Source organism: Ananas comosus, linkage group 18 (genome assembly GCF_001540865.1).
Source record: "Ananas comosus cultivar F153 linkage group 18, ASM154086v1, whole genome shotgun sequence".
NCBI lineage: Eukaryota > Viridiplantae > Streptophyta > Magnoliopsida > Poales > Bromeliaceae > Ananas > Ananas comosus.
This window is the reverse complement of record NC_033638.1, coordinates 6,485,937-6,558,025: the sequence shown is the minus strand read 5'-3', so window position 1 is coordinate 6,558,025 and position 72,089 is coordinate 6,485,937. Positions and strand designations below refer to the sequence as shown.

Sequence of the window (72,089 nt, the reverse complement as noted above, 5' to 3'; positions counted from 1 at the left end):
TTTTATATATAAAGAAATATATTTAGGAAACAAGGTAGAAAAATAAATAATATATTTTTTTTGTGTATGTGCATATATATTATAAATATCCAACCCATATTTGAATCCTAAAAAATATCCGGCTATATCCGAATCTATTTTTAGCAGATGTGATAATAAAAATTTGGCACCCGTTATATATTTGTATCCGAATCCGTATTCGAAAAGAAATATATGGATGCGGGTATGGTTTATTCGACAATATCCGATCCGTTTTTCACCCCTAGTGTGGACGCGCCGAAACAGCACAGCAGTATACTCCTCTCCCACTCGCTCGTTCGAGTTTAGCCCTAATTTTTGGGGGCCACCTTTCGCGTTCACCGACGCTTCGAAGCTTAATCCGATCGATCGATCGATCGATCGCTCTCCTCGTCGCCGAGTATCCTCACCTGGTTCGATCTCTGCTCCACTCCATCTCCTTATCGAAGTAGGAATCGTGCGATTTGGTGGTGTGTGTGCAATTTTAGTGTACATGTGTACGTAAGTTTGATTAGGGTTTGTATACAATATTGAGATTTTTATAATTAGAATCGTCATCTCTAATCGCTCTCCACCAGTTTATGGTCGCTTTCTCTCCGGTCCTGCGTTTGCATGCATAAAAATAGCGAATTGGTATTGTCAGAACAGTTATACATAGCGAATTGATATTGTCAGAACAGTTTTTACTATTTTAAGAGCAAAAAAAAGGTCCAAATTATGATTAGATATAATGTATTTTAAGAATTTAAGTGCTGTGGCACGGGGGGTTCTTGCCTAAGATGCTAATGTGTGCTCACCATAAAAATACCTCTCTGCTAGCACACTATAACATAAAATATTTATTTATTTTTGGAACCGATGTATTCTAATTGCTTATTTTATATCTTTATTAGTTTTTGCACTTTATTGAAATAACTATTTGGTAATTTCAAAAAAAAAGAAAGATGTCGAGTCGTGCCACCAGTACAGGGGTCGTATCATGCCGATATCTTGCCAGCACATATGGTGAGAGTAAGACCGGCACAGCCCATACTGATGGGCAGTTAAGACCTTGATATATCTATTCTAGCATTATCGAAACTTGCTTTTCATCTTCATTGAGTGCGAGCAGAATGATGTGGTTGTGTCTTTCAAGAAATAGCGCTAAGAAGTGAAGTCACTTGTAGTTAAGCAAATTCATCCTTTTGTTTATTGTTTTAGGGTTACTTTAACCTAATTTCATGCCACCTTTTGCTTCGACTAGATTAGATATTCCTATAAGCCAATCATCGGATTTAATTGAGGTTTGATATGCCTGACTATTACAGAATTGGCGCGTCTAATCAGTCATGGGAAAATTACCTGATCTCTCCGTGACTTATTATATTAATAGTATCCAATGTCGCGCTTTCAAATATATCTTAACTTCTCCACCGAACTTTATTCACAAACTAACTAGATTTGTGAATGCTAATTCATCAGCTTTCCCATATATCAACACGCCTTCTTTAGCATCTCTTCATTATCTATTTGTATAGTGGTGTTCGAGAAATTTAGTAGATGTGTGTTAATGACCTCCAGAAAATTTCTGTCAAAGTGCATGGCCGAGGCTGTGGAACAAGACAATGATGATACTCATCTAGAAGAACAACATATGGTGGATGATGGGGACAAATGTGGAAAAGGAGAACTTTTGAAGAGGAAAAACAAGAAAAAGCGATCTCGTAAAGATTCAAGTGGTGCAGATAGACGAGGAGTTTGTTATTTGAGCCGAGTTCCCCCACACATGAACCCATCTCACATCCGTCTGATCCTCTCTAAATTTGGAGATATACAGAGAATATATCTTGTTCCCGAAGGTAATCATATCGTTGGCCTTGCCATTTATATTTTCTGACGTGCATTATTAAATTGTTTTTGAGAATAAATGTAGGTCTTATTATCTAATTTATCTTTTAGTTGCTGTCAATTGCAATAAAAGTTCCCCAGAAGCGAAGATATCATTAAAATATAGTTTCTGTTGTGAGAGAAGGAATGTCAATTACTTTGGCTCTATCATTCTACAAAATGATTTTGCAGGACAGATGGAGAGGCATAATGTTTGATTAATTATCTTGCGCATGTCTTACATGATTAATTAATTACCTTGTTCTGTTTACTTGTGGTAGAGGAGGTTTTAATATGCAATGCCAGAAGACAATATGGACTACAAATAATGATATTGTGGAATTGGACTATGAATTATAATTTACTTCAAGGGCTCAATGCATACATAGTTAAAGTGCTATTTAGGTTGAAACTATGAACTATTATTGTACTGCTGGCCTATTATTTCTTGTTGAAATCAAACATAATGAATAGTTGGTACTTTCATATTAGTTATGTTTTGTCTTTCTCTGTTTTTTCACTAGGAACTAGCTTTCGTATTGACACGCAAATTTTCACCCTCACAAACTAGTAGTTTGACTAGTTTCCAACTTTATTTTCTCTTGACATGATAGATAAATTTATGGACTCCTAAGATGCATACAATTAGATGGGGTGGTATCTATACATACAATCAGATGGGGTGACAAAGTTAAATGTTTATCGATTACTTTTGAAATTATTATTAATATCTACTTATCTAGTATGTTGTGTAAAAGTTTGCTTATTGAAATTGCTTCTTCAGTCCCACAGTCAAGTCCGGTTGGTTTTCTAGTAGTGGCTGCTCAAACATTGACTAGACCTGATATGATAAATTCTAATGGCAGATCCCAGTGCTCAAGTACACCGTAAGCAAGCTGGTGGCTTCAGAGGAAAGGAGTTTTCTGAGGGGTAAAATTTGGAAATCCCTGTTGTTTCTCGCTATTTTTATTATTACAAAGCCCATGTTATTTCTCTTTGCTAAAGTGTAACTTCAAATCTTTTGGCAACAGACCTAAGGGACATTCTTTAAATTTAGTCCTGGAGTTCCCAAGTGGAAAATTATTACAAACCACTTTAAGTTGATTTGGGATGATTTAAAGTTGGGCAGGAATGTTGGTTTAGTTGAGACGTTAAAGGGAAACTTCACTTCTTTAGTCTAGGAGAAGCACTGTCAGGTATCATTCAAATACTATGAAGCTTTCGTTTAACTACAATCAAGCTTTATTTGTGGAGGGTTTTGCTTCAAATATGAACCCTGGCTGCTAAAATAGCTTCTCTTCTTGAGATAGGTTTGGCAGAAATATACTGTCTAAGAGTTTTGTCTAGAGCACAATGTTGAAATGGGCTTCGATATTCCAAAGCGCATATTGTATTTTTTTAGTTTGCTTTTTTAATCGGTTTGAAGTTGTCAAGAGGATTTGATAAAGAATATGTTAGACTTCTTCACAGCCTTACTCAAATAGTATTACACGAATTTCCACTTGGACAAACAGTCAATTAAAATTCATTGCATAACAAAGCTAATGTCATGGAAGTGTACATCATTCACAGTTACAAGCGCATTAATCATCTTTATTTTCTAGTGGGTTATTGAAGCATCACATATATTATAACTGAAGTTTTAGGTTTCTCTGCAGACAATGGAGAAGTAAAAAATAGTAATTATCCTTGATGTATCCTAGCTGCTTAGTTCGTTTTGGTGCCTTGTATCTGCTACCTGTTTGAAGAGAATCTATTCTGTTTGTTCTAATAAGCTATTCGTTTGCCCTGTCTGGTATGTAACTATTATAGGTGGGTTGAATTTACGAAAAAAAGTGTTGCCAAAAGAGTTGCAAATTTGCTTAACGGTGAACAAATAGGTAAGCCTTTAAACTGTAGTAGTCATTAAGAGATAGTTGTATCTTTGGGGATGCATTTTCCTGTCATCATTAGTTATTCATATTCAAGCATGCCTGCCTCTTCTAGCAATCTAATGAAACATCGGTTTTTATTATGTTGCATTTTATCTTAATCATGTATTTGAAGAGTTTTATGTACTTATATTATGCCCAGTTAATATACTCTTGAGATGCTGAACGATTTTACTGCACAAAACTTACTCTTGGAACTGTAATCAACATCTCCCTGTTGATAAATATAATAAAGATCTCCCCGTCAATATAGCTTCATATTCTGTCTAGACGTAGCCCCTTCATGATATTACTTAATGCATCCCCTATTTTTGTTGGGCTACTTTTCTATAATTTCCACATGATGTCTACCCTCAGAGAATGTCCATTATCTTCCATCTTTCCTTTTAAGATGTCAAGTTTACGACCCATGACCTACCCAATGAAAGAATTAATAAGAAGTTCAAAAGAATTTCCTTTCATGAGCTATCTCAGTCGTTGCAGTTTGATTCTTAAGCATCCCTTAATTGATGGAAAAGAATGATAGTATTTAGTGAAATGGCTATCTTTTGGGCCGATATAGAAATTAGAGTATTCAACCTTACGGTTACTTCTTCCACCGCATGCTTGCTATCTCAACCTCCCTTATCTATTCCTCTGCAGCATTGTATCTTATGAATCTTACTCCGTGGTTGATTTTGTTTCTTGTTAGGTGGGAGAAAGAGGTCTTCTTTTTACTATGACATTTGGAACATCAAGTATCTTAGTAAATTCAAATGGGATGATCTGATTAGCGAAATAGGTATTGTGAAGCCTCTGGACCACTCAGTGTTTTGCACAGCAATCCTTGCATATTATTTCTGTGTGAGTGACTTGTGAAATCCAAATGCAGCTGAGAGGAACCACATTCGGGAAGAGAAACTAAACTTGGAAATATCTGCTGCAAAGAGGGAGCGTGATTTCTACTTGTCTAAAGTTGAAAAATCAATTGCATTGAAACATATGCAAGAACGCAGAAAGAAGGTTTGTATGCTCTATCCTCTGCTAGATATTGTTGCCTTGTTTTATTCTGTAGTTATTTCCTGATTCATTGCAGAATTATATTTAAAATCTAACATATTGGTACTTCTCAGAAGGCATATCAATTACTCTATTTGTCATCGAGATTTCTTTTTTCTTTTGTTTATTTGCCGTACGAGAAAAAAGAACCAATGTAGTTATCTTTAGACTGATTACATAAGACTGATGTCTGCAAGGAAAAAAGTTGGGGTTATTACAGGAATTAGCAGATCTAGTTAAACAATTAATTCATGCTACTCAAAGATTATCATTCCACTAGCTCATATTTCAATGAAACAGTAAAAGCATCTTTTGGAAACTGCAGCGATGAACACTACTGTGCTGAAATTGATACGGTACCAAAAGAATTTCAATCAAGAGTGCATTGCTAGTGTTTAGTGGAAAAGCCCCGCATCTGCTTTCGTTCATTATTTTCGGATTCAGCGTATCTAAGACAGTTTATTTGATAGCAGTAAATGTCTAGCTTGAAGTTCTCTTTTTTTATTATTTTCCCTTTTGAGCTGAACCCATTTCAAAATTTGGGTGCCTGCTACAGAAGCAGAAAACTGGAGAGGAATCTGATAAAGCTCTGGAACCGAAAGTCATTCGCCAGGTCCCTCAAAACCGTCCTGTTTCAGATAGTGGCAAAAGTAAACCAAAGCTATCAAAAAATATTTTAGCAGGGGTATGCTTCTCTATCAGTACAGTAAATTATGTAAAAGCTCCAGTTATCTTTTGAATCAATTTGAATTTGCTCCATTCCTCTGCAGGTATTCAGCAGTTCCTGATAACATTTTCTAGTAATTTCGAAAACATACTAGAGTAATCAATTTTGAGGAGGATAACATCCTGGTTTCTGAGGTAAGCATTTCCAAGTAGCTTCAAATTGCTCTTGAAAATTTTCTAGATTTTGATTTGTTTTTATGTTGGTTATGAATGATCTGCTTTAGAAGCTGCTACATCAAGATTATAAGTGCTTTTGTTTCTCGTTCTGTTAAGCGATTTGCGCAGCTTACTTGTTGGATCTACACTGTTCTTAGAAACCATTAAGTGAGTAAATTATTGTAACAAAGGCCAATGCTTAAGTTAATGCTCTTATCTGCTTTGAGTTTTGTACCTCAGATATGTACTAATGTAATTTTACTGTACATGTTACTAATTAAATTTTCTTCCACTTTTGCATCTTCAAAATGACAATCTTTGTTGTTCGGATGGAATAATTCAGTGTTTGAGGGTTTGAGGATAATTATTTTCTGGAGAGGGGGAAAAAGAAAAGGGCTTGAGTAGAGTTTAAGTACACTGAATTAAAGGCAAAGTATAGCTGGGATGCTTATAGAAACACAGAGGCCTTCATGCTCCCAAGCTCTTTTAGATGACGGGACTTGAATTGACAGTTGATTTTGTCAGAAATCAACTTGATTTATAGTATTTGAAGGGTCTAGAAGGTAAATTTTATGATTTTTAATATTATTTATCTAGCGAGCAAGAGGGTTTAAACCAGCCTTTGAAAAGGCGCGTGCCTCAGCGCCTCTGGCCAGCTGAGGTGCAGTGCCCTCTCTGAGACGCGCGCGCTTAGGCTTTGAGGGACACGCCCCTTAAACACGTATGTTTGAATTTAATGAGTTTAAGATTTGGATTTTTTGGGTCGTGAGTTTTTTAACTATATGTTCTAATATGTCAAGGGATTGAAAAAAAAGAATCTCTAATTTGAATCCTTTTTCTTTTTTTTTTTTTCCGTTTCTCTTGTTCCTTCGCTTTTAAGTTCGAAGTTGAAACTTTTTTTTTATATTTTTAGTTTCAGAATATTTATGCCTGTGATTATTTTTTTTGTGATTATTTTTTTTATATTTGACTATTTTGAAATTTTTTATATAAAATATCAATTTAAATTTAGACTTATTAAGAATTTTGTTTTTATTGGAATTGCAACTCACCACCTTCTTGAGGCAAGCACCTGCATGTGCGCGCCCCGTGCCTTGGCTCTAGAAGGCTTTTGCATATATCAGCATTTCTTGCCTTTTCAAAAAATTAATTTGAACTTAACAGCTAAAAATAAAAATATCAACATTGATCTTGGCTTAAATAGTATACATATATTTTTTTTTATCAAACTTTTATTTGGTTTTTGCATCGTTAAATTTGCAAACTTCTTTCATTGGTCATTATTACAATTGTTAATTTTGTACCTATTTGGTAGCTAAGTATGTAATATCTAAAAATAGTAAAATTTATTTTTTAAATATTGTAAATATTTTATATTAAGTTTAATGTAACCGATTGATGATTTAGAAGCCTTGCAGTGGAAAACCTCTCCTGATTGGTTCCCAAAAAAACTTAATTGTTTTTGAAATGTTTTTTTTTTTTTTTCAAATTTCATGAAGGATTAGTGTTTTAGTTTGCTGAATATTTTTTAGAAAAAAATTCTAGTTGTCAATAAAATCTGAAAAAATGAATACTTTCTAAAATAGTTTGTTTCTTTTAGAACCAAACCGAAAAACTGAAAAAAAAAAATACTTAAAAATACTTTTCTTTCTCTCTCCTGTCTCCCCCTCCCCAACTCCATCCCCAGTCTCTCTCTCTCTACTTATCTATACCTTAACATTATTTCTCCTAATTTTACCACGTGGCAGTCTATCTTTCACCCTCACTTGTCCCTCTTTTGAACCAAATGGCTAAGCGGTCTCTTCGGTTTTCCTTCTCTGTAACGTCTACCTCTTCGCATTCCCGTCTTATTAATTTTATTTTATAACGTATGTCTTTTCGACTTCCCATCTCATAATTTCTTCTTTGTAACGTCGCTATTTCAACTTTCCTTTCATTAGTTTCTATTTTCTAAGAATCGTTGCCCGAGAAGCCTGTGGGCACGGCAAATGGCGTTCTCGACAACAACCTCGCCTACTACATCCGCTCCTCTCGAGCCCGCAAGCGCACCGCCCTCGCTCTCACCGTTAACGTCGAGTGAGTCGAACTCTAACCCTAGCCTCGAACCTTTCTTCCTCGATGTCGACCACTTATATTTGTAATGTATAGGACTTGCCGAAAAAGGGTTGAAGGCGCTATGATATTTCACGAAAGTATCGGTGTTAGTAGAGAATGCCCTAAATGAGAATACAAAGGGGTCCGATTTCTATGTAACATATTTTTTTCTTCTATAATTTTTTTTATCTTTCGTTATTTTTTATTAAATTATTATTTTATTCTAAAAATTTTAAAGTATTTTTTATATTATTAAATTTAATCAAATGTGATTATATCCACCGCATCGCGCGGGTTCCTACACTAGTTATTAAAGATATAGCATGGGGATAGAGAGTGTGCGTGTGCGCGGTAGGGAGAGAGAGTGGAGAGGGGTAGAGAGAGAGAGAGAATGGGGGTTCTGGGGTGGGGGAGAGAGAGATAGAAAGAGAAGGGTGGAGGAGTTAGGGAGTGAGAGGAGAGAGGAAAAAATTTTCTTTCAAAAAAAATTGTTCTCTTTCTCCTAATTAACACATATTTATTACTAAATTATGCTTTATTTCTTTAATTTAACAAAATGAGCTTAGATTGAAAATTCTTTTCTGAATTTTTTTTTTTCAAAATAAGGCTAGGTTGAAATTTTTTTTTTTTTTCCAAAGAGACTAGACATGGAATTGAATCCTAGGCTGGCTAGTCAGCATTTATGCTAACTATGCTTACAGTTGCATGATATATAAAATTAAAATTCTAATTTAAATTTTAAATGTAAATTTGATTTTTTTTTTTATTGGAAATGCTGACTAGATAAATACCATTCGTGCGCTTGCAGGTCCGAGAATTCCAGTCCAGCATGACAGACCTGCACGCCTCCAAGATATTGCTCTGATGATTCTAATAAACTATTCAAAAAACGCTTCCCACACAAAGTATTAATTACAGTGGTGATACCCAATAAGCTTTGCAGTCTAAATTAGATAAGCAACGGGTACCATATAATGAGATTAGAAGAATCAAACGTAATCCTACCTAACTTCAACAGTTTTCAAAAATCAAATATCCAAGCAAACTTGAAATGGGCGTGCAAAGTTATTAAATAACATAAACCAAAGTATTCTTAAATAAAAAAACATTATACTAAAAGATAAAAACGTTCACAAAATAAAACCAAAAAAATAATTTTCTCCACATAATGATATCTTTATTTATCCCTGTCGTCTTCTTTTTTGTATTCGACGAGCCATCGGAACCGGCCACCTAAAAAATCAAAAAACATATAAAATGCAGAATAAGTATAAATTATTATTTTCATATAATTTTATTTTTATACTTTGAACAAAAAATATTTTTTTATTTAAATATTCAAAAACATATATACTTATGGGTAGAAAAAAACTTTACCGGTTCACTCGCGGAGCCACATCGACCAGAATAGAAACACTCAAATAAGCACCATCATATGGTCTTATCACATCAAGCTCTACTTTTTGTCCAATCTTATGATAAATTCTTTTGAATAACTAGGACAAAAATTAAAAAAGCATAAACCAACAAAAAAAAGAAAAAGATATTTAGGCAAGTTTGAAAAAAATTTAAGCATTACACATAAATGAAAATAGAGATAGCAGATTAGTAACAACAACAGCAAATATGCCTCACCTCCAAAACACTCTTGACTTTTTTTCCTTCACATTGAACTATTACATCGTTAGGAATAATTCCAGCAATACAAGCAGGGGAACCACGTTCAACCTACAAATAATTTACTGTACGATATTTACCGAGTTGTATAAATAGGAGAAGCTAAATGTTACCGAGTTGAGTAAAAACATTTTGTCTGAACATTAAGATGAGAACAAAGTTCAACCCTAATTTAGTAAAAATATTTTGTAGAGTAAAAACATCTTAATTAACAAGTATTTTAATGTTGGAAAGCTTGTCTTAATTTTTTATTTTCACTTCCAAAATAATTTAAAATTGCACAAATTTTAGCAAGTTCTAAAAATCAACAATTCATCAAAAATAAATACCTTCTCAACAATAACGCCTCTTGAAATGTTAGGAAATTTTCGGACAATATGTTCCAATACATCCACTTGCCCAGAATATAAATTTGTTATATCCATTCCTAACCACGGCCGACAGCATTCCCTAAGCAAGCTTTCGTTAAAGTTCCCACAAAGAGCAAATTTATAAAATTACACTATAAAAGGATTTGGAAAATACCCATATTTTTTAAAATGTGTCCACCATATGGAGGCCACATTAATAGGCAAAAATGGAGTACATAGACGACCAATAAAGTTAATTCCTATAACCTCCCCGTCCAGATTAACAAGCGGTCCCCCAATTCCAGACTACAACAAAAAAAAAAAAAAAAATTAATTTTATTATATAATTATCACATCTTAACCAACTAATATGAATACCTATGTGACTATGCACATATATGTGCAAACAAAAGAAGATAGAAGTAATCACCTTAGTAATTTTGCAATTCGCTCTAAAAAGCTCCTTGCAATCTAGTCGACAACAATCAGCACTAAAGAAGAAGAAAAAAAAAACTCAATCGTTAATTGAAAAAGAAAAATAATAATATAGAACCATACAAAATCTGAAGCTTAGTTTTAAACATCACAATTAATTTAGCTCTAAACACGTCTTTGAATTGCATACACATAATTATTATATCCTAACTTTTATACTAAATATTCAAAATAAATAAATAAATGTTTAAAATTTATAATCAAATATTATTGTATTTCACCTAAATAAGGCGGGAGCGACCATAAGTTCTTGCTGCTTCTCATGATGCCGTCCAACGGCTACGACCTTATCCCCGGGAACAAGCCAAAATTTTTTAGAATGTCGACGAAGAATCGGTCCCTTAGCTTCCCTGGAATCACATGCGGTCGGACAGATCGATATTGAATCGTCCACTTTTTTTAATACTGCAGTTTTAAGTGCAACTTCTGAACGAATCCGTACAGTCGCCATATTAAAATAGGGGTCGTATCCGAGAACTTCCGCTTTGTACGATTTCCCATCCCACAAGTATACAATTACCTTAAAAAAAAAAGATTTAAGGATAAATAAGCATCTACACAGATATATTTGAAACAACACATGCATATGTAAGTAATGAAGAAAAAATTAAAAATTACAAATAACACTAAAATTTCATATTATCCACCTGCATATTTTCTACTATCTTATCCTCAACATCGGATCTCAGTAAACTAGCTGTCGTCAATATGGTCACATCAAAGAGGCCATTACTGCCGCTGTTGCATTCTATGATTGTCCCGGAAGCACAGAAAATTATTTCTTCATCTAAAAAAATTTTTAAAAATTTATTAGTCAAGTAGAAAATAGCGTTAGCTAGGAGGCAAAACAACACAAAATAGATGCAAAATATAACTAATACAAAAATAAAAAAATAAAAAAAATATACTAAAAATAAATAAATAATAAATAGTATAAAAATTTACCGATGGATGATACAAGACTAACCACCGTTTCAGATGATCTCAGAGCAGCTCTTTTGGAATAAATATCCAAGTCAGCGTTCGTGTCGTATATAACAAACGAATTTTTGAACGTATTTTTCGTGATGAGAAAGGAGGAACGCTCTGTAAATAAATAAATGAATATAACTACTAAATGAACAGCAAAATAATTTAGTCCAAAATAAAATAGAGATAAATCTAGTTTAGTTTAGAAATCACGCCTAAATCAATTTCGTGTCTCCAGGGGCTCAGACCCCTCATTCTATCTTCCGACGACGTGCGCTTATCAATGTTCATAGTGCCTACAGAATAATATTTAGAAAATAAATAAGAACTTAATAATAAAGCATCCAAAACGAAAAAGAAAAAAAAAAAAAAAGCCACAGGAAAGCTCATAATAACACCAAGTACTGCTGCAGCGAGAGGAGGGCGCGAGAGAGAAGACAGTCTGGAATTTTCAACACCGGCTGCTAGGGTTTCTCGAAAGGACTATCTGGGCAGAAAGTAGGGATGTCAATGGGTATGGATACCCGAAATTTTATCCGAACCCGAACCCGAACCCGAATGAAACGGATATATCCGATGGATATGGATATGGATTCGGATATGGATATCAAAAATAGAAACCTGACGGATATGGATTCGGATATGGATTTTGATTGTATCCGACCCGAACCCGAACCCGACCCGAACCCGAATTTATTTTGTATTATATATAACCCGAAACAATTATTTCTTTTTTCAATATTTCAAAATATAATTGTTTTGGGTTTAAATTTTTGGGTTACGGGTTTGGGTTTGGGTTTCGGATTTTTGTCTGTTTCTGGTTTGTATAATGGATTTTTAAATTCGGGTTCGGGTTCGGGTTCGGGTTCGGGTCTCGGGTTTGGAGTCGGGTTCGGGTTCGGGTTTTTACAAACCCGCCCCGAATCCGACCCGTTGACATCTCTAGCAGAAAGTCCTACAATTTAGTGCTTTAAATACACCTTGTTATCGACTCAGACTCAGACTAGGACTCTGATTCCAACTCTGACTCCGACTCTGGTTCGATTTGTTAAATATAGAAAAATACAATATATAACTATAATCCTACAATGTAAATTTTAAATTTTAAATTATTTAAAAATTTATAGAAATGTGGGAGAGATCGAGACAGTGCAGCGGAATCGTTTGTCTCAATAGTTAGTATATCATAATTTCAAAATACATGCACATACAACAGTGTAATTAAAACACGTACATAATAAGTCTGAAACAATATAGTGACAAGATAAGTATCAAGTATTTCAAATTTTGGCCTTTTGCTTTAACTTTTGACGATCGGGTATTTTATCGGGTCCAGGTTCGGGTCCGCCTAAATTTGCCATCCAATTCAGTGTTAAGATTTGAGCAGAAAATCTTTAGATTATAATAGACCTCTAAGATTCAAGCATAGAGTGAATCACACGGCTCATTAAACTGTCTCAACGAAGTTTCATAAATATAATAATTTTCTATAATGCATCTATATGTGCAAATCCCAAGCGAAGCCTTAATGGGTCCTGTTGGATTTATCTTAAATTATTCTACCGAATGGCCCAACCAAACCCGACCCAATAAAGTTCCAGTGCGGAAAACCAACCTTAACAAACAAAAAAAAATTGTATTGATGGATCATCCGAAAATTCAACCCAAAATTCGAATCCATTTTACTCGCAATAACTTGTTTTTATTTCTGGTTAACACAATGGTGTGTAATTTCATATCGATTCTGTTTCAACAATGTGATAGTTTAATCTTAAATCAAATCCGACTCGATCCAACCCAAGTGAAGCCCAAAAACTATTGGGCCTGAGAACTATTGAAGCCAACTCTGAACCGTATCTGAACCCGCATCCAAAGACGGGTGATTGATCCACAACCGATGCCGGGTCGGACCGGGTCGGGTTTCGGGTATGACGTAACAACTGTTTGGGTTTATTTATTTATTTATTTATTTATTTATTTATTTGTATAGATACTCCATTTCATCTGCTATAGATATACATATTTTGAGTTTGAGATTTATGGGTGTTTTCATTTACTGCAGTTTTTTTTTTATAAATTTTATGATGATTACATTCGAGAGAAGAGGGAAAGTTAGTTTGAGTGAAAAACAAAGAAAATAAAGAAAAAGAAAAACCTTAAAGATTTTGAATTGAATATAGTCGCAATTTTAGCAATTTTAGGAACAAAAATTTGGCGGAAAAAGTTCAGGCTATTTTATCCACCGCTTATCATATGAACAATACGAATTTCAAAGCTGTGTAAACGATGGATGGAACAGTCTCACGTTGGAGATCATTCCCATAATTTTCTTTTCTTTTTTTTGTTTTGTTTTGGTTCACAAAAATGTGTTACAAAGAACACATATTTGTAAAACTTTTTACTATTGAAAATAATCAAAATTCATAATTCATCCTTTTTACTATTTTAAAGTTGTTAAAAATCAAATTTCATAATTTTCTAGTACTATTACGAGTGTTTAGTTTCTTGGAAAAAAATTTTAGCAAATAATTTTCAGGCTGAAAAAATATTTTTATTCTTTGGCATAAAAAAAAAAATTTACGATTTTTCAACAAACTGAAAACCTTTGACTTGATCTCACCAGATTGGAGTGATAAGCCGGTGCCAAAGATAAGAAAAAAAAATAATCTATCCTAAATCCGCACATATTTGCTAAGAAATGAAGGGGGAGGCGGGACTCGAGATCCTTTTCTTCACTTGATTTGTTTTGTTCTGCCAAAAAAACTACCCGTCCTGATCCATTCCGCCCCATATGCATCCCTACTCTTTAACTATGCATCAAAGTTGAATTATACTTGCGTTTGGTTAGAGGATAGAGATAGGAATAAGCCCTTATCCCTCCCTTTATATCCAAACGCTAATATTTTATCCGAGAATAGTAGTTCTCGATTATTCCCACCAACACCTCCATTTTCTGTATAAAACTGTCTAAAATTGTTCTTATCCTCGGAAACAACCCAATTTTCATCCAAACACTATTTTTCTTATCCCCATACTTGTACCTATCCCTGTAATAGCTAATTCTTGTTTATACCCGAACCAAACGGTACAATTCCTCTATTGAAAAGTAAAACTGCTGCTCTAAATTTACACATCTAATACTATTTTTTAATAAAATTCTCAACTTATTTGAAACGTACATATAGCCGTTAAATATTTAACATCAAACTTCGAGATCGCTTGATGCATTCGATAAAAAGGAACATAAAATTTGTTTTATAGTAATTTTTTCGGTGTTCATGAGCATTTTCGAACTATATGAATCATCAATTCAAATACTCTAATTATTACTTTTAAAAATAAAAAAAATGTCAATCTAAGTCGACACTAACTCTAAAATAAGAGGGGGCAATCGAGCCGCTGTTCACGAGTCAGCTCATATTTGGCTTGAAATGAGTTTGAAATCAAATCGCTTGCTTAGTAAACGAGTCGAACACAAGTTGAAATTTTCAACTTGTTTGATAAACAAGCCGAACACGAGCTGAATTCATGTTTGTGCAGATAACAGTTGGAATACATATATTTTATATTTATATAATTTATATATTTTATAATTAAATATATAAATAAATAATTACATATATAAATACAGATTTTTATTATTTAATTTTTAGTCCCACCTAAATATCAAGTCCAACTCAATTATAAAAAAATTTATTTATATATAAAATTTCAACTATTAAATCAAAATCTAATAGGTAAGATCCCATAAATTTATTTTCTATATATATTATTTTTAATTTTTTTTAACTTATTATTCGTGAGTTAGCTCGTGCACGACTCGTGCTGAATTTTTCAGTTGAATCTTTGATACAAACAGACCGTATTTTTTGCCTCGATACTTTATTAATAAACTTGTGAGACGAGCGGAACAAAGGGTTAATTGCACGTTTGTCCCTAACTTTGCCCTTTCTTTATTTTAGTCCCTAATAATTTGTTTTTATCCTTTTTTGATTATTGGGTGTGGTGCATGTCGAGTGAAAAGAAAGAATTTAAGTTAGGGACGAATGAACCAAATAATTCAATTGCATATATTACATACAATTCAAATTTAAAACAAAAAAAAAAAGAGAAAGAAAACACTTCAATCCCAAATCCCAATCTCTCTCTCTTTTTTAAAAATAAATCTCTAAAAAATAGTTTTTTATAAATTTATTTATTTTATGGATACCCAGAAGCCAAGCATGTTTCCCAAAATGCCCTATCCTCCTCCCTCCTCTCCTCATCATCCTCCGATTCAATCACGGCCGCTCGTTCCGGACCCCTCCTCCCATCCCAGCCGTCCATTTCGATATCGTCATCGTCGTCGCTGCCGCGGTACACCGAACGATCCTCGCCCGTGCACGGCTCCGCCGTGATGCTCTCCCGACCGTCCGATGCGTCCTCGACGCACGAGACGTCGGCGTCGGCGTCGGCGGCTTCGGTTGCGGGGTCGAAGTCGGCGCCGAATTCGTCGTAGTTCTCTTCTGAAGTCGGCGCCTGATTCGCCGGTAATAGTAATAATAGGCGATTTTCGCGTAGCATGGTCTCCATTTTTTTATTTTTTATTTTTTTGCTGCTTCGTTAGTGTTGTGCGTTGTGGCGTTTACGTGTTTATATATGGAGAGAGAGAGAAAAAAACATATACTCGCACTCTCATAGTGTGCAAGCTGCTAGGGTCAGAAACGGGGCGGACCCTTGGGCGGAAGAGATTTCTCATCTCCCCCTTCATTACTTATCAGATCGGAACTGATTTGAAACTGATAATTTTAATTTTATTTTTGGCCTTTATTTACCGCTCCATTCGCGTCGGATCGAAACTAGAGTGAAATTTTTATGAATTTTTGACAGATCAGTACAGATCAACAAAAAAAAAGAGTTTTTCGTCTTTTGCTCTATTTACTTGGCAGATGGGACGAATTCAAGACATATTATATTTTTTTTATATTTTTTATTTTTATTTATCAATTTATTCAGGACAGATCAATGCAAGAGCCCCACCAACCCAAATTCATTTGCATCAGTTACACGAATACGTCTTTTGATTGGGTTTATAGAAGTAAATAATTAGTTTAAGGTGAAATTGTATTGAAAAAGTTGAAGTTAAATAGGTGTTAATGAATCCTTTGCTTTTTCATTTTGTGCAACAATTAGAATGATAAAAAGTGGTATACTTTTATAAATTATTCTATAGTGATAAAATTAAATTATAGAGTTATAAAATATTACATTTTATTATTCTATCATCCGTATAACGATAAGTTGCTATGTGGAAATAAAAATAAAATTACAAAACAGCACAAAAGGTGATGTTTCAAACCTAAAATGATAATTAAATTCATAATGGGGCGAAATTTTAAATGGCTTATAGTTGAGGGGGTTGCTCGCATAAATTACAGTACGTTTTGACACGAAAGAGAAGTGGAATAAGATACTACATGACTTGGTGACGTGTGGTTTTGTTTTTGTTATCGTTTTTTCCTTTTCTTTCTTTCTTTTTTTTTTTTATTTCTGTGGTGGAGTAATTAATGCTGGTTATTTTCCTTCTAGAAGGCGGGGGTGGGACAATGGGTGCTTCTAGAAGGAAAAAGGACTACTCCCATGTGGGCCCCACATCATACTGTTGTGGTAATGCAGACGCAAACCAACTCTTGCAACCTTCACATACCACCACCACCACCCCCACCACCACTTCAGATGTAGAGCAGTTGAATGATATCCTTCTGATAATTGCGTATGTTTTTAATATGAAAAATGCTTTGAGTTTTGACTCTAAGATAACCTTGATGTTAAAACTTAAAGATTTTCTTCAATTTTTTTTTTTTGTAAATTGCTCAAACTTCAAATCGGATACTGTCGAAGGTTTTGTCATGGTCTTCTAAAAGTATTTCTGTGGATCTCAAAACTGATGACGCAGGTGCTAAATGGTCACGAATTTCGTAGAGTTTTTAGATTTCTAAAAGATGCATTTATTAAGATTTTTGGAAGCTCGTAGCTTTCTCTTTTGCCTTATAGCTTTGTATCACTCGGCGTCTTTTATTTGCCTTATCGGCGGCGAGTGGTCTTTAAATAGATGTGGCATATACCCTCTGAATTCTCTCTCTTTCTTGTACTTAGTTTAGGGCGAGTAGGTACTAACTTAACAGGTAGAGAAATAGGCTCGCCCACTTCGCGAAGAAAAACGAGCGCCGCATAAGCCAGGCAAACAATTTTGCTTAAGTCCGTGACATTGATGTGTTAACATATACATATAAAAAGATTAAGATTTAAGATTTAAAGATATAATAATTGTGCTTAAAATATAATAAAAATGTCTGAGATTTAGTAGTTAATGTTTAAGATATAATAAAGTGTATTATCATGTCATAAATAATACTGCAGTGAATCTTCCATTGTACCTAATAGCAGACATTTTTTTGGTTTTGAGTTTAGCCATGAGCAAGAACAAGTGCATGCGTGGGGTCCATCTACAGTCCTATGTAGGAAAAGAAAGACTTAATTATAAAAAAATAGCTTCTGCGCTTTAATTATTCTGTACCTCAAATACTTTTTTTTATAAAAAATTTAAATAATATCAATTCTGCATTTTAATCTTGTGTCAAATAGATTTAATAACTATTTAAGAAAGTGTTGACCGTGGTATGACTAGATCATTTGATTTTAAAAAAATTTAAATTCTCGCACATGAATACTTAAATAAATTTAAATGGACTTGAAAAAGTGTTACCTCAACACGTCATTATTAAAATTAACAATAAAAACTCAATGAAAGGACCTTTTTGAGACAAAATTAAAGTGCAAAATTGACATTGCTTAATTTTTTTTTTTATACAGGAGGATACTTGAGGCATAGGGTAAAGTACATAGGGTTTTTATAAGTAAGCCCAAAAAAAAAAGGAGGGGGGAAACTTCTATTTTTGCATATTTTGATGGAGGAGCGATTTGATATTAAGAGTTAGCATGTTTAACTGCAAGGCCTTGAGATCAACAATATTACCTATTCACCGGCCGTCCCTAGAGCAAATGGCAAAGAACTTGCTGGTTAATAGTTAATACTCGAGGTCCCAAGTTCGAATTCTAGTTGATTCACGTTTTCAGCTAAGTTTATTTTTAAATAGAATAAACAAAACGAGTAGCGTGCTAACTATCTCTAAAAAAAAAAAAAATTACCTATTCCCACTTCATTCATACAAGCGGGAGATACATGATGGTACGGGGGGACCCACCCCGAAATTTAGGAGCGACTGCAGAAAGGATTTTCGGTTGGTCTTTAATGTATTGGTATTGATTGATGCTATGTAACTAGTTACATGTGTTTTTTGCAATTTTGTTATATTTGTTTGAACCTATCAATATAATAATTTTAATTATAATGTTGTGTTGTATATGTTTAACACATATGTAACTATTGCAAATTTTATAATTTTTGTTTTACACATACAGATACCCGTACCTTATCTACACCCAATTTATAGCCGATCTTAAGCGGATAGTATACAGATAATCAATATCCAGACCCGTTCAAATGAACCCGATGAGCATATTAATTAACTTCAGTACTCAAATCCGGATCCGTCCCAAGTTGAATGAGATAGGGTATGCCTTTTATTTTTCTACCCATCTTTTTAGACTACGGGTACAGTATATCAAGTAATTACCAACATAAGAATTGGGAACATTCAGATATTTACACATATACCCTTCAAAAACTTTGAATTTTCATATATACCCCTCAAAAACTTTCAATTCAGATGTTACAGGGGTACATACGGAAAAAGATGATCTCACAGGGCATAAATGTAAAATCACTGACAATAAAATTTCACAGCAGACTCCAGGAATAAAAAATAAAAATTGCTCACCTGGAGAGCCCAGAGAGAACTTATTGAATAAGAAGCTGAATCATCTGTTTTTGGGACATTATTTTTCCCTTCTACTAAGGAAGAAACATTGTTAAATAAACATGGAAAAATAACTCCACAAATTTCTGATAACAAAACCTTATTTATGCTGACACATGATATCTCACTAAATCATGTACTAAATTTTCACTATTGATTCTGCAGATACTATTAGAGAGAGAGAGAGAGAGAGAGAGAGAGAGATGGAAAAGAAGTGATTTACATTGCTCTTATCAGTTACAAAAACTATCATCATCACTTAATCGCATAATAGCATACCTCTCCTGCCAATCCTCGATTAACAGCTTCATCGAGCCGTTGATCTTGTCAGCCGCTTCGCTAGCTGGATACGACCTCCCGCTACTTATCACGAGATCTTTAATGGTTGTCTGGAGTTCCCTGTCATCCAGCAAGGACTCCAGTGCCACATGTACACCTGCACCATATGAGCATAATAATTAGGTTTCGTCACACTAAGTAGAATCCAGAATTTCATTTTCTTTTAGATAATAAGTTTTGTTCAATCAGATATAGCTGCATCAATGGGCATATGCCTTGGGTAAACAATAAATGAGCAAGATAATTTACATAAGCACTGGATACCGAATCTAGTATGACTAAGTAATGTTATTTCACTGAGAGAATTTGTGTTTGCCTCTTCGGACGGAACTTAAACAAAAGTAACAGGAAAAGTACATACGGAATCTCCAATAATGCTTTGGGTTTGTCGGATCGTTGATCGTCTCCTCTGCGGCTGGTCGTGTAGTGTATTCCTCTTTCAGCGCCAGCAAGTCCTACGGAAGAAGAAAATGATGACCATACAGAGTTTGCGGACATTCTTTAAATGGGTATTAAGGATAAATAGTTGAGGTTTCAAAATATTAACTAATACCTGAAGTGGGAAGATTGCCCACATTGAAGGAGCTTCGAAGTGCTGCTGAATAATGAAGTATGCCACTTCCGGAGTGCATCGAGATGGGGGAAAATCGTCACTACCAACAACAGTCTGATAGAACCGGCATCTTCTCCCTTCATCTTCCTCCCACCAAGCACGGAATGTCGAGCAGTCGTGACAGGATGGAGCACAAACCTGTAATTGGTATGGCAACCCATGTGATCTAAATTGCTCTTAAACTGTATAGAGGTCTTAAAGGCAAGGAGGTCAATGTCATATTAATTGCTTGCTCAGCCAGGCTTCTAGAACAGCTTCTCGATCCCGGAAAGCAGAACTTTTCAGAAACCAAACGTTTGGCTAACAAATAGTTTGAAGCTTTTGTTATGACAAGAAGCCAAAATTTACTTCAAGATTCTCAAAAGAAAAAGCTCCAAATTTGAAACCCCTGCTTCAGCGAGAAGCTATGGAGGAGATTAAGCAAAAAGCTTTCGGGCTTTTCTAGATAGTTCTATTTAAACAACACTTCTGTAGAAGTTCTACAGGTTCATACTGGTGCAACTGGCAATTGTGAAAGCTCAGAGTCCTATTATCCATTGCTTCCTCTTAGGTGCATTATGCTAAACTATTTAAACCATCCACATGCTTGATTGTTGATAATAAAGAGACTAATGTTCAGAGTCCACTGGAGTTGTACTTAAGCGCAGCAAAGAAATTCATGAGAACTAATATTTTCTCCTATCTAATTTCCATTAACATTCTAAACAACACGCACAACACATTAAGCCAGAAATAAAACTCGCTAGTGCATTGAACCAAGTGAAAAATTGTACCGTCATGTAGTTGTACTGAGATGGAATGCCAAATTCTAATCCCGGTTCACTAGGCATCCTTTGGATGCGTAATCCAATCAATCCCAATTCTTGCATTACCTGAATAAGAAAATAGTTCGGAATTTCTCATTTCTTAGGTAGTCAACATGACAAGACTTATATATATAACATGCATTGAAAAAGATATTTACAGGATGAACGCAAGAAGGAATAAGCCCGAGATCTTCTCCACATGCCAACATATCTGATGAGTTCAATAGAACAGGAAGAGTCTTCAATGCATTTTGACGCCAGAGGTTTTCTTGTCGGCAGAAATAGTAATCGTAGTACAGTCTTTTGAGGACATTTTTACTGCATTAAGAAATATCCAGAAGACATGAGTTTAGTATTCGCAGATATATCAAGCCATATTTAGAAAACAACGTGTATCTAAAATTATTTTAATAAATACTAATATAAACCATGATATTATAACCAGAATGTCGATGTGCTGAAGAGCATCAATCAGCGAAACAAGATACATGAATTTGCACCTGTGTTCATCCAAGTCGTTAAAACTCGATGTGTCCTCAAGGTTGAAACGTGGATAAAATTTCCTTGAGTCTTCTGGATCTCTTATAAGAACTATATTCTGCATAAAAATATCATGTATGAGATAGGTGATAAAGAAGTTACGAAGACGAGATCAAACTATTCCAGAAGTAAAGGCCACGGTGAAAAGGCAAATTGATGCAACACGCAGATTATATAAGGCTCTCTCTTTCAGTATTAGCATTACCTGTAGAAGATCAAAAAGACCACGGCGTATCTCGTCTTTTTTGTCTTGCCAAAGAGACTTTTCAGAACAGGATTCAAGTTTGGCAATAATTTTTTTCTCTGTGTTGCAGTCCTCCTTGAACTATACGTTTCGAACCAAAATAATCCATAAATATTAATACAATATATAAAAATATTAAGAGATGTTTAGGGGCAGGTTAAATATCAATAGTAAGGCCAATGCAGAAGCTAAAATATCATGGAAGTAAAAGGAAAATGTAAGTAGCACTAGAAGAGAAAACTCATAAAATAACTACACTACCTCGTAACAGAGCTTTTGATACTCGTTTAAGAAGTTCATAGCAACAACAGTCCAGAGCGATCCAAATTTTCCCTGAAAAAAGATAGATCAACCTTGAACACCATGCAACCTACTAGGGTGGAAAGTAGCAATAAACAAGTATAGAGGGAGACCTGCAGAATTTCCTGACGAATGTATGGACGACTCAAACGATCAAAATCCCATATCCCTTCCTGCTCAAGCTCCTCCTGAGAAGCCAAATGGTAAACCAATGAAGTCAGATAGACGTAAAATTGCTGTTTTTACTTTTTACTAGAGCTGTTTGAAGGAGCACGAATGGATATTGCATCAACAGCTATTCACTACACTAGCAAAAGTAGAAGTTTCAACCTAGAACTTCCACTTTAAAGGGCCAAAAGCTCATTTTAATTTTCTGCGACTTGTTTTTTTTTTTTTCTTTTTTTCTGAAGCTTCTGCTGCCTGCAGTAGAAAATCTGCTTCAAAGGCGAGGCCGATCTAGCACTTATCTTTTCTAGTTGATCAAGAGTTCAAGACTATACTACCTGACTTAGAGCAATGGACGGCCGGAATTTCCCAACTAAACCAGTAACCGCATGACCAGGAAGCTCCCAGATCCTAAAGAAACCCAAGATGTGATCTATTCTATAGGCTGTGAAGTACTTGGCCATCTGTACCACCAGGGGGGGGCAAAAAGAAGCAACTAAGAAAGCTGAAAAAATAAAGTGCACAGATAAAAATTTGCAGTATATACATGAAATAAATAACTTTAGATAACCTGTGTTAGCCGTGCTCGCCACCATCCATAGTTGTCTTTGGACATTTCCTCCCAGTTATATGTGGGGAAACCCCAATTTTGTCCATTTTTGTCAAAATAATCTGGGGGTGCTCCGGTGGATGTATTCATGCGAAATAAATTAGCATATACCCAAGTATCGACACTGTTCTTATCGACACCTATTGGTAAATCTCCTTTAAGAACAACTTTTCTCTTTCTTGCATAATTTGCTGCTTCTGATAGCTAGCAAGGGAAATGAAAATAAGATCAAAAAATTCAGAGAGAGTATTTCCTTCAAAATAAAAATTTGATTATTCCCTTCAAAGAAGAAAATTACAAAAACTCACTTGTACATGTAGATGGAACTGAATATAATAGTGGAAACATATAACGTCATAGTGCAAACTATCCTTCGCGACAAGTTTCTCAAGCTGAAAAATGGAATTTATAATAATTTATCAGCAATACGAAGTAAATTAGATGTTCTCGTAAAGAGACATAGAACTAAAAACCACTGAGAAGAATCCAAGCAAGCTATACATAAGTGTGCTCAAAGAACTAAATATGTCAAATTTTAACAGGCAATTTTAGCTTAAATACCTTTTCCTGGGAAAAATGAGCAAACCGACCCCATTGAGTGTGATCTGAAGTCTCGAAGAAGTCCCTCAAAAAGCAAAAGGCTGCATACGGCTTCAGCCATTCCTATTTTACAACATTAATGTTAGAATGCGACAATTTATAAGATGTAGCTTAAAGAAAAGGACCTATAGTGCAACCAAAGCTTCTTTGCATGTATGCTTCAAAATGTAACAACTGAAAAATAAGAAGTCAAAGTTCCAACAGTAATTTACCTCATTTTCAGAGAAGAACTGCTTGAAAGAGCTAGAATTCAGTATTTTATCTTTCTCTAGATCAAATATTTTTTTTGCAATCGACAACTTAGCAGCCATCGAAGCTTCATAGTCAACATCCTGCATTACAAATAACCTCAAATAAGGAAGTTGAAAGTTGATAACTACATAGAAAACTCGCAAGAGCATTTTGGAAATAAATACTGCAATTTCATAGGGGAGAGTTCAGGAAATCAAGGAGTCAACTGGAAATCAAAAACAGCCCGCTGAAAAGATCAGATGCAAGTACATTCGGCATTCTTTTACCTATACAAGATCATTAATTGGATGTATAATCTTGGGTAGATCGAAGTTCAGTCACTCTATAGAAGAGCATAATTAACAGTTCTCTTGCTGTAATTTTTCGTTCATCGTAGACTCATAGCATGTTTCTTATTTTCACGCAACAAAACGATTGTCAAGAACTTAATCTCTCATTGCATCACAAAGCCGTTTAATGAAAACATTAATTCTAGCAAATATAAAATGCATATCTCAGGAAACTTGGACAGTTTTTGTTTCAAAATATCACCTCTGGCCCACCAAATGAATTGTAATTTTGTCTCAAACACCAAATAATAAACTTAAGCTATGTGACGAACTGAAGTAAATTTAAGTCCATTGAATAGGAATTATTCCAAAGAAGGACAACCATTTGCTTGAAAAGTAACCCACAAAAATGCAATAAATGTATATCTATAAACCAGAGCTGAGACCATAACTTGCTGTAGGGTAACATAGTAGATTAGTACGATGGCATGTAGACAATGTAGATCCTCCGTCCATTTATAAATTACAGGCTAAATGTTGATTCAATTAATACAGCTTATAGAAAAATTTAGTACACCACATGGTTATTCTGTAAAATAAGATAAATTTGACAACTAGGAAACCGATAAAAAAAAAAGAGACAAGGACAAAAAAAAGTCTAACTAGCTTAATATGGTGCATTATGTTCTTGTACCTTCTTATTTAATCTTTCCTTCTCCTTTGAGATCTCTTGCTGCAACAACATAGAAAAATCAAACAACAAAATACTTGAATAATTATGTCATTTCCAAACGAAAATGAGGGCTTAATCGATATGAAATTGTTAAATTTTACAAATGAAGAAATCAATAAGCGAACCTTGATGTCTTCTGGAATAGAATCAGAAAGAGCTTGTACTCTTAGATACAATGGATGCAACGCGAATACAGAGAGAGAGCTGCCAATTTGAAGATTTTTAAGCTATTACATTTTAAATTCCGATATTTTTTTAATAAATTTTCACTAAAAGAGCAACCATATAAACCAAAAGAAAAAAAAAACAGTAGAGGTGAATTTCAAAAAGGAAACCACAAGTACCTGTAGGGGTACGAATCCCACCACATCTTGTGAACTGAAGTATCATTGACTGGCAAAAGCTGAACAAGATGAAAGCCTGAATTTACAGCCCAGTCTACGAGCAGCTTTAGATCGAGGAACTCTCCAACACCAAGGTCATCATTCGATCTAACTGAGAACATTGGTATAGCAACGCCTGCACCTCTCCACGGTATGTCCTACCAGAAAAAGGAAGTCCAATCAGAACACATTATTATGTTCTTGCTCGCTTGGCTCCATTATCCAACATATATAGTTTACATTATTTTTACTTTCAAAATACTAGTGGCACCAAGTGCCAATTTGGAAACCAAGACCTCACGTAACAAAGCATGGTACCAGCCATTGGACTAGGCCCTGGTCGACCACATATAGTGCGTAATAATAGCAATAATCATTTTTAAGACCAAATAAGTTAAACAGCATATTTACCCGGAAGGCACCATCAGACAAGATGATGAATCTAGGCGGACTACGTGATGCCACATCGAAAGCTAATTCCCTATTAGGACCAACTTCTGCAGTAATGTCTAGCTCATTCCGAATTTGGCAATATTTGTACGTGGGACTACTGTTAAGGAGAAAGAAAAAAAGCTCGAAACCAGAAGACATTGGGAAAAGAACAGCACCAAAAAAATTGACAGCATGACATGACAAGTAACGAAATTAAAAATATACGAAGCATAATCTCTCAGAAGGGTCATAGGAGAAAAAGGATATTGTATTGGGAGGTCGTCTTTTCGCACCACACAATCTGCTTTCCAAATCGAATATCCAGCATAGCTCAGCCTTAGCCCATTTTGAGCCTTCCAGCTTCCTAACTGTGAGATATTACCGGTAACACAAACCTGAAAAATTCAACTAGCATCTTGAGCATAGCGTCTCAGTTGAAGTAGATAAGCAATCGAAATAAGAAAATCTTATTTGGATGAGGCTTACATTGGATCCGGCTTCTACTCTCGGACAGCTAATCACGAAGTGGAGAACAACACTATCTGTTCATGCAAATTCAGGAATGTGAGCTACTATTTCGGGCAGTTTCAAAAGGCCAAGGCGAGAAGTACCATCTTGGTGTAAGTTCTCCTGAAGGGCTGTAGGATGCGCTTCTGGCTGCAAATGTTTGGCTCCGCCAAATATGACATCTTTGAATGCACTTCTAAAGAAAAGAGCTTCTGACGCATTCTGGATTCAGATCAGAAATAGCATGAAATAAAGCATGATCAATCAAAAAATTGGTCACAAGACATTGAAGTAACAGCACGAAGCCATACAGAGAAGAAATGTGCAACCAACAAGTACCTGCCACAAATCATGAATTTCCACTGCATCTCCTTCCTGAACTCCATCAGGAAGCGCCAGTTTCCGCTTCTTCCCTGCCTCCCATCTCAAAATATTCCTATTGTCATCAACCAAGTAATAACTATACTCACATTTGAATGTAATCGGGACCGCAACCCTTCCGCACCAAAAAAGCTCATCTCCTTGATGAATGGGAGACAACGCTAAGGCCTGCTTCACATTCCAAGATCCAAGAATTGGTTCCGAGCCAGATATGACCAGACTCTGTCCCCAGTGCGTATAGTATGGCAATTTGAAGATCAAAGTCACTGAACTCAAGGGCTTCCTTCCAGGTAATGGTTTCAAATTCACCATCTTTTGTCGAAAAACGATATCCTAAAAGATAGGAAATAGACGAAAAATTTTACAGTTAAAAGAAGTGTACTATAATTGAGCATGTCACTAGATGTAGCAATCAACACATTGTCTATGCAAGGCATATCCGATATCGTCAACAATATCCAAATTGAGTCAAATTGTAGTGAGGATCATCTCTTTGTGTTGTTGCAATAGTGATTCTTGTGAATGAAACAGACACACAAATAAATAGGTGCTATATGGATGGATGAATATCTAATTCGGCATATCTTTTTGATTTACTTGAAAAGCTTATAATACACGAGGAGTGTGATCAAATGCCTAGAATGGATACCATATTCAGCTTTTAAATCATTTTTTATGAAATAAGATAAATCACCTCACAAGCGAAATATGCCATCTTACAAAATCATAAATGTCAAGACCTTTTAAGGAACAAAAAATCAAACTCCTAACTTCCATTGACACAAAAAAATCTTCATACTGAATAAGTTAACATTGAATATCTTATTCTGACATCCAAATAAGACCATAAAGTTATTTACAAGATATGCTGTCACCAACTACTATTAGAGCGTGCTTTAAACCCAAAAATACAGAAATGCTAACAGGCCGAACCGGAAAAAGAAAACATATAGATATAAGATAAGTTGTTGTTCAAGTATGCTCCTTTCATTGAAAGACATCATGATTAGTTCACAATTTGAAAAGTACAATACAAGTGAACAACAATGTTCCAGTACTCTATAAAAAAGCACCGAGAACAAAATCTAATCAAATATACATAATCACAAACCAAAACTGGAACTTTATTATGTGATTCAATCTACATTCAACCTCATGTCTGGGGCTCATCACCTCAAGACTATTTTATAGGCTTAAGACATGAACTTAATTAAATGAGGGAATATCAGAAGAAACAATAAGTCTCGTGCGATTCAAACTCAGAACTCTCTACTCTTATACTATATTAAATAATGCGAAATAACTATTGATCGATATAAACTTACGCCACTAGATAACTGTATTTTTATATTTTATATTCAACATTTTTCCTCACATTATAACTGTTTATCTCTAAAAGCGTAACAAGCTTACGCTGCAGAAAATGATAATTTTATATTTTTATATTCGACGAGTCCCAAACAATAATCACTTCAGCAAAACAGATCCGAAAACTAGAATAAGGCTAAATAAACTAAGATAAGTACCAACAAAAAAGTAAAAAAAAAAAAAATATTAGATAAAAAAAGAAAGGAAGAGAAATTATGTATGCATTGATTGATTACCCGATGGAGCTATGAAGCGAAAGCAGAGGGAGGAGATGAGATTGGTGAAGCGTTTGCTATGCTCAAGAAAAAAAAAAAGGAGTTGGGTAGGGGTAGGGGAAATCTGGAGGTTTGTGGTGATGGGGGGAGAGATCACGTTCTAGTGTGCGAGTGTGTCGATGTTAGAGAGAGAGAGAGAGAGAGAGAGAGAGAGTTAATGAAGATGGGAGATGAGAGAGAGGAGGGATGAGACGCTGACATTTAGGAGCTGTGAGCTCCCGAAGAAGTCTATTATTTAGCAGCTAAACAATATTACTTATAAAAAATAATTTTATATAGGCTAAATTATATAAAATCTTCTTGTCAAAATTTAATTTTCTACTTTTTTTTTCTTTCTGTTATTTAAAAATCTACACTTTGCTCTCTTATAAAATAAAAAATATTCACTTTGCCCTCTGCCGTTAGTAATCCGTTAGAGTTCCGTTTATAAAATATTATTATATATTTTTTTATGCCAAAAATGACCTCAGCCTTCTCTTCTGTAAACATAGTGAGAGGCAAAATAGTGAGGAACAAAATGGTTATTTTATCATCACAGTTCACACCGTACCCCTGTGAACATTTTTCATTTTACAATAGAACAAAGTGTAGGTTTTTAAATTACAGGGAAAAAAGTGAAAAATCAAGTTTTGACAGAGGGTTTTCTGTAATTTAGCCTTTTATATAATATTTTAGAACTAGACTAAAATATTAATAATAGCACCAAGTGATTGGTGCTATTTAATTTTTGGCCTTTGATAAAAGGATGTACAGTTAGGATAATAGTGGTCCCCTAGAGTTGAGTGGATAGTTAGTTGAATAGTATGATTTAATGAGTGAAAATGATCAAAAGTATAGATCTAACGGTAGAAGATTTGGCAGCACCTAGTACTTAGTGCTATCGATAGCATTGTAGCCGGACTCTAATTTGTTATAAACATATTGAATAGTAAATATATTCCTACAGAATTTAATTTTATTATATATTTATTCATACAAAAATTTAGCAATATTCATATTTGTTTTTCTGGTTTGTTGCCATTAGAATATTTTTTATTTTTAAACAGAAGATAAATAAAATAATATTTTTACCTTCATAAGCATATCTTTTTGAAAACCCCAGATTTTAAATATTCTTTCAAAAATCTTTAATGGTCATTTTCTTTCTTTATAAGTGAAACATTTATAATATAAGAAGATTAAAAAAGTTAATTTACCTTATTTACTAACCAAGGTTTATCTTATCTATGGTTAACTATATTTTTTTAATGTATCCTAACATCATGAATATATTTGAAAATATCAGAACTTTTATAAATGATAAATATAAAAAATTAAATTTTGCAGGAATATATCTGCTATTTGATATATTTATAGAGAGTTGTATTATGCAATTCTCTTATTTATATTTAGTTAGTCTTTTTTTTATTTAAAAAAAGTATAATAAAATATTTTAAAAAAATTATGATAAGATAAGTAAATTTTAGAAAAGTAATTTGATTAATTGAAGGAGTCCGGCTATGGTGCTTGTAAAAGTACCAAATATTTGGTGCTTGTAAATTTTTTACCATTAGATCTACGCTTTTGATCATTTTCATCCGTTAGATTATACTATTCAACCAACCACCCACTTAACCCTAGGAGGCCCACATTATCTTAACCGCACATTTCTTAATCCAATGGCTAAAAACTTACAAGTACCAATGACTTAGTACTTTTAAAAGCATAGGAGCTCAATTCTTAATTAAAGACACCAAATCAGCAATATAACTACTACATTATAGATTTTTTTTCTCAAGAAACTCTACTATTTAACAGCTACACTATATTATCTATACTCAGCCAATTTTATATTTAAAAATATTTTTTTAAAATTATAAAAAAATTGGTGGATCTCAAGAAAGTAATTTGATTAATTAAGAATACATAATAAAAATATAGGACGGTCATATTTTAGACTTTGTGGAGGTTCTCAGGATAATAATTATTGCGCCTGCAGTCCTACTCTTTCTCCCAAAAAAAAACAAAATATCTTTATTGTAACAGTACTAACAAATAGGATCAAGCACTGCTACTTGTACTCTTCTTATTCATAAGGCCAATGTTATTTGGATGTTTCTAGACTAGCTATAGATTTCACATTCAACTCATTTAAGAGTATAATGGGATTTGAGCAGTAGATCGAACATTTGAATTTAAATAGTAGTTCTAATGACATGATTTTTAAATTTATGTTTTAGATTCTAATTTCAAATTTAAATTCATATTTTGAATTTAATTTTAAAATTGAAGTTAGATTATAATTTTAAATTTTAAATTCTTTCTCTCCGCCCGCAGTATCTCTCTACGTCTGACATTTATACACTTATTTATAAGGTGCAAATATAACCCACTCATTCAAAGACTACAATTTTTAACTGCATGCGACAAAATAAATTATTTATAACTTTTTAAGTATTAATTATATTTACTTTATAAAAATTATTTTCTGTTTTATCAACCGATTGCAAAATATAAAAATAAATGATAGAGTTATTAAACTCAAGATCAGAGTTGTAAATTTTGGTCTGACAGTTAACAAAATTTTTTATGAACCACTCAGCGGCTCATAATAAAAAGAGTTACGTGACTTATATTTACACTCTCTCATCTAAAAGCCCATATCAAATATTTTTTTATTGATACTAATAATTGAAAAAAAAAATAATTAAATCTTATGAATTATGATGATATCTACACCCTTTTCTAATTGTATTTGTAGCATATTTTATGATAAAATATTATAAAATTTAAATATTTGATAAGTTCAATCTATATAATTATCAAAATTAAAAGTTAAGGTTTACATGCTCAATTTCCAAACGCCTCTCTATAATTTTTTTGAGAGATTGAGATGAGAATTTGAGATTGGCTTGAAGTGTTTGGTTAGTGTACGGATGAACCGGGTGCACGGAAAAAATAAATACTTTTTGTAAACACTTGAGACTTTTTTTTTTTCGGAATCGTGATCTCCTCCAGAATTTCGTGCATTAATCCCGAGGAAAAAAACAAAAAAAACGTGGATCTCTTTTCGTCCCTGAAAAGCCAGCGAAAAGATTAATAATAAAAAAATAGGTTACACTTTGGACATGGTAAATAGAACTGGCAATCTCAACCCATACCCGCGGGTGCCCGCGGGTTACTCACAAATTTGCGAATATCGGTACCAACTTTTTCAACCTAAAAAATTACGGGTAAAACGGGTGCGTACCCATTAAGCTGTGAGCATTTTGAATAACCCGCGGGTACCCACAGATACCCGCACATATATTTTTTAATTACAAAATATATTTTCTTAATTAAAATATATATTTTTTTATTTATTCATCCTACAAATTCTAACTTTAATTTTTTATCACGTCTTTTATATTACAAAATTTTTAAGCTCTAAGACTTTAAATATTTTTATTGTATGTTATGATATTTTAAATAATAAATTATGCTATATTTTAAAACCTATATATATATATATATATGTATTTTGTATTTAAAAAATATAAAAAAAAAGAAAAAAAAATTGCGGGTAACCCGCATACCCACCCGCCCACCCGCGGATGGGTATGGGGTAATGATGTTGGCTACTCAAAAATTTGTGGGTAAATTTTACCCATGCCCAAGTAACCCGTGGGTACAATAACCCGCCCGCGGGTTACCTAACCCGCCCGTTTGCCAGGTCATTGGTAACGAGACGTTTAACACTTTAGTCCTTAAATTTTAATTTATTTTTTTTAATTTTAATTAGTCTTAATTTAATTTTACAATCTAATTTATTTTAACTAAATATTGATAAATTACTAGTGTGTAAGTGATATAACTATGTGGCAATTGATAATACAATAATAACTAAAATAAAATGGTATATTATTTTAATAATGGTAATTGACTAAGTTATAAAAAACCCTATGTACATACCTAGTTTTTCATTTTTTTTTTTAACTTTTAAAAATTTATATTTTACCTTCTCAATATTTCAAGTTATTATATTTAGCCCCTCTTTAAAAAACCATGGTTCCATCACTATTTCGTTTATTTTTTATAATTTATACCAAAAATATATTTTTAAAATGATAAAAATATATTAAATTTTTTTTTATTTATAAAAGAAGTAAGGATAATTTGGTAATTTTGCCATCTCTACTAACACCGTACCTTCTGAAAATATTTCTGAAAGGGGGCAAAATGCAAGTTTTTGAAAATCAGGAATGAAAAGTAAAAAAACGGCCAGTTTGTATAAAAAATCCACTAATTTTGGATATTTGCAAAAGTGTGCCATATTTTTCGTTTTTGCAGATTCGGTCCGATTTTTCAGCAAACTAACCAAAATACACTTATATCTTTTTCTCTCTTTTTTTTCTCTTATTTTTTTTTCTTTCTCTTCCTAGAGAGCGGCGGAGGCAGAGGCGGAGGCGGAGGTGGCCCGCTTCAGTTTTGTCCTGCATATCCTCACCCTCTCCTGCGCACCCCCCGTTTTCCTCACCTCCGACCCCGCCGAGCTCGAGGAGGCAAAATTCTTTCCATCTCTGCCCCATTCGGGGCGGATATCTGTGAAAATCCGGATCCATGAAAAAAACTATCATATGTAATAATAAAACTTAATTATAAAAATTTTAAAAATTTAAATAAAAAATTATAAAAAATTAAAATTTAAGAACTAAATTATTGTGCCACTCACATTTTGAGAACTAAAACTATAATTTATCCTAAGAAGGTCATACTCAAACATGTTAGATCCGTACAGATATTATAAATAATTCCAACTTATATTTTAAAAAATATAACTACCATACGATTCCAAGAAAATTTTGATTTAAAAAGTTTTACAGATAGATCTGGTATGTTATTTTTTTAACGGGCACCTCCAATTTTCCACGGTGGTTTATTTTTTATTTTGCTACTATGTAATTTAAAAACTTGTTTTGATTATAACGTGATTCTATTTTTATTTTAGGGTAAACTTCAAATATTATTTCTGTAATTTTGCACTTTTTTATTTTAGTACTTTATAGTTTTCTTTTTGTCAGCTCCTTCATTAATTTTTGTTAAATTATATACAAAAAACTTCAAATATTCATCTATAGTTTATCGAATATTTATTTTAGTATTCTTTAGTTTTAACTTTATCACTAATTTAGAAAAAAAAATTAATAAAGTGAATTATAAAAAGAGAAAAATAAAACACAGGGTATAAAAATCATACACTTTAAACCATTAAATAGGAGAATATGTATTATTTATTACAAACTATGAGACGGTAATATATAGTATTTTATTAACATACAATGTGCAATTAACTACTTTACGGGTCACAAAACATATTACTTTACTATCATATTTAATGGTGGGTCTTAAACAAAACTTAAGTGGGAGCTTTCCAACAATGCCTCACTGGGGAGCTGCTTGCTGTTACATCTTTGTTTTACTTTCATCCAAAAATTTGTTGTGTATTTTTTTAATCAAACTTATAAATCCCCACATCTAGCATAACGAACGGTTCGCTGTTACATCTTAGTTTTATTTTTATCCTAAAGTTTATTATGTATTTTTTAAATCGAACTTATATATCCCGACTTCTAGCATAACGGTTTAAAATGCATAAGCACAATTATTACATCTAGCCTAATCAAACTTATATATTTCCACATCTAAGTCTGGCTCGGCCAAGACTCATCTTACATTTTCTATTATTCACCAACTCTGGCTCACCTAAGACTCATCTCACACTTCCACCCTTACTTAATCTGTCTTTTTTTTTTTTTAGAGAGATAGGTAGCACGCTACCCGCTTCGTTTATTTCATTTAGAAATAAACTTAGCTGGAAATGTGAATCAACTAGGATCCGAACTTGGGTCTCGGGGACAAACCACCAAGCCCTTTGCCACTTGCTTTAGGGACGGTTGGTCACCTTGACTTAATCTGTCATTCCGACCCTGGCTCAGCCAAGATGGATCTCACACTTCCGGCTGGTAAACTGACTCTGATACCAAATGTAACGATCTGACCCACTAGCAATAATAATTCGTTGGCCCAAATCACCGGCCCAAAATATTTAAATTCAGTTATTATGTCTAACCTAATCAAACTTATATAGCCCCATATCTAACCATAACTATTCGATATGGAATTATTAAGGTGTCACACACAGAGCAATGGAGGCACCGTTGAGGAGCTCCCCAGTGAAGTATAATTTTCTAAATCACGAAATGTCAAAAATTTCTTCAAATATACTCATAACCCTAGAGTTTACTAATATTATTTGAAGTTTAGGAAAGTATTTTTAAAATAAAGAAATAAATTTAAAAATTTTAAGTAGTAGGGAGGAATATTTAAACGAAAGCCCCAAGTAAAATTAAAGTTTATTAAAGTTTGGTAAACGGTGGTCCACGGTGGAGCAGGTTCGGGTAATAATTTCTCCAACATCTGAGCCGAACCCCCGCCAGCCTTCTCGTTTGCTAGCACACGGACGCCAGACTGCCAGCGAACTGTGAGCTCAAAAACTGCAGTCTGCCATTCTGGCAGTGCACTGGAAGTGCCGCCTGGACGGGAGCGGTCTCCTCTTTCCGCCAAAATTGTCGCCTGGACCGGTTTCACCACGTCATCCAAGAACCATTCCTGTAATTAACTGGAGGAGTTAAAATGCACCAAAACCATCTCAACTTTTGCCTGGGTGCAGATAACCGCCTAAACTTTTTAAATTTTATATTTTCTATCTAAATTTTTTAATTTTTATAATTGACTGCCTAAGTTCATATTTTAACAGTTTAAAGTGGCCGATGTTAGCTTAATGATTGAAGTATCACTTTAACATCAACATTCAGTTTTACGGTATAAAAATTTACTTTTACTCCTCCTTTGGTATTGTCGTTATTTTTTTTATTTTTTTAAAACACTAATTTTATATAATTTGATGTGCTTGAGGAAAATTTTTATCTCTTCTTGCTGTAATTGGTTCACTTAACAATGCATTTGGCTAAGAGGTAAATAATCTTTTTAGAAAAAATTAGGTGAAAATGTGTGAAATGGACCATTTTCATTCAACTATCCAACCTTTTAAAATTTTAATTTTACTATCTAACCTTTCAATTTGTTTAATTTAAGCCAATCAACAGCACTTTGACTTTAAATTTTGAATCGATTATTTGTTTTCACAGGTTTAGTTAGTGTTGGGCCAATAAGAGTAGGAATTTTTATATACACCAGGAGCATCGGAAGAAGCATCGCATATAACTGAGGAAAGTTACAGTAACCGCAAGCAGTTACAAGCGGTTCCGATCGGCTGTAAGTGGCCCCGAAAAATAGGAAGAGTGGCCGATCATGGGTGAAAAATAATTGATCAATATGGGCGCGTTATAAATAGGCAAATAACACCCTAAAAAGGAATTTTTTTTCCGAGAACAGAAGACCACTTTTATTTTCTCTGTAATTTTTTCACATTTTCTAGGAGTAGTCTACTTGTAATCTTTTATTTTTTCGCATTTACTGTTTTTCCCTAGAAGTAGAATTAAGCCAGATTTACCGAGTCTGTATGCCCTCAGGCACACTCGACCTTTATACTGTTTTCACAAGTCATCTTCAATATATATAAAGATATCGGCTCTCTCAGCCGACCAGTTACTGTGTATTCGATCCATTCGGCTCTTCGGACGATCCTAGTCTTTGTGCACTCCGCACTTTCGGCTCATCCAGCCGAATCGATTTTATAGTGAATGCTTTTGAACTTGGCTGATCTGATCCCTCATCAGCTAAATCGTTTGATCCAGTCGAAGGGCGCAAACTAAAAGGGTCACTAATCGGCCGTTCCGTATCCCTACACTCTTTCCGATGGAGATCTTTGACAAAGTCAAAGAGAAGGAATTCGGCTCCCAACAGTTAGTATAATTAATTCAGTAATTCTCAATTATAAATTTATTAAAATAAGTAGCTAGTTTAAATCTCAAAGTTAAAGTGCTATGGACCGGCTTAAATCAAATAAAATGAAGATTGAGTAGTAAAATTAAAATTTTAAAAAGTCGGATAATGAATTCAAAACTGGTCCACTGTTTAGATTAGTTCTATACGACTTTACCTGAATTTAATAAGCAAAAAAAATTATTTTCAAGTTCTTATTTTTTATTGTCAAATAAATATTTTGAATTTTGAATGAAAGAATTGCAAGTAATCCTGTAACCCTCTACACATTTTGATATACAAAATTTTATTTGAAAAAAATAAAAGTTAAACAAGATACCAAACAAGGCTTAACATTTGATTGTTATTAATAAATATAATTAATTATGACAAATTTTAGCTTAAAAAGTGATTTTCGCCCTAATGACTTATATAGCTCATCCCGATCCATTTTTCTATTATTTCTTAACTAGTTGGCTCAAGTCAATTACTTTAAATTGATAATAAAAAAATGAATTTAGGTGGTAAACTATAAAATTTTAAAAGTTCGAATTGTAAATATAAAATTTTTAAACTTTACGCGGCTATTTACACATTCGAAGTAAATTGGAGAGGATTTGGATAAGAATTAGCAAAATTGACAATGAGAGGCCCAAGGAGAACAGTTCGAGAAGTGAAACTTTTAGGGGCGTTTGATTCAATGTAATTATAAATAGTGTATTTAAGAATTATACAGTTAAAATGATAGTCAATTTAAACGTAGTTTCACTGTTACAGTTGAGCCTCCTGATACAGTTGCATCTACAGCAATTAAATTCACATGCATTAAAATAAATACAGAATTTGGATCTAGGGACGGAGCCATGTATAGACACAAAGAGGCCATGACCCCCATCAACTTTTCAATATTTATTTTATAATTTTTTGGTAGCTTATAAATTTTTAGTCAATTTTTTAAATATATGGGCCTATTTTGTAAATAATTTATAATGCTAGTATAGAGCTTTCTCTCTTCTTATGCGCTTTATAGGTGAAAATATATTAAGAACCTCTTAATTATAGTGCATTTTGAAATAAGTCCTTTCAACTTTAAATATTTTATTTATCCATTATTAACTTTTTAATTATTTTTGATGAGCTAATTTATTTAACTAAATAAAATAGTGTGCTAAATTTAATAGCTCTGTTAGATATTAGTCATTGATCGTTATTATTTTATTAACAAAAATTAAAAAATTAAATTCTAACTAAATTACTATTAGATTTAGTAAAATTCTTAAGTTATTTAAATGGAATAATGCAAATAAAATAATTGGAAGTTAAGCGAGTGTAAATTAAAAAATAAATTTCATATTTTTTAACATTAATTATCTATTCATTAAATTTTTTTTATTAAAAATTTGAGTAGTTAAAATCTTATTTATCTGCTAAAATTTTTATTTGTACATATTTTGGCCCCCCTCGTAATTGAATTCCAGCTTCGTTCCTAAATCAAACAGTCCCTTATAGAATCAATCAAGTACTATACATAATATGTTAGCGCAAATAGTAAAAGATTTGATAGTTGGCATAAGTTTCAAGTCCACAGTCTAATTATTTAATATTTCTAGTTAAGTTTATTTTAACAAAAATGAATAAAGTAAAGTGGCACAGTTAATTGAATATATTTAGTTTAAATTCTTATAAATTCTCGAAGGTTAAGGAGTAAAATCAAAAGCAGCAAAAAATTAAAGCTTTTGAAAATGTTAGCTATTTTAATGGACTATAGTTCCGATGAGGTCAATACATAAAAGTTTCCAAAAGTGGACTTATCTTATGAGAAAATAACTTTATAGAATATTATATTTTATCAAGTGACTTAATAGTATAATATATTTTACTTATGAAATGATATATCCTATGTCAAAATAATAATAACTTGAATGTTGAATATAGCATGCCATTGTAGATCTTAATTTGCTTATCTTAACATCAAACATATAATTTCAAAATTATATATATATATATATATATATAAAATGTAAAATAGTTTCGGGTTTGAGTAGGGTTCGGATTGGGATTTGGGTCGGATACGATCAAAATTCATACTCAAATCTAAATTCGTCATATTTTTATTTTTGATATATATATCCGAAACTATACTTATTTAGCATTAAATAAATCTACTCTATTCGAATTCAAATTTGGATAAAATTTCGGTATCCATATCGAGGGACATCCCTACTAAGAAGAGTTTATTTCCAAACCAAACAATAACATAGAGATCCAGTCCACGGTGGACCGGGTCCATAACATAGCCAACGAATTCGAGGCGAACGTTGAGAACCAGAGAAGCATCGCCTCATCACTATCCCCTTCCCCCTTTTCTCTCTCTCTCTCTCTCTCTCTCCCTCCCCCATTCCAAATTCCAACCCAGAAGAGCGAAAATGGTGATAATTTCGCCGCTACTCTCCTTCTCCGCGCTATCAAACCCTACCGTCGCATTTCCGACGATGATCGCTCCCGCGGCTCAAAGAAGCCCCTTCGAGCTCCGTCGATTCCCGTCGCATTACCACCCTCTCCGATGCCCTGCGCGAATCTCAAAGTGCTTCTCCCAGAAGCAGTCCACTGAAGGGCTCGAGCGCCTTTTCTCCAACCTCAACCAAGCCACCATGGAGCACGAGCCCGGTGAGAAGCTCAGCTTCTTTTTTCTTTTTCTTTTTCTTTTTTTTTTTTTNTTTTTTTTTTTTTTTTTGGGGGGAGGGGGTGAGTTGAACTCACAAAAACCACACCAACCATTTCCCAAATCGTACTTTGATGAACCGGTACGGTGCGTGTCGGTCTATGCCTTTAACAAAATAAGTACCTTAAATTATATATATTTTTTATCAAAATTTTCTTACTCTATTGATATAACTAGTTCGCGGCGGTCGAAAAAATCTACAATAAACATAAATTAGTAAATATTAAATGACAAACGAATAATACTTGCATAAATATTTGTAATATTAGAAGTTACTTCAAGGCGAAATACATAACAAAATAGTTGTCTATATATTAATCACATCGAGACATAACAAAACAGTTGTCTATATGTTAATAGCATTGTATCTACAAAGTGCATTCTATTAAAAGATCCAAAAAGAACAATGTTTAAAAAACAATAAGCTCAAAAAGCAGGGGATATAAGGCTCAGACTTGGAAAAACTATGATGGACTTCATGCAGAAGCAGATAGTAGTATAGCAATATGGGAAGGCTGCAGTGATTGTTTCGAGGCCAATCGTCCTGCTGTGTTGCAGTGATTGCCTCAAGGCCATTTGTATTGCCATGCTTTTATCCACAGATAGTAGAGAAGTAAAATCAAGGGTCTGGTTTTAGCAACATTGCCTTAGCAGTAGAGAAGGAAATATCAGGTAGCTCCATTGCATCATTGCCTTATATCAAACGGAAGAATCCAAACACAAAAGGAAGAAAAATGCTGGAAGAAAAAAAATTCAGGACAATATGTTGCTAGAAAACGGAAATCATTTTTATAAAACTAAGCAATTAAAGGGGCAAGAACAAAGAAAAAACAACCAAAAAGAATTGCTGAGCAACCAAAAAAAAAAGAATTGAAAAGCTCCGGTAAAATTTACCGAAAAAGAAATAGATCGTAGAACCCATGAAAAATTTCAATTTAAATAGTAAAATCACAGGCAAAATTAGGCAAATTTAAAGCGCTACGAAAAAATTAACACACAAAAAAAAAGCAGGGCACAGTACGCATGGCAAGACAAAATGGTAGCCAAAATGAGAACACCAAGACCCCACCTTCTCTCTGTAGCCAATAACAGTAGGAAGAAGAACAGAGGCGACAGTTATGGGTGGCAACCTCGCAAGAAAATGGGTAACATTGCTCACAATGTTGGAGGTGCAAGCGATCTGTGGGGAGGCAATAATTATACAGATCCTGGGTATATGGCATTGTACGGTACGGAATGCGAGCGATTTGCAGGGAGCCGTACAGTGGAGAGGGGCGACCGTCTCTGGGAAGGCCCCGACAGAGAGAGAAAGAGAGATGGGGAGAGAAAGGGCCAATAATGTTGGAGGTGACCGCGCATTAATTGCCCGCGGCGGAGGCATTAATTAATTGCACAGATTCGGGGTAGATAGACCGTGGGGGGGGGGGAGGGAGGAGAGGACCTGTAGCTGTTCGCGGTGAAGGAAATAAACGGGCAGATCTGTGGTAGATACAGTTGTACGGTGCAGAGAGGGGCAACCATCTTTGGGAAGGTGCCGGTTGAGCGTTGTATGGCTCCGCGGCGGCATTAAATTCCTGGATCACCGGAGAGGGCGAGCAGCGGCCGCGCGACGGAGAGTACGAACCCTGGGTAAATAGGGTTCTAGGAGGGGAAGAGGGGGAGCACACAGGGGAGAGAGAGAGAGAGGAGAAGGTAAAGAATGTGGAAATAGGTGGTCGACCGGCGGAGAGTACGAACCCGAGGCAAATAGGGTTCTAGGAGGGGGAGTGGGTGAGAGAGAGTACAGAGTGAACGGGCCCATGCCTGTATCCAAGCAAGAGAGAGAGAGAGAGAGAGAGAGAGAGAGAGAGGAAGGTGTATTTGTATAGAATACACTGTAGCATGTGGGATCCACCCCGAAATAACGAAGAGGCTGTAAAAAGGGTTGAGGGTTTGCCCTTTAATGTATTTGTATAGATGTATAGATAGATTACTTGTTTCGAGATAGTATGGCATAATGGGTTACTCCAGTGCCATATTTTTGTGTTGCATATAAAAATATTGGGATAATACCTAATATGCCTTTCCCTAGGGTTTACCAGTGGAATTGGATTTTAGAAAGGTATTTTGGTGATTTCAGGATAAACTTAAAACTTTGAATAGTAGTAAGGGGTAAATAAGAAAAAGTCCTTAAAATATAAAAAGCTAAGTATTTTGGAGATAAACGGTTGTTTTACACGGTATTAGAGCAGGAAATTCTGAGTTAGAATTTCGTCGCACTTATAGTCTCATTTAATTTCCTTCTATTTAATTCAATCTCATGTCTTGGGCCTATTAAAAAGTCTTAAGTCTAGACAAAAGTGGGAGTGTTGAATATAAAATATTAAAAATATTATTCTCTAACAGTTTAAGCTTTTTGAAGATAAATGATTGTTCCATATTTTGTTGCACACATTCCGAAATTATATGTGTAATATGAAGTTCATGGGCTCCACAAACTCTTGCCTAATTGCACTTTTGCCTACTAACTTCAGTTTGTGTTTGCCAGAAAGCCTATTAACTTTTTGAGAAGCAACACTACTTGTACACCCAAATGTGGGGTGTAAATCTTACACTCACCCATCCATGGATTTAGACATTCTTTTAGCTTTTTAATATTAAAAAAAGATTAAAATATAGAAAACTATATAGAAAACCTCCTTGTAATATCCGGTTTTTCACTTTTCTTCTTTGAACTTTCAAAAACCACATTTTACACCCCAAAAATTTCAAGTTAATGCATTTAATCCCTCTTTATCAGGGTTCCGTCACTATTCCGTCTATCTTATAATCTATACTGAAAATGCCATTGAAAATGACAAAAATATATAAAAAAATTATTTTTTTCGTCATTATTCCATCTATTTTTTATAATTTATCCTGAAAATGCCCTTGAAAATGACCAAAAAATTATTTTTTTCTAAGTAAGGATAATTTGGTCATTTCACCCTCTCCGTTAACACCGTAAACCCCTAAAAATATTTCTAAAATGTTAAGAGGGCAAAATATAGATCAGGAGGAAAAGTAAAAAAAAGGATATTTACAGGAAATTTTTCTATATTTTAGCCTTAAAAAAAAGAAGGATTGATAATATTAGTGTGAAAATATTGGTCATTGAATAGGTAGGGTCGTAAAATTTTCACCCACTTTGTGGGTGTACAGGTAACATTGCTCTAACCTTTTCCCCATTGCATTTTAGGCTAGGAAGGTTGATTTAATGTAAAGCACATACTAAATATTCACTGTTAGTAAATTTCTTCTTATGCATGTAAAATTTGGTCCACAATAGCTCATCATTATACTGGATTGGTCTTCTTTCTACACCAAATCAAAGAATGCTGGCCAATAAGTTGGCCTTTTTGCGCTGAACTGAAGTTGGTCAATTTTAGTGACGGAAAAGTTATTGGTTTTTATGATTTTAACCCTGCATTTTCGTTCATTCTTTATCGATGGCAGGCAGTGTCACAAGTGCAATCTTTCTGGTGGCAGGAACGACGGTATATTTGCTTGTGAACTCAATCTTGATGATCATATTATGCCAGATTCAATACATAACTAGTGATAGAAAATGTGAGAGGTATATGCATTAAAAAGTTAAATAACGATCTTTTCTGTTCTGAATGCGGTAATGCTGAGTTTCGATGATATCACGAGTGCTTTTAACAACTGAACCTTAGAAACTTGTTTGGTCCTTTCATAAATTGGAGCTTTATTATGATAAGATAAGAAATACTAGCTAACTAATTATTGCCAGCAATTTCAAACTTTTAAAGTAGAAAAAAAAGGGTGTAGTCTGATTTGGTAGGTGGTTTGTGCTGGTCTCTCAGCAAAAGATGATTAGTAGTAGCAAAGAATAAATTTGAGAAATTAACAAGGACATCCTGAACGCAATAAAGATGGATTATGTTTCAGTCTATTGAAAGTGCTTGGGATAGCACTAACTGTGGATTGGAGATTTAGGGGAAAAGTCATCTCATTTATATCCTAAGATTCAGTACTGCTATCATACATTCTCCATATTTAAAAATATCTGAATTTCTGCTATCTATTTTTTTACTTCATTTTTGCAATTTATTCAAACGATGGCCATTGTTGTAGGTAGGTGCAGGTATTCTTGCTATTCCTGCTGTCACACAAGAAGCAGGATTTTTGGCATCTGCAGTGACATGCATTCTTTGCTGGATATACATGGTAATAACATCTGTTTTATTGGGTAAGTTAATCAAATTTATTTTGTTGTAAGTGACATAAAATGGCTTTAAAGAATTTTCTCAACAATTCATCTTTTTCTACTTTTAGTTGTATGCCATCATCTGATCAGGATATTTTGGTTAACTTGTCGACAAAGTTTATTTAGATGATTACTGTTTTGCTTATTTACCCGTTGATTCTGTTCATTTAACCTTGTGAATTCCAGGTTGTGACAGGACTGTTGATTGCAGAAGTGAATGTTAATACAATGTGCGAACTAGGTTCTGGAGGTGTTTCATTGGTACTTAGCAAATTGTTTCTTTTTATTATATTGTGTTTCACATTTCCTGATTCTTTAGTTGTTCTTTTCCCTAATGGAATCTAATATTAGCAAGTTCAATATAAATGCAATCAATATAATTCCAAATTAATAAAATAGAAATTACGTGGTAACTCGACAGCTGTGTAAAGCTTTTATCGAGAAAACTAGGATAATAAATCATTATAGATGACCCATTTAAATGATGGCTAATGCCGTAGATAGGTGGCGGTAATCTTGCTATTCCAGCCGTCACACCAGATGCCAGATTCATGATTATGGGACACTCATAGCTTCTTCCGTTCCACGTTTAGGTATCAATGGCCATGCGAACTCTTGGGAAAATTGGAGTACAGGCTGCTTGGTAAGTTAATATTTTTTAAAATTTGTAAGTAATAATCATACTCATTTATTGGAAGTGATTACTGATTTTCTATAAAGATTTATATGCTCTCTTTTCTTCCCTGAATTTGGATAGAACTTTTATCTTGTTTGACAGTTTCTAATGCCAGCAAACTTTGTACTTCCAATGTATGAGTGTTATACATAGAGTGACGGTTATTTCTGCAATGTAAAGAAAAAAGAAAAGTGCTAAACTTGAACTCAGCTTACGAATCATCTACTTGTATTAGAGGATGCAATTCTTTCTTAATAGCCTTCAATTCTTCTGCCATCAATTTAAACACAGAATCTTGTGACTTGTCCTGTCTGTTTCACTTCTTGAATTCAATTTTAGTCCATGAAAATCTCTGGAGATGTCATCAGAGGAGAAATATCTTAAATATATTTCTAGTAAAATTGCGAGCAATCTGGATATTGGCATAAAATGGTCCTGCTGGATACTGTAACAAGAATATATGCTTTTCTGCCAAAAAACAGTAATACATTTTCTAGTGAAGTTACGGGAAAAAAAAAAAAAAAACTCTGCAAGAGAGAGTGCACATCTTAAAATGGGCGAGTGTCTTTTGGTTCACTTAATTTCTTACCTGATTGGTGTTCTACAGTACATTGAGTTCTACCCACCAAAGAGTCCACAATTTTGGATTTACCCTTAACCAACCTGATATTATTAGGAATTGGCTTGTATAATGTGGTGAAGATGACGTGACATGACAACTATAGGATGCCAAAACTTGCAGCTGTAAGTTTGATAGAAAAATGACATGACTATCTGAAATTACTTAATCATCATTCCTTTTTATTCTGTACTGTCTTTTGATAACATAATTTTCATCTCATTACCTATTCTTTGACTTCGTTACTCACCTGTCTGCAGCTGGTCTTATATATTTATACACTATGCCCTTCTCGTTGCTTACGTGGCTCGCTCTTCAGAGATTTTGACGAACACCTTTGGCATTCCATTGTATGGATCTGACTTCTTTCTTTGTCCTCGAGTCATATAAGATGAATGGTGTTTTTTTTTCTTTTGTTATTTTGGTGCTTTGCCAGGTTCTTCGTTAGGTAGTCATATAAGATGAATGGTGTTATGGTCAAGTGGTGTCAAAATGAATGATGAAGAAGCTCAGAAAGAATAGATGATATTATGCTTCAATTGAAAATCTGGCGCACTTATCTTAATCTGGACAGTGAAAAGTATTCTATTCAAATTAAACTAACAAACGCCTCATATTGGTCATTAAAATTTGTCCATTTTGAGACCTTTTGATTGCTAGGTAATAATGTTAAAAAGTCAGACCTTAGATACTTTAAAAATTGTAGATCATGATTAACAGTGTCGATTCTCGATTCAAATGGCCTATCATTCAAAACATAGTGGAAGCAGGAAGGCTTCCGTGCTTTCAAAAGCACTTCAGTTTGGGTCCTCGCAAGCAATGCATCTACAGTTAATTATGGAAACAATCTTCCTGTGCATTTGTAATCACCTTTATTTTTTTATCCTCTGACAATAGGTATATTCTCGTTATTATCACAGATGGGAGAGTGCTACCTTGTTTTCTTTGGTTTTCGGAGGCATATGCTACTTTGGAAGGTTAGATATAATCTACCAAACAATACGTGTTTTGGAAATTTGCGTTGCCATTGCTTTGTTTCTGAAAGCATTAACAAGCAGCTTAATCTTCCTGACTAATTCTATCAAACTTATGGTGTCATCGATTGCATAAATTTTGTGATCAAACATGAATGTGTTCAATTGTTCATAAACTATGACCTTTTGAAAGATAATTACATTCAGGGTCAATTATGTTAGAACTTTTACTTCTTCTTTGCAGATAATCATGTTAGTACAAAGTGCTAGACGGTAGAAATTACTCCACTTGATTCATAAATATTTTAAGTTCAGCACAAGAAGGTATGAACTATGAAGAATATTGATGATTAGGCTGCTTTTAATTTTTTATGATACTAAAGGCGAGAACTTCTTGTTCAGTTACTTTGTACTCACCATTTCTATATATCTGCTACTATTTATAGTACACACATATCCATGCATTCTTTAGCTTGTAAACCCGCAAAACTGTGTATTTGAATAATGTGTTACTGCAGCCAGCGGCTTATTGGTGCGGTTAATGGCTTTTTGGTATTCGGCATCCTCGTCTCTTTCACTTCTCTTGCGGTAACTGCTAACCTTGGAACATATAGACAATTATGCTGAAACACACTGCATTTTCTTATATGGATGTTTGAATCAATGTATAAAATTTGCAACAGGGATGTTCGATACATAACATTTTGTTAAGAAGAGATGAAGTTTACATGTTGCACCTCTGACATGCTTTGAAAACAAACAATCAAGTGGTTATTTCCGTGAGTTACCATGCTGAGAATTGGATTGGAGAATCACATATGCCTGTAAATTATGTATAAGAAAGCAGAGCATGTTAGATATGGATTTTGTTACTTAATATGCAATATTTTTTTTACAGTTGACAAATATTATATAAGCAAAAATGGAAAATCCTAATTAATGTCTTAACATTAACTGTTCTGGAGATAGAAGTTCTCATTACATAGATTAATATTTATCCGAAGTTACAAACGTTATTTTCAACACATAACCTAGGCCTCCCTGCTTAACTCTTATTTGTGTGCATTAACTTCTTAAGCTTCTCAATCTTCAACATAGGCTTACGAGTGCAATATTTACCTTTTCTTCTTCTTTCTTTCACAGAAATGCACGGAGACCCACGTGCTACATGTTATTCTAACACAACCGCATCAGCTTTATTCTCTTTCATGATCGAACACACCTTGTCCTGTTGATTCTTTTTTTTCAGGCCCCTTTGTCAAGAAATAAACTTGGAGATTGCATTCGCCTTAACAGCCAAATGACCAGGTGATAGCCACGAAAGATAGGGAGATGGTGAGACCTAGGGCAATAGCAGCAGTGGTAATAAACAAATTGTCCTGCTCTGGCAACGCTGCAGAATAAATAGAGGAAGGCCGGACTCCTTTCGGTCTCTGGTGGCAGCACAGCTATAGGAGAGATCTCTGCCAAGTCCCTACCTCACGTGGCTTTCTCATGGTCTCAAGGGGGGCAGAAATCCCTTTTTTTTAAGAAAATGCTTTGCTCACAAACAAATCTTACAACATTTTACAAACTATACAACTCAATGGATGAATTTCAACCTTAAAATTATTAGCCAAGCGCACTTCCTCGTGACTTGCGCTTCTTCACCAAGTAAATACCACCATATATACTAGTTTGTAAAGTGTTGTAAAATTTATTTGTAAGTATAGCATTACTCTTTTTTTTGGGGTGGGGGCGGGAGGGGCCTGATTGAGGACAACCAATAGTGCAGGTGGTATCAATCAGAGGGAGGTAAAAAAAAAGTTGTGGCAGCTATTTCAGGATCACTTAGTTATAGTGCAGGAGTCGAGATATATTTTTACCTTTCTTTTTTATTTCTCTTGGTATATATCTAAGCTCCAAAAAGATACTGTTGTTTGCGCGTCTCGTTATCCCTTGGAATTGATGATTAGCGAGATCAGTGTTTGATATTTCATACATTTGTTCCCCGATTTAATAATATTTATTAGGCTAAATTACAGAAAACCTCCATGTCAAAACATGATTTTTCACTTCCCCCTCTGTCATTTAAAAATCTACACTTTGCCTCATTATAAAATGAAAAATATGCACTTTGCCTCCCACTGTTAGTGATCCGTTAGGGTTCCGTTATAAAATATTTTTTTATACCAAAAATACCCCTCCGCCCTCTTCCTGTTGCTTCGCCTTCCTCCGCCTCACCGCCTTGCCCTCCTCCACTGCCTCGCCCTCGCCCACATCCCTGTCCGCGCCCACAAACACCCCTTCACCCTCCTCCGCCGCCTCGCCTTCGCCCTCGTTGCCGTTATCCACCTCTCTCCATCCACCCCCACCTCGATTTTCACCCTATTGTCGCCGAAATCGAGGGGCAGCGATGGTGCAGGAGGAGAGGGGAGCAAATGGGGAAAAAAATAGAGAGAAACCGCAGCCGATTGAGGCGTGAACCGCGGCCGATCGAGACTGCTGTTGAGGAAGATGAGGGAGGAGACGAAAATGGTGAGGGGCAAAATGGTCATTTTATCATCACAGTACACACCGTACCCCTTGTGAACATTTTTCATTTTATAAGGGGGCAAAGTGCAGGTTTTTAAATGACAGGGGGGTAAAATGAAAAATCGGATTTTGATGGGGGGTTTTATGTAATTTAGTCTATTTATTATCAGCATTTTCTAATGCACTTGCATTCACATCAAGCAACATTTTCTAGAGACTTGTAAGTTTGGCCCTTAATAATGCATTAAGGTTACCTTTATAGGGTGTTGCGAGTGGAAATCTGCAATGGAGCTCTCTTCTTCAAGCCCATGTTGAGGCCATCCCACAAAGTATACCAATAATAGCACTTGCATTTGTTTACCAGGTAAGCCCAATTCCCATTTACAGATCCATATGACATTTACCTGAGACTAACAATTTGTTATCTTTCAGAATGTTGTTCCAGTTCTTTGTACAAATCTTGAGGGTAACCTGTCAAAAGTAAGGTAGGAAATGTATTAAGTTTTCTTTTCTTTTCTTTAACAAATGACGGAGTGTCAAGTTGTTTCTTTGATTTTTCCTTCTGAGAACTAGGGTGAAAAATTGGAACAAGTCTCAAGACTTAACTGTTTGTCTAATGTGCTGATAAAAGATACTGGTTTTTATCTCATATGAGCTTATGAAAGAAAATACCAATTTAATCACGCATAAAATTGCATACAATTCCATTCCCTTCTCAAGGTATGATTTACACATTCATCTTTGGAAGCTATGAAATTCCAAGAGCATGATCCCCTTGTAAGCTGAGACAGCTACTATCAGCTTTAAATCCCTGGTGTTTTTCTTTATTGCATTCACTAATGCAGAATAGTGTTCATAAAATTTCTAAGAGCTTTAGGTTTAATGGTTAATCTGTAAAAGAAGATTGCTCAGAACTTGGTCAGATAAGAGCCACATATCATAAGTAGTGAACTGTCGACAATCAAGAACTGCAATGTTGAAAGTCAAAAGTCATCACTTTTGATGCAGCGAAATGCACACCACAACTTCGCTAAACACTTGGAAGAAGGTTTTATTGCACTAGTTTGGGGCACTACCAAGCCAAATGCTAGTTTATTCAACTTATCAGCAGTACCGCATAAGGCTTGTGTTGTATACAAGTTATCTTATCAGTCATTTCATTGTCAATAAGAACTCGAGTGATTGTCATTTTATAAACAAGTTTTAATCTGAAAAGCGAAAAATCAGATGTCTTTTAAATGCATATATCCATCATCTTTAATTTTGCAGGACAGCCATTGTGCTTGGTACAGCTATTCCTCTTATTCTATTTCTTATCTGGGACGCTGTAATTCTTGGGAGTATGCCAAATCTTGCAGCAAGTGGCACTGAAATCATCGACCCGCTGGAGCAGTTACGGTCCAGCAACGGAATAGTTGGAGTAAGTTTAAAAAGTCATTCTACATTCTTTCTTGTCATAATCCATACAAAGTAAGAGAGTGATTTTCCTTTCCTTTCCGAGAGAAATAGAGATCATAAACCTATTCCATCGTGTCATGTTTTGCAGCCAATTGTTGATGTTTTCTCATTTCTTGCAATAGCCACATCATATATCGGATTTGTTCTAGGTCTCTCGGACTTCGTCGCAGACTGTAAGTATTTTCCTTCACTACTTTTAGTTTTGTTAATTGTTTGGTATTGACATTGCCATTATCAAGTTTTGTTCGAAATAAAGCAAAACTATACCAAACAAGAACACACCGATTGTATTACAGATTATATTTTCTTATTTCCTTTTCTCCTTTTCTCCCTTTTCCTCCTCTCTGGGAAATTTGCAGTGCTTAGACTACCAAGTGGCCAGAGCAAACCTCTACCATATGTTCTAACTTTGCTTCCGCCGCTAGTGTTAGCATTGCTTGATCCGGAGATATTTTTCAAAGCCTTGGATTTTGCAGGAACTTACGGAGGTACGCTGTCTCGTGTTGTAATGCTTTTCCACACCTTTTGACCATAATTAAATTTTGTGCACCGTGAAAGCCAGACGTTAAGAATGAATCGATTTACTTAAACAGATAGAAATGTTAGCTTCTCACAATCTGTATCTCGCTTGAATTGTCAAAGATCATTTCCCTGATTATTTGGACTTTGATTTGACCATTGTAGATGCCACTCCAGTTTGTTCATTCTGATTAAAGTGTAAATTCAGTTTACAACACAAGCGATTTTTCCTTTTAAACTCAACCCTACTTTTTGCTTCTTCCATATAAAACATCTATTTGCTCCGTGCTTCTTTCTCCATGTCAATAAACTTGCCTCGAGTAAAATTCTTAAATATGACTAATCATCAAATTTATACTGGGTGCTTCTATGGCGAGTCAACGACCTAAGAAGGTCCTTTCAAAAGCTGTTGATATATTGACACACGTAATGTGAAGGGTTTTGATTGTTTCATGTATACAATTCAAGATGCAAAATGAGTTGGCGAACACATCGACAACTCATGGGGCACGGTGTTATATCTCAAATTGTTACTTAAGGGAGTAATAGTGGTTTTAGGACCTTAACATCGACATTACGTTTTGCAGTTTTAGTATTATTCGGAGTCCTTCCAGCTGCAATGTCTTGGTCGGAGAGATACTCGGATTCCTCACAATCGCCGCCGCTTCCCCCTTTGGTTCCGGGAGGGAGATTCACTCTGTCCCTCGTTGCGGGAGGTGCTTTGCTCGTCATCGTCACTGAGATATTCAAAGATGTCATGCACCTACAATAACTAGTATATGAGATGATTCGAAGAGGCGAAAACGCAAAGTTCTCTCTCATCTGTGTGGCTCCCAAAGCTCTCGCGAAATGCCTCAAACTTGGTCTCTCTCATGTATAGCTAAATTTAGGGCTTTTTTTGCAAATAGCCCCCTGACAAAATTTTATTTTAAAATTAGCCCTATCAAATTTGAAATTGCAAAAATAGCCCTGCTCCTGCCACGCAGGTGCCACGTCAGCGCCACGCGAGCAGGCTGGGGCCAGGTATGTAAGTTGAACACGGTGAACCATTCATCGTGTTCAAACACGGTGAATGGTTCACCGTGTCTAATGTATTATACCGGCCCAAGCTAGTGTGTATAATACATTGGACACGGTAAACACAATGAACCATTCCCCGTGTCCAATACAAATACCTGCGACTTTGCCTTTTTTTGGCTAAGGGCTACTTATTTGTATTGGACACAGTGAATGGTTCACCGTGTCTAAACACGGTGAATGGTTCACCGTGTTCAACTTAAACAACCTGGCCCCCGCCCGACCCGCGTGGCGCTGACGTGACGCCCGCGTGGCAGGCCCAGGGCCATTTTTGCAATTTAAATTTTGACAGGGCCATTTTTGAAATAAAATTTGTCCAAGAGCTAATTGCAAAAAAAGCCCCTAAATTTATTGTACAAAAGATTTGGTCTTTTCTCTTGATAGTTCTTTATTTCGAATGTCTAGAGAATTAGCCCCCTACTAATTCTATGCGATTTTAAAGGTAAAATTTGTTAATTTCATGTGGTTGCTTCTGTTTCTTGCTTCTAAATATCCAATCGTATTCGACTGTTTTCACCCTGACTCCTGCATCTATGGCTGCACATATGAATACTATTGCAGGTCTATTTATTGATCACCAAATAAATTTTAAACCATTTTCTCACAAATTCCTATCCCTTCGGGTTTGTCGCAAGACCGTCGGTGAGATATACCATGAAAAGATCCAAGAAAACCACTCAGTTTCTTGCAACATTCTTAGTACAATCACTGAATATAAACTTAAACTAAATGGTGGGTTAACAAAATGACAACTAACTGTCTCTGAAAACTCAACTGTTGCTCACCACAAAGAGAAACTTATAACACAAGCCGAAAAAACGCGTCCAAGTCGTAACTTTTAAAGCACTTCATTTACAATTTCTCGTGGATTGCAATCTAATGCAAGAGGAGATGGTCCGAAGAACGAAAGATGGCACATCGAAAAACGAATAAAAAGGCAGCTCTAAAATGAAAACCAGTCTCCTTGTCATGGCAAAACCACATTTCCTTTGATTTTTCTGCCGAATAGTAACATAGCAACGAGGCAAATATGCGGCAACAAGGGCCCGCCACCTCCTGTGGCTTTGACCGCGATTACATAATTGCCCGTCGCCTTATATCCATATATACAAGCATTACAGGGTTACAACTTTTAAAGAGGTGCCCCCCCCATTTTGCGTGGCACCCACATGCAAAAACAGCTCCTCTCTTACGCAGCAGCACCGCGAACGAACCAGCACCACCGCAATTTCTTGGATGTTTTCGTAGTTTAGAATTGGAGAACGGAATTGTTCGACACCTCACCTCACAGTAAACTCGCTAACAGATACAAGAGCAGCAGCACGACAACGCAGTGAACAGGAGACAAGCCCGAAGCAGAAGCTGCACAAAAATCAAAGCAAAATGTTAAATGGATGGATAACTTCAGATACAGCAGATAACAACATTGAAAAGATGAAGTGTACATAAATATTTTCACCTCTTGAGGTTTGGATCAAGTAGTGTGTGGCAGGAAAAAAAAAAAATCACATGAGATCTAAATTACATTTTTTAATACCTAAAATTTATAGTTATACCATATAAATGCTCAAACTTTTGTCGTCTTAAGTAGTTTAGTCCCTCCTACGGCAGCGTATTTGTTATCTTTTTTAAGCTCCCAATAAAGCTAAAGGATAGATTTGCTTGGTATGCTTATCAAATTATGGATCTATAATAAGTAATAACCAGAGTCTAAATCACTAATACTAAATTGATATGTAACGCAAAGTTCAAGGACTAAAATTAACACTTGCAACAAAAAGTTCCAAGGATGCACAGACATTACATTTCTAATAAGCACGCTAATATACAAGCATACGCACATTTTTTATGTGTAGATGATTATACAGCATCACTATATATATAACCGCTCAGGATTAATCAGTGAGTGTTTATGTTATAGTTCATCCATTGAAAAAGAAAAAAAAAATCTCATCTCTGGGCCTCATTTGGCATTGTTTGTGTTGTTTCTTTAACACTAATTCTATATAATCTGATTCATCAGCAGAAGGACTTTCACCCCGCCAAGCGATGTATGACAACTTCAAAAAAAAAAGAAAAAAAGGGAAGCAAAAAACTTTGCGTCTAAGTTTCTATTTTATGTTGCTAAACAAACACCTTGCATGTAAGGATTGTAAGTAATCTACCATTCCTTCCTACATTATTTAGAAATTCTATTTAAAAAACCAAAAAAAGGGCAACAATAACAAAGAAGGTGTTAGCTTTTATACATTATGCTGCCCTTCTCGTATATTATACCTTCAATACCGAGACAAACATAACAGCACAAACAAACAAGAATGCCATCACCCAGTTATGTCCCATTTAAATAGATCAGCTGCGGAACATTCCCATAATTCCTCTATCTAGGATATAACCTATGTGGAATATGAGGGCAGTAGCGTTTTCCCATAATTCCTCTATCTAGGATGTAACCTATGTGGAATATGAGGGCAGTAGCGTTTTCCCATAATTCCTCTATCTAGGATGTAACCTATGTGGAATATGAGTGCAGTAGTGTTTTATGACTGTTTCTATTCAATCTCCTCAGCCATTCTCCTCTCCTATGACACCTCTTCATAAAGATGCATTCGCAGTTCCTGTAAGGCATGTCCTACTTGATAACCATTAAGTATTCTGATGCTACATTGCTACCATCCAGCTTCCATGACAATAGATTAGTTTCTTACACGAAAACACAGGAAAATCTCTGTCTACACCTGCTTTTGAAATACTTTGTTGTTGCACGTAGATTATGACACGAAAGATACGTCCAGCTAAGACTTCAATCTATAGAACTTGTAGAACCCTAGGGCATATGCTAATCGAGACGACAATATAATTTCTCCAACACAAATTGTTGTCCTGATCTATTGCATGAATTTTTCTTTTTTTAATCGATGTTCTTGCTGAACACAACTCTTTTTTCAGCAGGCAAGTTATCCAAATTCAAAAACTTATATTTTTCTCCTTGACAATCCACTAACTGTTTACTTCAAATCGAAAGCTTCTCTCCCCTTATTTCAATTTCTCGAGTATTCTAATCCACCATCATCAATTACTTTTTCATATAAATCCATCAGCAAACATCATACAAAGTACTACCTGTTCTAGCAAAATTATGAAGATCATGTATGCCTGCAAAAACTAAAAAAAAAAAGGCCAATGGATGCTTGCATGCATTCATGTACTCATGCACATACTAGCATTCTTATATTTTATGTGCAAGTACTATTCTTATATTTCTGTGATAAGTTATTCCATCATGGAACCTATACATTGCTGCATCATGATATCCCTTCAGTCGAAATGCATTTGAAAGTATTAAGGAGAACCTCTCATAAACTATACATGAGAGAATGCATGCCTAATCTGCATTTCCGTCCAGCTATTCTTTTCATTCTTGATCCCTCTAAATAAGCCAGATAAGAATATTCAGTAGCATCGGATGACGTAGGGAACTAAAATTTATACGAACCCATGCACTCCCACATAGAGCAAGTAATAAACATCAAGTAATTGGCCTGTTTAATAATACAAAAACTCCGTACAGCTAAGATGACGAGACCTTGTATTAAGGAAGCAACAAGTAGTTGCATCCTCAACGCAACGTCCTATCAAGGTTTAGTCGTGATCAGGCATGTACGAAGAATGGATCTCTAGAGAGCTATTGGATTTTCTTGGGGTTCTAGCATTCCCAAAGTAGGCCCTAAAACAGCTGCAGAACTTCGACCAGGATGAAAGTATGAGACAACTGCTTCCAACCAAGCCTTGATAGGGAGATGAGGCTACTTCTGTAGGCTCTTGAATATTACCGCCATTGTCACAATAGAATAGCCAGAGTCCACGGTTTGATATGTTGCCACCTTCATAAGTCTTTTCTTGTTTTACTTTCCTGGCTCATTTTAATTTTTACAGTTCTATAGTATTTCACTATAAGCAAAAGCAACTTTTTTTTTTTTTCTTTTTAACTCACTAAACTAAGATTCTTTCAAACACGAAACTGTACGAAGAGGAACTTACATGAGAAAGGAGCAGGTGCCATTGCCGGCATTCCATCGGGAGGCTTAATGCTCCTCACACTCTCACTTGGAGGTTGCACATGAGTGAAAACAACAGCAGGAAGTGGAGATGCTGAAAGGAACGGTGGAGCTGGAGCAGGGGTATCTCTGTGTCCAACAGGCGCACGTGAATTCTGCGGAACAGCTGCAGGTGCTATAGAAGGGGGAGGAGAAGCAACAGGAGCAGTATGGTGTTGAAAAGTAACAGGTGCAACAGCCGGAGTAAGATGATGAGCTTTCTCCTTGGGCTTTCTTGGGTGTGTAAATCGGCAACCAGAGGGGGGTGGAGCTAGGGAATTATAGTGCCTAGCAGGAGCAGAAGCAGTAGGAGGCGGCGCAGGAGCTAAATGTTTATTGCCTTGATCGCTATGGTGGTGGTGATGGTGATGGTGGTGGTGATGTTCATGATGAGGTTGAGGAGCAGGACTTGGTGAAGTTGCACTGTTCAGAGAATGTTGGAGATAAGAGGATAGGCGGACCTGCTTTACTCTGCCAAATACGGTGTTGTTTAAACCCAGATTTCCTGAAGACGAATTAGAGATCGTTTCAGCCAACTGCTTCAATCTTGGTAAGGAGGGTTTGTTATTTCCGACTGCAAGTATAATAGCGGTCTGGACAATTGTTGGGGGTGTAACAGTAGAGCCCTCCAAATTTGTCAATTTAACGTACAGATTCTGCATTGCGCAAAAGTCTAAATAAATATATAGGACAAAAGACTGAACAATCTTTTGAATAGAGCAACAAAAGAAAGTCGTTATCCTATTTGATTTCAAATCAAGTAATACCTATCAGTTCTCAGATAGAAGGTTTCTACAACCAAAAGCTTTTTTAAAGTACAAAATATAAATATAAATCTACTTGATTGCATGTGCAAGTTATTGAAGGAGTTTTCACAGTATGAAGGATACAATGAAGAATCTTTTCATAAATTTAGGACGTGAACAACAATGGTGCCACTATAATAGGATTTACAACAAATTAGTTAACGTGGATCAGAATTACGCACCTCATGAGAATTGAGAAACAAACCCAACTTCATTTGATCTTTCAATTGGCTGACTTTGTCTTGTACTTTGTAAATGGCAAAGTTCAAACTGAAGTTAAATGAAGCATAAGGTTTCTGCAGAAGAAACGCATTCTGTGGAGGGATGATTGTTATTCCTCCTGGGAACTTTCGCACCTCGAAGAGGGATGCATTCCCAAACAAAGATGTGGTTAAATGGAGGGTCGATTGCTGTACAACCAAGGACATAAAAGAAGATCGGAGAATGCTCAGCCATGTTGGCAATATAGACGAGTTTTTAGGATATGGCCAAATGCCAAAGACCACATTTGTCCAATTTGATCCTGCTATCCGTTCCAAAGAACTTACAGCCACCTATCATAGTACAGACAATGCGCAATGCATTTAGACATTATGAACAGGTATAGGAAGTTAAAAATAAATAAATAAATAAAATAGAGAACGTACTGAAGAATAAGGAACACCAATTTCATCATAAATGTCATTTTCCAGCTTTGATACGTTTTCTTTCAGCTCAGCAACTGTCTTTTGCAATCTAAAACTTGCAACTATGTCAGCTGCAAAATAAAGTTAAACAGTCAGGAAAGAAAATATAAATTAATTACACAATACTGACAACATTCAGAAGTATATCATAACACTTATCAAAGATTACCACTATATTATAGCACACAAAATAATACTGTATCACTAGTACCATTAGTTTCAACTTTATGCCGCCCAATCTTCTATAAGCATTCAGCTTTTTCAAACAGTTACCCATTTGGCTTCTTGAAATAACATATGGACCTGCGCACTCATCATTTTTTGTTTCCACCAAACAGAAAGTTGAACGGATCACTCATCTGATAATTTTTCTGTGATATCAAATTTGCTCTTTAATCCACAAAAAAGTAAAATCCAATTTGCTTGCCTATCCACAACTTGGCTTCTTTGTAAGATTTTCTGTGATTGCACTATTTAACAACATGTAGAAAACTTAGCTGCTTCTTGCCATTAATGCAGAAATATCCTTAAATAAAGTATTTTCTACAAACTAAAGCTTAAGCACCAACAAACATGTTACCGTGATTTATCGTCCATGTTCCAGAGCAAACCTTACTATACAAATAGGTGACATGCCTTCACAAGGCTGCAACAAGCATGCAGCCTAGCATGTTTCTGTACAACTTTGTTATGATATATTTAAATTGCTGCCTTTGAATTTGATTCATCAATGTGATCTTTTGGATAAAACTTAAGTATCCACATAGTCAGCAACCCCCATAAAAATGACTTTTCTCATGCATTATGACCATACTGCCCTATTAATATCATCTGACACTTTCAGGATCGTCCATTTTTAGCTAAACAAAATTGACAAATGAAGAATAATACTAGATAAACTTGTTCAGCACTTAATCTTTGCCCCAGCCTACTTAAACTACCAATATGCTGTCAGCCAAAAAATGATGTCATCAGTTCATCTTCAGACCATACAAATCTCTTCATTTAAAGCCTCTTTCACGAATTACTTTCTCCAAGTACTTTAATTAATTCTCCTCAACAGCTTTCTTGGAAAGTTTTACTACCATATTCTGATAATGAACCAAGATATGGTATCTAGGACAAAAGGCATAGGTTGAACAGCTATTTGCACATAATCATCAATTATGACATTGTTTCATCTCAAAACAAGAAACTATTGGATTAACAAGCACCTAACTTTTATCTTCCAACCCACCACATGCAGTCTTCTAGAAACTTGGGAAATGCGAAGAAAACACAGAATTATCCCTTCATTAAAAAAATTGAGTTTTAGTTCAGTTAAAATGCTCTCTACTGTGCTTTTTCACTAATCGCAGCAAGTGATAACAACTTTGAAGCCAAATAAAACAAGTGGACTTCCTTTTACTAAATGCAGAGGACCCAGATTCACATATTGAGGCTCTTCTCTTGAAGATGTAACTTGGATAAGGTACATACTTGAGAAGAGATAATTTTAATAGTAAAAATTAACTGACTATTGCAATTAAAGTCACCAAATGATCCCAAGCAATATGCTGTTTCCCTATCAGACACATTTTGAACTGGATTTACACAAATAAAGGCAATCAGATGCCGATCTCCTTTCCTTATACTCCAATGTTCATCCAAACTAAGTTACAACAATAAGGAAAGAATGATTGGGCAAATTCTTAAGACAAAACTGATTCCAATTTTACTGCAATGACATATAGATCCGCTTTTACGATATTATCCATACAGAACCTAATAACATAATTTTAATACCACCACCACTATAAGGCGCAGAGTATCAGCTGAATAACTATTGATTGAGTCCTATTGTTCACAAAAACTACCATATTCTCCATAAACTTCTTTTTCTTCAAAATTTTCAGTTCAGATCTGCTAACGCAGGACCGTAAAAATTAAGGAAAAAAGAGAAAAACAATCATAACAAGCCAATCAAGGACCGTAGATCACCGACACCATTTACGAAAGAGAGATCAAGATGAGATCCAACAATGTCAAACCCTCCCCCCCTCCCCCGAAACTCCAAAGGATCTCCAAACCCTACCCACGAAATCTGAAATAAAACCACCCGCATTCCCCTCCCATTCTCACCTCCAAGGCCTCCGTCCAGATCCGGCGCCCCCGCCCGCCGGCCGCGCCGTCCTGCGAACGGCGGGAGCCAGAACACGGCGGAGAGGAGCACGGCGGCGCCGAGGAAGAGCGCCGCCGCGCACCGGGGCCTCACGACCCCCCCGCACCGCCGCGCGCAGCTACCGCCGCCGCCGCTCCCCGCTCCCGCCCCCGACGCCGCCGCCGCCGACTCCGGCGCCGCGGCGCCGGGGGGCCGCTCCTCGTCTTCTTTCCCCATCGCCGCAGATTCCCTCACCGCCCATCGCCTCCTCCCTCACCAAATGCCACCATTGCCACAGATCGCAGGTCCAAGTAGAAAGCAAACTCGAGAGCAAGGTCGAGATCGAGATCGAGATCGAGAACCAGTTTAGGGTTAGGGTTAGGACCACGGTGAGAGAGAGAGAGAGAGAGAGAGAGAGAGGAAGGTGAGGGAAAGGGAGAGTTAAACTACAAGATAGAGAGAGAGAGAGAGAGCAGTAGAAGTACTACACTCTGTGATACAAACTTTTTTAAAAATTATATTTTTTTTGAATTTTTTAATTATTTAAATATTTTTACGGGGATCGCCAACGAGGGGGGGTGGTTTTATCCGTTTGAATATTACTTACTGTTTTTAGAATTTGAACTTTTCTTTTTTTTTTATTTTCCTTTTTTTTTGTTATAATAAGAAGAAGAGATGAGGGGCGTAGGATAGCGAAGCGAGAAATTATTACCTGCGCTTGGTGTAGGCATACACCTCATGCACCGCACAAAATGTTTGATAATTAACGTATGGTAAATTACACTTTGGTCCTTAAACTGTGAAGTATGACTTTTTAGTCCTACTTTAATTTTGTTGTGGACTTTATAAATTATTATAATCAAGTCCCACAACTCAATTTAGGTAGCAAGATATTGATAAATAGTTAATGTAGAGAGATATGTAGTATTGTAATTAATTATGTGATAATAATTAGGATGTTATATCATTTCCACAACGATAATTTGTCAATATTTAGTCAATTAAATTAGAAATGAGATTTAATTATAATAATATATAATTCATAAACTTTGTCTGTGGACCAAAATGGCACGCGGCTTATAGTTTAAGAACCAAAAGTGTAATTTATCATTAACGTATTTTCAGAGAAATTTGATTGGGTACAATTATAAATGCAATTTTTAAAAAAATTTTGTAAAGATGCGTCTATATTCTTGTAAGGCTAAATTACAGAAAAACCCCTTATAATAACCCGCTTTTTCACTTTCCCTCCCTGACATTTAAAAACCTACACTTTGCCCCCATGTAAAATAAAAAATATACACTTCACCTCCTACCGTTAGGGTTCCGTTAAAAAATATATTTTTATGCCGAAAATACCCCTCCGCCATCTCCCTATTGCTTCGCCTCCCTCCGGCTCGCCGCCTCGCCGCCTAGCCGCCTCGCCATCCTCCACTGCCTCGCCCTCACCCACATCCCCTTCGCCGTCCTCCGCCGTCTTGCCTTCGCTTTCTGCGCCCTTCTCCTACTGTCGTCCACCTCGGTTTTCTTCTATTGTCGCCGAAATCGAGGGCTGCGAGAGTGCAGGAGAAGAAGGGGAGCAGGTGGAGAAGGAAATGGAGAAAAATCGCGGCCGATTGAGGTGGGAATCACGGCCGAACGAGAGGGCGGCTGGGGAAGATGAGGAAGAAGACGACAATGGCCAGGGGTAAAATGGTCATTTTACACACCGTAACTCCCTTGTGAACATTTTTTATTTTACAGGGGGGCAAAGTGTAGGTTTTTAAATATTAGAGGGGGAAAGTAAAAAATCGGATTATTACAGGGGGTTTTTCTCCAATTTAGCCTTCCTGTAATTGCGAATCTTCTGTTTAGTAGTTTGTAGATATCTTTCAGCCAATACATTGAAATTAAATGCACTCATTTGTACACTATATTTATATTTGTATATAATTAAAACTGCAATGCAATAATAATTGCGTATAATCAACCAGTTCCTAGAATCATATGTCAAAAATAATATCTAAAAGACTTATAAATAAAATTTATAAAATCTAAAAATATATATTATTTTAAACATTAGAATACAGTGAATAATTTTTCAAAAATTATAATAATACTATTGCAATTCACCACAAAACACCTAATTTTTATTTATTTTGGTTAGAAATTTGTTAGTTATGTGACCCATGTGAATCAAATTTTAGTAAAATTATTGGCTTGTCACTTCATAAGTTTAGTTATGTGGTAAATTTATTACATAAGTATAAAAAATTTGATGAAAACAGAGAGGTCTCTGAGATGGAATGCAATCAAATTATTATTTAGATAATGAATTACACAAATTCTGAAGTTCATACAGTAGAAGTACAAAACGGACAAAATTTAGATACTTTTGATTTATTTTCTCTTCACTCAAATTCCGTTATAATTTTGAGAACTTTTATAGAAGGATTTTATAAATGAGTAATACTTTGCCTATAAACACACTCTTCAGCGTGAACCAACTATCTGTAAATGCACAAGCGGGTTCAAACTTACAACTGTTCAGATACCTTCGAAATAACAATTTACTACATCAAGCAGTAGTCACTAACTGCTTGCGTATCACGACTTTACGAACTAAATTTAGTCATTTAAATTCATGAATATGTAAAAGCTCTTTAAATTATTCGTAATCAGTACTCTAGGAGCTAAATCTAGCCATTTAAACTGATGAGCCTGAAAAAGCTTTTTATAGGTTCATAATCATTATATCATCATCACTTTGGGTTTACTGCACTGGTGGTCCCAAACCTTTATATTTCATTTTAAGTAGGCTGTAACTATCTAAATTTATGGTAATTTGGTTAAAATAGCTATGTCAACTCCAATAACGCCTTATCTACTTCCGTGGATCATGGTCATAGTCTGGTAGTCCTTGATCAATTCGATACTAACTTTTTAATATTTTTTGAAAAGTTCGGTATCACTCCTGATTTGATGCAAAGGATGTTGAATACTCCAAAAGAGACAGTAGACATCATGTGCAATATGAGGTGATCGTAGTGGCATAAAAAAATATTAAGAGTAATAAGATTAAGCTTGACACGATGGGCGCACATATGGAAGAAGTCACTACAACAGAATTAGGTTATAGGGACACATGTTTGGGACACTTTTGAGTAAGTGTCTCATTTATGCTAAAACTTAAAAACACATCTACTAATGCCTAAATATAAAACCCAATCCAACCAAAAATAAAAGATTACTCTACTCAACCCACCACACCCAGTCCATTTGGCCCGATTACAAACAGAAAAGAAAAAAAAAAAGAAAAATCAATTACCATCTTTTCTTCTTTCTTCACTCAATCCACTGAAATTCTAGACGAAGAGCCTTTACTGTCATCCTCCTCCGCCACCGCAGCCAACGAGATAGAGTTTCGGCGGTTGCTAAATGTTTAAATAAGTGTTGGTAAATTAGCAGCACTTTTTTAGCTTATAACGACACTCTTTAACTGTCACTATATACTTAGCGACCCCACATATAGCAACACTTTTTAAAAGTGTCGGTAATTTTAGCTAGCAGCACTTTTTTTACATGTACCTATATTTAAAAGTGTCGTTATAGACCGTTTTTGTTGTAGTGAGTGGGAAGGAACCAAGGTGAAAATAAGTAAAAAATTGTTAGCAACCAATAGGGCAAATAATCTTACTAGAGGCTAAGGACGTGCTTGTAAAAAATAAAAGGTTGGGTACCAAAATAAAGGCAAAAGGAATTAGGTAAAACATTGGGTATCATTACCAATGGTGTAATTAATTAATTATTTAAGGTTCAATTACATCCTACTACATTGTACTCTAGTGTTAGTTTTATTTATCGGCTTACTTATATTGTACTATAGAAGTTCTTTTACTTTTTATACTTTACAAATTTTTTTCAAAGGCATCACTCTACTATTCTTTTTTTTCATATACTATAAGCAATAAATCAATAATTTTATATAAAAATTGTAAAAAAAATACTGATTAAAAGTGGCAGAGAATATAGTCAATTCATTTTAACACAAAAAATAATAAAATACATAAAAATAATAAAGAATAATTAAAAATAACTTAATAGAAACTTTTAATTAATTTATCGTGAAAATTTATTTTAGCATTTTTTTTATTATTTAGTCGGTGCATCTTAATAAAGGTGTTAGATTTTGTCTAAAATAATGAATTTGTTAAAATATGTAGAGATTAATGAAAAAAAATAGTTTGCTAATGTATATGGGAAAAAAATAGTACAAGATAGAAAAATAAAAATAAATTTAAAATAGAGTGTGTAGATTGATAAAATATAATAATATAATAGTATTATTAAAAAAAGGCACAATTTAGCAAATGAAAAAAGTTAGGGTTAATTTCATACAGCTCCCTGGTAAATATATCGAATAGCAAATACAACCCTATAAAATTCAACTTTTCATATTTATTCCTACAAAAGTCAAATAATATTCATATTTGCCTCTCTGATTTGTTACCGTAAGAACACTGTTTATTTTTTAACAAAAGATAAGTAAAATAATATTTTGGCTACCACAAATATGTTTCTCCAAAAATCCTAACTACTAGAATTATGCAGAAATGTCTCTCCACCAGTTATCTTCTTTCTTTCTATCATCACAAATAATATATGAGAGGTAAAAATAAGAGAGGTAAAAAAATCAATTTATCTCATTTACTAAACAAGATTAAGTATTTTACATATGATTAACTATATTTTTTTAACAGATCCTAACTGCTGGGGTATATTTGAAAATGTTAGAACTTTTGCAGTAATAACATAGGGATATATTTGCTATTCGATATGTTTACAAGTAGCTGAATGCAATTAACCAAAAAAAAAAAGAAAAAGGTTAAAGTTTTAATTTAAACCCGATTACTATGCAAGGAGGATTCTCGGCGCACGGCGCACCGGGCGCACGCGAGAAACTTCCAGAAGCACCGGGTGCCTCGTGAAGCGCGACGCGGGGCCCACTCCGTCCCCCCAATCTCTCTCTCGCTCCGCCTCCCGCTTCGCATATCTCTCTCGTGGGTTTCTTTCGCGGAAAGCGACGGCGGGGATGGAATGGGATGGGATGGGATGGGATGGGATGCACGCCATCCCACCGTTGGTGGTCGCTGCCCGCCCGACCGACACGTGTTCCGCACGTGACAACTCTTCTGGCCCTGTATTATCTCACCCACCGTTATTGAGGTGAAGCTCAGGTTAAAGTAGACTCTCTGACTAAGCGTCACGGATACGGACATGAACACACATACACAGGACACCGAACGATACAGGGTTTCGACGGAGACGCATCATATGGTATGAACATTATTAATAAAATATAATATTAATATAAAATATTAATTTTGTTAAAGTATTATTGTATCTCTTGTACGAATTAAAATGAATAAAATTTTCATTGATAGTTAATATATTTGAAGATTCAAAAGAATACGTATGTATTCATCAGAACGCTAAGTATTTATCATCTCAGACATGGGAGCATTCGTGTCGTACACTAGTCGGACGAACACGCGAGTGCTCCACATGGACAGATGAGGTTTATAGAACTATCTGTAGGCTTTCCACTGAGCTAGAGTCTTAGCTATGAAATTAAAATTTTCAAGTTCTGCTTTTTGTTTGGCAATAAATAAATGGTGAAAAAATTGGAGGTCTAAGAGTTTGAATAATATTTAATTAATTTTTACGTTTTTTTTTTTTTTGTAATTGATTGCATCTTGGGATAGGTAGAAATTAATTATGTTATTTTGAAGAGGCTGAGTTCCGACTGAAAGTAAAGTTATAGAAACAAACAGCGATGATAAGCATTTACAACTAAAATCCACTTTCATCCATCATCTAATATTATTAAGCAAAATAAATTTGAGCTGAAAATATGTAACGATATATTTCTCCGTAATAGCGCACTGACCTGTTATCATATACGCAATGTGATATTGTGTACGAAAATAATTAGGCTATTTTTATTATATTTTTTTGTCACACATAACGCAACGTAGCCCTTGTAGTACAAAAGTAGCAACACTAATAGTTCAGTAACTAAAATTAACCTTTGTTGAAAATTCAAAATCTTTAAATGTCAGAGTTTAAAAGTTTGAGGCCTAAAATTAGTTCGAGTGAAAGTTTAGGACTAGCAGTGCAATTTATTCCTTGTCCCTCTTCTGTGGAAGCCTTTATGACTGTCGGTAGCGGGAGTGGCATCATTAAATTTTAATTTAATTTTGACGGAAAAAGGGGGTGAAGGATGCAAACACTCTTTTGGTTTTAACTCTTTTGTAAATAATTTTTTTTTTTACTTTTAATTTGAATAAATAAACTCTCTAAACTTAATTAAATAATTTAATTAGTCTCTTTCCTCATTTTTTTTTTTTTTTTTTTTTTTTTTTAAATCGCTCTCTCAAATTTAATTTTTATGTACATCAAGTATACGTATAAGCACATTTCCCACAAAGGATCTCAGATTCGGCTCTTTGACTTGTGAGCAAAGTTAAACTACGAAAAACATGCGGTTAAATTATAGGTTGCTCTCGTTTTACACGGCGTGGAGGTTGTACAATCGAATAATCCTTCAAAATTAGAGAATTTATTCAACTCTCAAATTTTAAAGAATATATAACTTATAAGTACGAAGGGTTCTATACTTATAAGAGTATAGTAGTCCTACTCTCTCTCTATATATATAAAGAGAGAGAGTGTTTGTGTGAGTCCGGCTGTACGTTATACTATTGGTAGCACGGAGGTCTCTATGCTATCAAGTTATTTTCGATGATTAGCTTCCAAATCGACAATTGGCTTCGTTAGACTTAATTTACACTATTCAAAGTATTTGGAAACCAGATTTTATAATTTTTCGACATCATTTATCTATTAAACGAGAAGTCTAAAAATAAATGATTGAAAATAAAAATTTCATAAAAATAATAATAAAAGACTTGAATTTAAGATCAAATGTACTAATCTTTCTCTAAACAGTGAAGAGAATTTTATATAAAATTTTTATTAGATTTAGATTGTTTTACACCGTTAAATTCAGAAATGCATTGCATTGACCTTTAAAATTGTCAATTTTAAAACATTTTTATCAGAAGCCAAATAACGTCGGAAAATTATGAAATTTATTTTTCAAATACTATCAATAGTGTAGATCAAGTCTAACAGAGTTGATTGTTGATTTGGAAACCGCATCATTAAAAACAACTTGGTAGCACGGAGCCCGATAGTATACTAGTCCCTCTCTCTCTCTCTCTCTCTCTCTCTCTCTCTCTCTCTCTCTCTCTCTATATATATATATATATATATATATATATATATTACATCCAAACTATTTAAGAAATTGATGTACAACAGTGCAAATGAGCATGTATTCATATATAACAAAAGTGTATTTTGACCTGCATGATTATAGTCAATTCCGTCACGAATATTTAGCACCTTAAATAAAATAATTAATAGAGTAAAGTGGAGAAATTATGTAGCCAATCTTTTTCCTATCAAGGTAAAGTGAAAAGAAAGAAAATTACTTTGGGATCCATCATTCATTCATTAGTTAAATCATTTAACTTTTGTAAAGTGGTCAAGTCAATATGAAAAGATTATGGAAAATATGCGTTCTATACTTACATATAGATATAAATCTTACACTAAATTATTTGGGAGTTTACAAAATTTTTTAAAATTTTGAAGATCAAAATAAAAGTTGATAAAACTAGTAAAAGAATATAGACATTTGGATAAACAGAGTGTAAAATTTACGCCTACCTTAGCATTGCTTTAAGAATATTTTAAGTCTACATCGTCCCACCCATATTGAAAAATGAAACTCAAAAATAAAGATCAAGGAGAATACCAATAAAAAGTTGAAAACACATGTAATATTTTGATGCTAATCACCATGCGTTTAGCAGGCCTAGTTTTGGATTAATTTTAGGGTTTATTCAAATTTGGAAGAAGCAATAGTTACTTTTCATTTCAGTCAAATTCTTCCAACTACTTCCTACAACAACACAATAAAAATATTTCAACACCAGCTTCTGTTTTAGCATCTTAAACTTTTTTTATTCTTTTTTTTTTTTAGAGAGATAGATAGCACGCTACCCGCTTCGTTTATTTCTTTAGAAATAAACTTAGCTAGAAAAGTGAATCAACTAGGATTCGAACTTGGGTCTCGGGTACCAACAACGAAGTCCCTTGCCACTTGCTCTAGGGACGGTCGGTGCATCTTAAACTTTATTTCAACTCATACCATAATAAAAACTAAGACATTCTATACTAGTTAAAAAAAGAAATAAGAACATTAAGCTCATTAATCCTACAAGCATGTGAGAGTAGAAATGTAGAATCTGAGATGTTGAACTTACTATTCAGTGATTTGTGAACGTAATATCCCGATAAATATTTTTTATCGCCTATATTTTACTTTTATTTACTTTTGATAGTAATCATAGTAGTGTAGTACTACTCTTCACCATATAGAAAACAATTTAATCATGTTTCTATATTTTGTATCGGTTGGTAGCCGAAAATTTCGACCCTTGACCCGATCAAAAATCCTCCTCGGAAAGCGCGTCGGAGTGAAAAACGGCTGCGGATAGTGACCCTCGAAGTTTGCGCCCTTCAACTGGATCAAGCGATTCGGCTGATGAGGGATCAAATCAGCCGGATTCGAAAACCTTCACTATAAAACTGGTTCAGCTGGAAGAGCCAAATGTACGAACTGTGCAGAGATCAATGTCGGCAGAAGTGCCGAATCGAAGAAGTACACAGTAACTGGTCGGCTGAAAGAGCCGAATGGAAGAAGTACACAATGACTGGTCGGCTGAAAAAGCCGAATGGAAGAAGTACACAATGACTGGTCGGCTGAAAGAGCCGAAAGCCTTTATATAATAATATAAAAGAGTGTGCCCGAAGGGTATACAGACTCAGAAATATAGTTTACAACAGAGTGATGCCCGTAGGGCAGACAGACTCTGCAAATGTAGTTTACAACGGAGTGATGCCCGTGGGGCAGACAGACTCCAGGGTTCTACTTAGCGAACTACTCGTAGAAAAGCAGTAAATGCGGAAAAGAAAAAGATTACATTTAGACTACTCCTAGAAAAGCGACAAAAATGCAGAGGAAATAAGGGTGGTCTTCTTGTTCAGGATGGAGAAAGACCTCTATTACAGGCTTTGAAGTTACTATTTATAGTGATATCTTCTCAGCCCACATTATTGGTCGGTTGAAAGTAGTGGGGGCCTGGGGGGAGTGGTTGTAACCATGATCGTGGAAGTTACGCCCACTCCTCATGGAAGTTACGCTCCATCGTGGAAGTTATGCCTACTTCTTAACCGTTCCCGCCTAAAACCTTCAGGCGCTTTACTACCGACTCCTGGTGTACCATGTGTCCTTATTGGCTCATACGTGGGTTAGATCGGCATATTAATTTCAATTTTGGCATCAACAATGCCCCCCAATAGTCTTTCGAATGAACATTCGGATGACTATTGGTGCCAAATCGATTGCTCGAAATGACACAGTCGAGACCCAAGCTTTAGTTTCGCTGGTCTTGGTCGGCTTTAAGAAAACGACGCTTTATCATTCTAGCCACATATATCTCGGCTTCATTAGCCGATTCTTTACTTTTATTCGATTGGTTCGGCTCTTCTTGAACCGAATGTTTTTCTATCAAGAATTTTTTCTTGAAGAAAGAGATTATATCTCGACTTTATCAGCCGATTCTTCACTTTCACTAGATTGGCTAAGCTCTTCTTGAACCGACCGTTCTTCTATCAAGGATTTCTCTTTGCCTTTGCTTTGCTTTTTATATCGGCTCCATTGCAGCCGATTGTCCCCACTTTTCTTTCGAAATTGCTCATATTAGGCAACTCGAACACCTAGATCAAATAGGTTAGAAAAATACTTATATTCAAAATGATCTTTTATCTTAAAATGTAGACTATTTAATGCCATTTTGGCGAACTTTGATTTCGGCATTCTCATAAAATACCGGATTTTGGCTATTTTGAAACGGTTCAAATACTCTTCGACCGTTTCACCTGACTTTTGTCGGTATAAAGTCAAGTCGGTGACCGATAATTGTGGTTCCGACTTATAGAATCGCTTATGAAATTTTCTTTCTAATTCGTCCCAATCTTGGACGGAATTGGCTGATAAACTTGTATACCAAGTAAATGCCGTTTTAGTTAACGACGTATTAAATAATCGAAGTTTCAAAAATGAGTCAGCGGCCACTTCTCTATATTGGGCCGTGAATCGGGCTATATGCTCGACCGTATTCTCGGTCTCATCGTTCGAGAACTTGTCGAACTTTGGCATTTTCCAGTTTGCCGGATACGGATGCTCTGTATCTATGTTTGCGGAATACGGGGATCGAAAAATAGGCCGCATAGCCGGCCTGGCCCCTATGTATCTATTTATAGTGATATCTTCTTAGCCCACATTATTGGTCAGTTGAAAGTAGTGAGGGGAGTGGTTGTAACCATGATCGTGGAAGTTACGCCCACTCCTTATGGAAGTTATACTCCATCGTGGAAGTTATGCCCACTTCTTAACCGTTCCTGCCTAAAACCTTCAGGCGTCTTACTGTCGACTCCTGGTGTACCACGTGTCCTTATTGGCTCATACGTGGGTTAGGTCGGCATGTTAATTTTAATTTTGACATCAACAGTATCAATAGAATATATTGCTTCCCAAAGATGCCCAATTAACATGCTTATAAAATTGTGCAAAGTGATGATAAGAAAATGGGAATAAAAAAAGGTAGGGGTGGTGAGAGGGAAAATTGAGAGTGGGCTGGTTGGTAGGAAAAGGCTGAGTTCATGGATAGTTGAACCAAGTTTGGAATTAGGTGGAACTAAAGATAAAGGAAGCAATTAAGCAACGTTACTTCTTGGATCAGATTAGGTGCATCAATCCTTTCTCTATACAAAAATACAATAAATATTTATCCTCTTTAGATTGTTCTTGTACTACCATAACATGGTTTATTTTGTACTATCCTCTCTCTCTCTCTCTCTCTCTCTCTCTCTCTCTCTCTCTCTCTCGCACACGCGCGCTCAATAATGTTGTCAAGATTGATATGAATTGTCGTCTCTATGACATGACTTTATATCGAAGCAAAAGTGTTTTCATAAAACCCATTAAATTGAATAGTTTAGTCATGAAAATCGATTACCATCAACTGTAAAAACTCAATAATTGATTTTTACTAAATCAAATAATTTCATAAAATCCATTTAACCAAATGGTTTTATAGTGAACTGACCAATTTTGAGAAATAAATCATAGATATAAAATATGAGGATAATAATTTTGTGAAAATACCCAAAAACAATGGCAAAGAGCTAGACACGTTAGTTTTACCAAATTCTCACTCATCGCAACTTCTCTTCTACTATCTCTCTCTATTTCTCTCTCTCTCTCTTACGCCCCCTCTTTTCTTTATGTTTACGGTAGGTCACAAAAGTTTACTCCTTTTGCAATAAAGTGTACAAAGTATGGCAAAATTTGGTGAAGGTCTTTTTTTATCTAATTGAGCCAAATAATCTATTAGGTCTTGCTATTTTGTACAATGCTATTTGATAAACAACCGTCAAAAACTTCGTTTGGCATTACATCTTAATGCAGTGTGGTGCGATGCATCAGAGCATCGAACAAACTTTTTTTTTTTTTTTTGAGAGAGATAGGTAGCACGCTATCCGCTTCGTTTATTTCATTTAGAAATAAACTTAGCTAGAAATGTGAATCAACTAGGATTCAAACTTGGGTCTTGGGTACCAACCACCAAACCCTTTGCCACTTGCTCTAGGGATGGTCTGTGCATCGAACAAACTTTTGCAAAAGCATCAACCAAGATGCTTTTGCTAACGAAGGTGACAGTTCTACCAAACTCTATCACTAGGCCCATGCGGGTGCATTGGATGGAGAAGCGAGCATTCCAACGCAAAATATACCGTAAGTAGTTATTTGGAAGAATATTGATACTAAAGTACTTCCAATAACTTCTTTGTATAGTAGAATTAAAAAATAAAAATCAATTGGGAGATTCTGCTTTAAAAGACTCTGAATTTTATTTCTATCTTTTGGCATAGCAAAAGCTCCATTTTTTTATTTTTTTATTTTTTTATGTCATGCACATTTTATGTCATGCACATTTTAAAAGAAGAAGTAGAAAAATGACCAAATAGGTTCTTTGGATTTGGATCAGAGCATACCTTATTTGAGGGCCCAAGAACAAGAAAAAAAGTTTTGGGCCAACATGATAGCAAAGATAAACGAAGGAATAGAGATAAGGCCTTATTTGAGGTGCCACATCTAGTTTAATTTTTCCAACAATTTCTCTTAGGGCGGTTTAATTCTTCGAAAAAGTTGGAAAAAGAAAATTTACAGAAACTTTTTATAGAAAATCTCTTTTTAAGTTTTTATCTGGTTGGTTCCAAGCTTTTTTGAAAAGCGTTTTTCTAAATTCTATAGAAAATTAGCATTTTTTTTTATAACGATCCGACTCGCTAACAATAATAACTCGCTGGACCCAAACCATTAACTCAAAATACATAAAGCCTAGTTATTATTATTAGTGTATCATCGTCAGCCCAGCCTAGATTCCCAAGGCGATGTGAGATACATCTCACCACTTCCGACCGTTTATTAGCTCTGATATCAAATATAACAATCCGACCCATTAGCAATACTAACTCGTTGGGTCCAAACCATCAAGCAAAAATGCTTAAGCCCAATTATTATTACTAATATATCTGTCACTTGTAAATCCATCACATTTTTCCACATTATCCGATGTGGGACTATTGAGATGTCACGTACTCTTTATATAGATCGTAGTAAAGTAGTGATGTATATTCGTCAATCCAAGTTTTCTGAAGAAGGGTTTGCATCTCGGTACAAAGACTACTATTTAAAGGGAAGAAAAAACAACTTACTTTTATTAGGTGGTAGGAGATAAGTAAAAATAATAGAGCAACTTGACAACTTAATGCAAATGCAAGATTTTTGGAAAATAACTTGTTGTCGATTAATGAAGGATCTGTATAGGGAATTGAATTTTCGCCATCCATTGCCGAAAGGAAGAAATAATTTCAATTCAAACCACTGTAATTAATAGAGGTTCTGGAGAAGAGAACGAGACAAGACCTCCTGACATAGGTGAAAGATTGAGTAAATATGGAGGCGACTTAACAACTATTTTTACGAGTGGTGAAGGAGAACTATTTTTACGAGTTATTTTAGAATAAACTAAAATAATCCGTTTTGATCGGAATAAAATATTATTATCAAATTTTATTACGTTTGACAGAATAATAGAGGTAATAAGTTTTATTCCGCTATCATTACATCTCCTGTCAAATTTTATAGGTATTTTAGGTAAGTTCGAAACACACCGAAACACTAAACCCCACTAGTCACGACTTCTCCTTGGTAGTGAAATCAAAATCTTGGAAGTTCAAGCTATCTATTTTCCGCCTACTCCGTTCGCATCTGATTAGGGTATTTTTTGCACTGTTTGAATATTTTGCAATAAGGTTGTGAATTTGATAAGTTAGTGTACAAGCATGTTTTTGT

General features: G+C 35.0%; 4 protein-coding genes and 2 long non-coding RNA genes across 6 annotated transcripts; 2 read left to right on the top strand and 4 right to left on the bottom strand.

The window, feature by feature from the left end:
* LOC109723969 (pre-rRNA-processing protein ESF2) lies at positions 277-6,027 on the top strand. Its single transcript, XM_020252523.1, has 8 exons — positions 277-431; positions 1,595-1,856; positions 2,751-2,814; positions 3,697-3,764; positions 4,507-4,596; positions 4,687-4,817; positions 5,410-5,538; positions 5,624-6,027. The coding sequence occupies exons 2-8, from the start codon at positions 1,598-1,600 to the stop codon at positions 5,639-5,641; spliced, it is 759 nt and encodes a 252-aa protein (XP_020108112.1). The 5' UTR covers positions 277-431; positions 1,595-1,597; the 3' UTR covers positions 5,642-6,027.
* Positions 8,913-9,549, bottom strand: LOC109723971. The gene is made up of 3 exons (XR_002219801.1): positions 9,465-9,549; positions 9,207-9,325; positions 8,913-9,062 (listed from the first exon to the last, which is right to left on the bottom strand). It is a non-coding gene; the product is annotated as an uncharacterized LOC109723971 (long non-coding RNA).
* LOC109723970 lies at positions 9,857-10,346 on the bottom strand. The gene is made up of 3 exons (XR_002219800.1): positions 10,287-10,346; positions 10,032-10,162; positions 9,857-9,956 (listed from the first exon to the last, which is right to left on the bottom strand). It is a non-coding gene; the product is annotated as an uncharacterized LOC109723970 (long non-coding RNA).
* On the bottom strand, positions 19,180-28,090 carry LOC109723968 (4-alpha-glucanotransferase DPE2). Its single transcript, XM_020252521.1, has 23 exons — positions 28,018-28,090; positions 26,372-26,746; positions 26,137-26,254; positions 26,012-26,067; positions 25,793-25,920; positions 25,505-25,634; positions 25,055-25,251; positions 24,836-24,914; positions 24,672-24,710; positions 23,669-23,788; positions 23,418-23,519; positions 23,165-23,248; positions 22,818-23,060; positions 22,585-22,710; positions 22,195-22,269; positions 22,043-22,114; positions 21,743-21,862; positions 21,498-21,595; positions 21,156-21,315; positions 20,965-21,063; positions 20,132-20,329; positions 19,940-20,033; positions 19,180-19,675 (listed from the first exon to the last, which is right to left on the bottom strand). The coding sequence occupies exons 2-23, from the start codon at positions 26,723-26,725 to the stop codon at positions 19,473-19,475; spliced, it is 2,895 nt and encodes a 964-aa protein (XP_020108110.1). The 5' UTR covers positions 26,726-26,746; positions 28,018-28,090; the 3' UTR covers positions 19,180-19,472.
* LOC109724183 (tyrosine-specific transport protein-like) lies at positions 38,296-50,919 on the top strand. Its single transcript, XM_020252914.1, has 14 exons — positions 38,296-38,625; positions 42,155-42,195; positions 42,797-42,889; positions 43,116-43,190; positions 43,523-43,572; positions 44,485-44,574; positions 45,145-45,201; positions 45,717-45,786; positions 47,975-48,076; positions 48,145-48,197; positions 48,982-49,132; positions 49,259-49,343; positions 49,530-49,658; positions 50,277-50,919. Exons 1-14 carry the CDS (start codon positions 38,385-38,387, stop codon positions 50,459-50,461), a joined length of 1,422 nt encoding a protein of 473 aa, XP_020108503.1. The 5' UTR covers positions 38,296-38,384; the 3' UTR covers positions 50,462-50,919.
* LOC109724228 lies at positions 51,568-58,942 on the bottom strand. The gene is made up of 5 exons (XM_020252968.1): positions 58,477-58,942; positions 56,317-56,426; positions 55,852-56,223; positions 54,808-55,519; positions 51,568-52,128 (listed from the first exon to the last, which is right to left on the bottom strand). The coding sequence occupies exons 1-5, from the start codon at positions 58,730-58,732 to the stop codon at positions 52,052-52,054; spliced, it is 1,527 nt and encodes a 508-aa protein (XP_020108557.1). The 5' UTR covers positions 58,733-58,942; the 3' UTR covers positions 51,568-52,051.

Coding starts and splice junctions, on each gene's coding strand:
- LOC109724183 (XM_020252914.1), top strand. CDS start 38,385: ATGGTGATAATTTCGCCGCTACTCTCCTTCTCCGCGCTATCAAACCCT. Junction 43,191..43,522: donor GTTCTGGAGGTGTTTCATTG/GTACTTAGCAAA, acceptor TTCCACGTTTAG/GTATCAATGGCCATGCGAAC. Junction 43,573..44,484: donor ATTGGAGTACAGGCTGCTTG/GTAAGTTAATAT, acceptor ACCTGTCTGCAG/CTGGTCTTATATATTTATAC.
- LOC109724228 (XM_020252968.1), bottom strand. CDS start 58,732: ATGGGGAAAGAAGACGAGGAGCGGCCCCCCGGCGCCGCGGCGCCGGAG. Junction 56,427..58,476: donor TCTGGACGGAGGCCTTGGAG/GTGAGAATGGGA, acceptor TTTATTTTGCAG/CTGACATAGTTGCAAGTTTT. Junction 52,129..54,807: donor GGCACCTGCTCCTTTCTCAT/GTAAGTTCCTCT, acceptor ATTTTTGTGCAG/CTTCTGCTTCGGGCTTGTCT.
- LOC109723968 (XM_020252521.1), bottom strand. CDS start 26,725: ATGGTGAATTTGAAACCATTACCTGGAAGGAAGCCCTTGAGTTCAGTG. Junction 22,711..22,817: donor GGCGAGCACGGCTAACACAG/GTTATCTAAAGT, acceptor CTGGTGGTACAG/ATGGCCAAGTACTTCACAGC. Junction 21,863..22,042: donor ATCAAAAGCTCTGTTACGAG/GTAGTGTAGTTA, acceptor CGAAACGTATAG/TTCAAGGAGGACTGCAACAC.
- LOC109723969 (XM_020252523.1), top strand. CDS start 1,598: ATGGCCGAGGCTGTGGAACAAGACAATGATGATACTCATCTAGAAGAA. Junction 1,857..2,750: donor AATATATCTTGTTCCCGAAG/GTAATCATATCG, acceptor TTCTAATGGCAG/ATCCCAGTGCTCAAGTACAC. Junction 3,765..4,506: donor GCTTAACGGTGAACAAATAG/GTAAGCCTTTAA, acceptor GTTTCTTGTTAG/GTGGGAGAAAGAGGTCTTCT.